Genomic DNA, 72,089 nt, shown 5'->3' on the forward strand with positions numbered 1-72,089 from the left:
ACCAGGCTGTGTCCCAGCCAAGCAGTTTGCAGTTAGCCCAAGCCCCTTACCAGTCTGTGTCCCAGCTCAGTGCCCTGCAGTCAGCACAAGCCCGTTACCAGTCTGTGTCCCGGCCGAGCAGTCTACAGTCAGCACAAGCCCGCTACCAGTCTGTGTCCTGGCCAAGCGGTCTGCAATCAGCACAAGCCCATTACCATGCTGTGTCCCAGCCAAGCAGTTTGCAGTTAGCCCAAGCCCCTTACCAGTCTGTGTCCCGGCCGAGCAGTCTGCAGTCAGCACAAGCCCGTTACCAGTCTGTGTCCCGGCCGAGCAGTCTGCAGTCAGCACAAGCCCGTTACCAGTCTGTGTCCCGGCCGAGCAGTCTGCAGTCAGCACAAGCCAGTTACCAGTCTGGCATCCAACAACCCGCCCAAGCCAGCTCACTATCTGTGGCCCAGTCTGGCATCCAACAACCTGCCCAAGCCAGCTCACAGTCGGTGGACCAGCCCAGTGGCCTGCAGTCAGCACAAACCAGCTCTCAGTCTGTGGACCAGCTCAGTGGCCTGCAATCAGCACAAGCCCGTTACCAGTCTGTATCCCGGCCGAGCAGTCTGCAGTCAGCACAAGCCAGCTCCCAGTCTGTGGACCAGTCTGGCATCCAACAACCATCCCAAGCCAGCTCACAATCTGTTGAACTGTCAGGTAGCCTGCTGTCAGCCCAAGCCAGCTCACAGTCTGTGGACCAGTCTGGCATCCAACAACCCACCCAAGCCAGCTCACTATCTGTGGACCAGTCTGGCATCCAACAACCCGCCCAAGCCAGCTCACAGTCTGTGGACCAGTCTGGCATCCAACAACCCGCCCAAGCCAGCTCACAGTCTGTGGACCAGTCAGGCATCCAACAACCCGCCCAAGCCAGCTCACAGTCTGTGGACCAGTCTGGCAACCAACAACCCGCCCAAGCCAGCTCACAGTCTGTGGACCAGTCTGGCATCCAACAACCCGCCCAAGCCAGCTCACAGTCTGTGGACCAGTCTGGCATCCAACAACCCGCCCAAGCCAGCTCACTATCTGTGGACCAGTCTGGCATCCAACAACCCGCCCAAGCCAGCTCACTATCTGTGGACCAGTCTGGCATCCAACAACCCGCCCAAGCCAGCCCACAGTCTGTGGACCAGTCTGGCATCCAACAACCAGCCCAAACCAGCTCACAGTCTGTGGACCCGTCTGGCATCCAACAACCCGCCCAAGCCAGCTCACAGTCTGTGGACCAGTCCGGCATCCAACAACCCGCCCAAGCCAGCTCACAGTCTGTGGACCAGTCTGGCAACCAACAACCAGCCCAAGCCAGCTCACAGTCTGTGGACCAGTCTGGCAACCAACAACCAGCCCAAGCCAGCTCACAGTCTGTGTCCTGGCCAAGCAGTCTGCAGTCAGCACAAGCCCATTACCAGTCTGTGGACCAGCCCACTGGCCTGCATTTAGCGCAAACTAGCTCTCAGTCTGTGTCCCAGATCAGCGGCCTGCAGTCAGCACAATCCCGTTACCAGTCTGTGTCCCGACCCAGCAGTCTGCAGTCAGAACAATCCCGTTACCAGTCTGTGGACCAGCCCACTGGCCTGCAGTCAGCACAATCCCGTTACCAGTCTGTGTCCCAGCCCAGTAGTCTGCAGTCAGCACAAGCCCGTTACCAGTCTGTGGACCAGCCCAGTGGCCTGCAGTCAGCACAAGCCCGCTACCAGTCTGTGTCCCGACCCAGCAGTCTGCAGTCAGAACAATCCCGTTACCAGTCTGTGGACCAGCCCACTGGCCTGCAGTCAGCACAAGCCCGCTACCAGTCTGTGTTCCGGCCCACTGGCCTGCAGTCAGCGCAAACCAGCTCTCAGTCTGTGTCCCAGCTCAGTGGCCTGCAGTCAGCACAAGCCCGTTACCAGTCTGTGTCCCGGCCCAGCAGTCTGCAGTCAGCACAATCCCGTTACCAGTCTGTGGGCCAGCTGAGTGGCCTGCTGTCAGCCCAAGCCAACTCACAGTATGTGGACCAGTCTGGCATCCAACCACCTGCCCAAGCCAGCTCACAGTCTGTGTCCCAGCCCAGCGCTCTGCAATCAGCACAAGCCCGCTACCAGTCTGTGTCCCAGCTCAGTGGCCTGCAGTCAGCACAATCCTGTTACCAGTCTGTGTCCCGGCCGAGCAGTCTGCAGTCAGCACAAGCCAGTTACCAGTCTGTGGACCAGTCTGGCATCCAACAACCCGCCCAAGCCAGCTCACTATCTGTGGACCAGTCTGGCATCCAACAACCCGCCCAAGCCAGCTCACAGTCTGTGGACCAGCTCAGTGGCCTGCAGTCAGCACAAGCCCGTTACCAGTCTGTGGACCAGTCTGGCATCCAACAACCATCCCAAGCCAGCTCACAATCTGTTGAACTGTCAGGCAGCCTGCTGTCAGCCCAAGCCAGCTCGCAGTCTGGCATCCAGAAACCTTCACAATCTGGCTCCCAATCAGTGAACTGGCCCAGTGGCCTGCAGTTAGCACAAGCTAGATACCAGTCTGTGGTCTGGCATAGTGGCCTGCCGTCAGCACAAACCAGCTTTCAGTCTGTGTCCCAGCCCAGTGGCCTGCAGTCAGCACAATCCCGTTACCAGTCTGTGGACCAGCTCAGCGGCCTGCAGTCAGCACAATCCCGTTACCAGTCTGTGGACCAGCTCAGCGGCCTGCAGTCAGCACAATCCCGTTACCAGTCTGTGCCCCAGCCCAGCAGTCTGCAGTCAGCACAATCCCGTTACCAGTCTGTCTCCCAGCCCAGCGGTCTGCAGTCAGCACAAGCCCGTTACCAGTCTGTAGACCAGTCTGGCATCCAACAACCTGCCCAAGCCAGCTCCCAGTCTGTGGATCAGTCTGGCATCCAACATCCGACCCAAGCCAGCTCACAGTCTGGCCTGCCGTCAGCACAAGCCAGCTACCAGTTTGTGCCCCAGCTTGGTTTCCAAAAACCTTTACAATCTGGCTCCCAATCAGTGAACTGGCCCAGTGGCCTGCAGTCAGCACAATCCCGTTACCAGTCTGTCTCCCAGCTCAGCGGTCTGCAGTCAGCACAAGCCCGTTACCAGTATGTGTCCCAGCCCACTGGCCTGCAGTCAGTGCAAACCAGCTCTCAGTCTGTGTCCCAGATCATTGGCCTGCAGTCAGCACAAGCCCGTTTCCAGTCTGTGTCCCAGCCCAGCAGTCTGCAGTCAGCACAAGCCCGTTTCCAGTCTGTGTCCCAGCCCAGCAGTCTGCAGTCCGCACAAGCCCGTTACCAGTCTGTGTCCCAGCCCACTGGCCTGCAGTCAGTGCAAACCAGCTCTCAGTCTGTGTCCCAGCCCAGCAGTCTGCAGTCAGCACAAGCCCGCTACCAGTCTGTGTCCCAGCCCAGCAGTCTGCAGTCAGCACAAGCCCGTTACCAGTCTGTGTCCCGGCAGTCTAGATTCCAGGTCTTTCCTAAGCCAGAGCAGTCAAGTTACAGGTCTCTTTCCAGTCTTGGTTCCGAACCTTTGGAGCAACCCACTAAAATACCACTTCAAGCTATGAGTCTGTTGCAGTCTGTCCAGCCTGGCTTTCAAGATCCAGCACCTCTGCACTCTCAGACTACTCAAAATAAGCATTTATCTCCAGGCATATTGAGGTTGTTGCATCAAGTGAAGTCATAACTGCATACTTTGCCTTGTTTTCTTCATTTAGTGTTTGCTTTTGTTTTTGAAAAAATAAACAAACCTGTAATCTCAAGTGACTGGGAGTCTTAGTATTGTTTGTACTGAATTAGCATGACCTCATCTTTGTTTAACATAATCTGCTTTGTTCTCTCCTACACTTACACCTGGAGATGAGTTTTGGTTGATCAGATCAAGTGTTTGCTAAAAATGGGTGTAAAGGTGTCTAAAATGTTTTGAGCTTATCCACTTTCTACAACTTCTAGAGGTAGTCGAATGCATTTGACTAGATTGCTTTCATAGTGTAAACACTCATATGGTCAACTGTTCAAATGGCCATGAATGACCAACTGACACAATGCATTAACATTATGGGATGCATGCCACCCTTATGACAGTTTAAGTGTGCATTAGTATACTTTTTAAACAAAGTGTTTGTGTATATATAATGTACTTATAAATGTACTTCGATAAATACTTAAAATTGCACTTGTATTCTTGACATGCTGACAGAAAAGTCTGAGTGTATTTGATTTGTACTAAATTTTTGATCGAGATGTACTGAAAAGTATTCTTGGCTGCTTGTTCACTTTCATAAACTCAGATTGTTTGATTTTTAGGGAAAATGTATTCCTAATTCTGAGTATCTGAAGTGTCAGCGATGTCACAGAATGGGTGCTATAACACATCTTGGAAAGAGTACAGAATCTCCTGATGAAAACAGGAGTGAAGAAGCCACAGTAAGAAGTGATAGATTGTTTGGGCAAATGTAAAATAATGTGATCATCTAACAGCATACGTATGTTCAAAACTGCCTAAAGTTACAGAATGAAATGTCGGCCCAGGAAGGGTTAATGACTCTGAAGTTTTGGGGGTGTTGATGTACTCGATCTACTCCATCTGTTTTGATCATTCTCAATCCGATCCGGATGTAGTTTTTGACAAAAATATCATTTTCTCAGCTTTTTGTTTAAAAATGTTGCTTTTTTAAATGAAACTTACCCACAGTTTTATTAAATATATATTTTATATAAAATAATCTTCATACATAATTTTCATAATCTTAAACTGTTGATCCATCAAGACAATAGTTGACTTGAAAAAGAAAACTGAAAGATAATTTCATGCTAATGAAGGCTATAGTATCCTCTGCTCTAATGCAAAGAATGCAATGCATATTTGTGTTATGCTATGAATTGCATTCGGGAACATTTTAGAAATTACACATTAAGTGTGTAAAAACAAAAAAACGCAATGTCCAGAGACTAGGTCTAAGGGTTTTTTAAGTCAAATTTATTTTAACTTAATGAATATAATTAATTTGGATAATAAAATGTCCTCAGAACTGTTTGCTTATTGGCAGGTTATGGAGTCAGTCACGCACAGTATCTTTCGGCTGTGAGTGAAACGCAGGTTCCACCAACTGCGGAACGGCTGCGGGGCGGCTCCGTAACGGCGGCGGAGTAAATAGGTTTCCATTAAAGTCAATGTGTGTATTTTCACTAACTGAACGGCTGCGTTCCGACTCCGGCGATCCGCAGCCCTCCGGAGCAGATACGCAGAGCTTCTATTTTTGCCGGATGCCGGAGAGCTCCGCAGCAATTCAGCACTTATATCGCACGATCATACGGGAATTTGCGAGATCTTGTGGGTCCTTGTGACTTCAGCTGTCAGTCATGGTCGCAGCCGTTCCGCAACAACTCCGGACCTGGTGGGTATTGAAGGACAGCGGAGCACGGAGCCGACAGGCAGTGGAGCCGATCCGCAGCCGTTCCGCAGTTGGTGGAAATCCGGGGTGAAGTTCAAAGTTCACCCACAGAGCGCGAGTCCGTCTCCGGCACGAGAACCAGCGTTGATCCGGTGGAAATTGGATAACTGACTGGTTGATTACACTTGAATTAGGCTACCTGAATGTTTAAATGTTTCATTTGTACTTATAAAATGTTTGCTAAATGAGTTTAAATGTAGGCAATATTGTATACATGTTAAAACAGTGTAAAATATGCTGTATTGCTGTACTCATCGACAATAAAGGCCAATGTCATGTGTAACCGAATGAATGAGATGAGTGGCGGTGATTGACATTTGTGAGCACCTATCAGCGAGGAGTTCCTCCTATTTAAGAGCTGGTTGGCTATAGAGCTGGTAAGTCCCGCCCATCCGTAAAACCACAAGTGGACCTCTAGGTTGAAAAATCGTCAATGCAAGTGAATGGGAGAAAATAATTATTTTCTGGTCCCGTTTGAATTGTGCCATGAATGTGAACATATGTTGTCTGTGAATTTTTAATATAATTTTTCATGTTACAAGTTTGACATTATATTGTATGATTCTTCGGCTAGCAGTTGTGGAAAAGATATAACGAGAAAGACTACATTAGATATAACGAGATTGACTTACCCGTGGTTTTTGCCAACCTCAACGATTTTGTCCTCTCCCTGAAAGAAGGCGGTGAAGTGCACCAAAGACACAGCCATGTTTAGCGGGATCAGTGTGCTAGTGTCCGTGTGCGAGTGGTGGTGACGTTTCAAACGCGTCGAAAGCAGCAAAAAGTTGTAGTCCACAATGTGCTCTCACACAAAGTCTAACCGTATCAAACTTCTACCCGCTAAATTGTAGCATTCTTTACACAAAAAATTATATTAAAAATTCACAGACAACATATGTTCACATTCATGGCACAATTCAAACGGGACCAGAAAATAATTATTTTCTCCCATTCACTTGCATTGACGATTTTTCAACCTAGAGGTCCAGTGGGGTTAGAGGAAGGGGCGGGACTTACCAGCTCTATAGACCCTTTTACAGTTGGTAAACATGGTGACGTATTTGTGTGGGCGGGGCTTAGCTGGAGGCAGAAAGATCCCTCTGGCCGCTTCACTAACGCTAGTTTGCAAGTTTTGTTAGCTTGTTTTTTTAACAATCACTGGAGAAAATCCAATTTTATCTTAATGTGCAAGGTCACTCACTGTCCAGGACCACGATTGTTATTTGCAAAAGTTCATTTTAACGGACGGAACCAGATGACCGTACACGCTCAGTCAATTGATGATCTGACAGGATTAACATTAACCTCCGGTTGAGTGGCCTGACTTCTACACCTACCCGATAGAGAAACCGAGGGTAAAGAGAAACTGAGGGCATTTATATTTAGATGCCTATAACTATGTGCTGAATGGTCATGTAAAGACTTGTGTGGTACGATCCGCAGTTCTGCCTAGCCAGCGCCAAGAAGACGACAATGTAAAGAGTGACACTACGGTGCAATTTTAATGATATGAATATTTTCTAGGAATAAAATTTCCAGATACAGCATACTCATTTTTCATCGATTCTTGCACCCAACAACACAACAAGATGACATTTAATAATAAAAATAATAATTTAAGCTCCTTATTATGTATCCGAATCTGTGCTGGTTTGTATTGGCCGCCTCCAGTTTTCCGTTTGTTTTGCCTCCAGCTAGCGCTGTGACGTAACTGTGATGTCGGCGCAAAAGGGGTCTATAGCCTGTGATGCGTCCGGATCATAGACTGTAAAAAATATGGACAAAGCGTCTGTGACGTCACCCATAGACTTTCTGAAGAACGGTTTTGAAGCCGTTTATGGGGGGTATGGGCGGCGCCATCTTGGAAAATCTTGGGAAATCCTAACCCCGCCCACCTTCAGGCCAATCCATATATGGGTAAAGGACGCGAGTCCGGTTATTCTGCAAATGGAACAGCGTGCGTCACTCAGCTCGCTCTGCTACTCTGGTTATCTATGTATATTTTAGGCAACAATAAAACGAAATAAGTTATAAAACACCACACTGCCTCTTTTCGTTTTCATTTAAAGAAATCTTAAACATTATAGCCACACAAATGTGGTTCAGGCAACGCGTATTGATTATATTCACAGCATATAACGTTAGCCTATTTATAACAAAACAAAATATAAAACTAACCCTGCCTCTTTTCGTTTAAATATAATATAAAAATATTAAACATTTTAATATGGTCCAGGCAATATGTGCATTTGTACTAAACAACAGATGTTGCAATAAACAACATTACAGATCATCTTCGTTGTATTAAATTTAAAAATGACAAAACTCAACCCAGTCTCTTTTTGTTAAATTTCAGTTTTATCAATATTAGCCATTATAAAAGTATAAGTAAAAGGTACAAGAAGCTATACAAATAAAGCAAACAATTCAGTCAAATATACAAAGCCAGCGCTCTAGTCTAACCATACAACGGTAAAGTTAAATAGCTTATAAAGTTATGAAATTTCACTTAACTTAGCCCTCAGCCAAAACGACTGGCCAGGGAACAAATTATAGATTCACGAGACCAAAAATCGGCCATTAGATATACACAAGACGAATTATATCTCATGTTTAACCACTACAGAGACGCCAGAGTCAGCGGCAAACGTCAGAACGACTAGCCGAGGAAAGCCCGGTGATCGCCTGCATCTCACAACCTGGATAAAATTTTCATAAATCTTTATAAATAAACCACAGATTTGAGCTTTAAACAACTACATTCTCGCCTGAAAAACTCTTAAAACTACATTTCATAATACAAAAACAGTAGTATTATATTTCAACTGTATATTAAAAAATGGCGCTTCTTATGTTGTCATTCTCCTTGGCGCAGCCTATGCTCATTATCAGCTGTCAATCAAGCTGTCAATCAAAGTTAACCACGCCCTTATTTGGCATTCATTTTATATCTAAATACTATCTAAAAAAATTCACCCCCCTCACAGTTGTCAGGCACTCGGAACCTATCGAAAAATACAATAAAAGTCCATGGGACCAACCTGTAAAAACATGAATTTATGCTGTGAAAACGGACATTTTAACATGGGGTCTATGGACATTTGCTCCCTTTTGGGACCTTCCCCTAGCGGATTTTCGATGTATTGCAGTTTTTCACACTTCCGGGTAGGCCTCATTTTTCAGATTAGATTGTTGCCCCTTGGTCCGGATCCTCCCCTTTCTTTTGTTGACACTAGCTGCAGGTATGTGCCGTGAACACGCAGCGCCGGATGAAACTCTATGAAACCTCTGTGTGGGTAAATAGAGGTTATAGTTGTGTCAATGGTCCATTTCCTAGATAGGTGGCGGTAATGCACATATCTGTCTGCGATCCGCCGTAAAAAAGCAAGAAGAAGAAGAAGAAGAAGGTATGTGCCGTTAGCATGTAGCAGTTTTGCTTCTAGTTGCTGTGCGTGTGGCATTAATAATTCATTGTTGCGTTCTAGCTTGTCTTTTCCCCTCCTTGGTTCCTTCGGCTTGTTTCATTAAGTGGATTCTAAGACTGCTCACCTCTCAGGTATGTGCGAACTGTTCTGTGGAAAGCAGATTGTTTAGCTTTGCTCGGGGCCTAGGGATTGGCTGATGTTTTGAGTTATGTGCAGTATCCCTGTATCCCAGCTAAACGGCGGGAATGCTGTGTACCCGTGCCTGTGAAAGGATAATAGAGCACATTGTCCTTTTCCGGTAAGCGTCGTCGTGCATGTAACGTAGACTAACCATGTTCCGTACACTTTTCACCTTTCACCGCACGTCAACGGCCACTCCTCTGTTGCTGAGAGACATACAAGCTTGTGTGAGTGCTCATTCTCTGGGGAAATTCCTATTGGAGGATATATTCTTTGATTGATGTCTTTTGGACCAATAGTATTTGAGAAAAGTGGGGTAAAGTCCCTCCTCCGCCTAGGTTCGGATGCTCACAGACGTTAACGGTGTTCCGTACAGGCTGCCAACGGTGTTCCGTACAGAGCGCATACCTTGATTTTAACTGCAAAATTGACTTTAAAATCATAATTTGTGAGCTGTTTATTTATTTTAATTGTCTATTAAAGAATTACTATTTTTAAATGTTAAGATATTATGAATATAATCATCACTGCACGCAGTCTGTGTTGACTGTGTTGACAGACCTGTCTCAGTGCGAGAGTGGTGCCAAGCGGCCATTGTCCGGAATTTACGTTTAAAAATTCCCATTTCAAAGCAGTTATTCAACAAAAGGTAATATATTTAATGATTTGTGATAACATAATAATCATTTCATGAAGACTATAGCACTGTGAGAAGCATTAATCCAATTGAAATGTACATTATCACCGCTGTAATTGTCTCCCCACCTAAAGCTAATATCTGGGCTGCAGCTTGCCTACCCTCCATTAGTAGGCGCAGTGGGCGCACCTAGCAAACTTACTGAAATCTCTCTGGAACAAACGGCGGGGGATTCTCTTTCTTGGTCAGGGATAAAAGAGGGATAAATTATGATAACACACATATATAGTTTATGTATAACCTATACGTATTTATTCAGCGATCGGCGGTTAAAGGTCATCTGTACGGAACATCGTTGTGTACGGAACATGGTTAGTCTACGTTAGTTATGAGCTGAGAATTTTAGCAGTTGATTCATAAAATCTTAGTTATTGTTTTGTTTTTCTTTGTTTGTATTTGGGTCAGGATTCTCCCTCTCGTTCGTGCAGATCGTTTTCTCTGCTGTCGCTATAGTACAGCCCATGACAATACTGTGATACTGTCAAACTGTGGTTTATTGTAATTGTTTTGAAGTTTATTTATTTTTGGTTTCCTTTCAGGTGCTGGGGTCCCTCGGGTGAAGGATCTCTTGTGGTGGTGGTGCTTCTCCAACGTTTGCCGTGTGACACTTTTTAAGTGTTTTGGTTGTGTGATCTGAGTGCACGGTGTGTGTGTGTGAAAGTGTGCTTTTGGCTAACTAGCTTGGTGATCACTCCTCCTGCGGTGAACCTCAGCCCTATAAGTTTTTGTAGTTTTGTGAGTTGTGCAAATATTAGTTATGTAAAGTGTTGTGTATGTGTCTTTTGTTATTTTTGTTTATTTGAAACTGATGTCAGCCATGCACCTCTAACAAGCCGTCAGACGCTGCCTTGTACAACGGATGCTATTTTAATGTGATTTTTCTTTCTTTAAATTTAACTTTGTATTAATAAAATTTTGTACTTTTTATGATACCCACATTTCTGCCTACCTTATTAAGAGAGTCAAACCTGTGTGACCTAATGACAATCTTTTAGGGGTCATTAATATTTCCCTGGGTGAAATTCCCAAGGCTGGTGTAGTCGAAATTCCTTGTGTCTGAAACCTGTACCACTCCGTCACACATACTGGTGGTTGTATGGAATACTATTTTACAAAGATTTAGAGGAAATAAATTTAGTATTACTCATAAAAAGTTAAAATTACTCATAAAAATTGTTTTTTAAATGTTAAATTATTTCTACTCAATTTTATTTGTTAATGTACCAGATGCAGTTACTCAGATTTACTTAATTTTTTTTACTTGCATTTACTCAATGCATACAGTATATTTAATTGATTTCACAGCTTTAAAATTTACTAAATTTTGAGTGTAAAAATGTTTCACCAAAAAAATTAAGTAATAGTTAAACTTTTTAGAGCAGACTACTAGGCTCAGCAGGATTGGACACATCTACACTCTAAAAAGTTAACCACCTGTATACATGACATTTGCCTTTATTGTCGATGAGTAGAGCAATACAGCATATTTTACACTGTTTTAACACGTATACAATATTGCCTACATTTAAACTCATTTAACAAACATTTTATAAGTAAAAATGAAACATTTAAACATTCAGGTAGCCTAATTCAAGTGTAATCATTATTAACCAGTCTGTTATCCACCAGATCAGCGCTGGTTCTCGTGCCAGAGATGGACTCGCGCTCTGCTGGTGAACTTCGAACTTCATATATCGCCGTCCTGCGTTTCACTCACAGCCGAAAGATACTGCGACCGACTGACTCCATAACCTGCCAATAAGAAAACAGTGCACAGTTCTGAGGACATTTTATCATCCAAATTAATTATATTCATTATTTAGGAATAAAGTTGTGTGTTTTATTCAAGGCGTTTCAATCACGCGAAAAGACAGTCGCGACTCTCGTTTGAAGGCCTGTTCACACCGGCCACACCGTTCAAACAGGCCTGTTTAACGCCTCGTGACTAAACAAAGGGAGCCAATGTGAGTGTGCACACCGACGCGAAAAACGCCACGTGTAAAAGTGTCATTTTTTAAAAAAAAACGCCTCGGGTTCGTTTTTTTGGTTTGACGCGCAGCGTCAAAAACTAAACGACCAATGAGATTGGCGCTTTTGCTCACGTGTCTGAAGCTTCTGAAGTTACAGTAAAACACAACTGGGGGGCGCTCAAACACAAAACGGTCTTGCCGAGCACACATACGTAACGGCGAAGAAGATATACGCCAAGTAGCGTCTACACTGCCGGGAAGAAATAAGACGAGGAAGATGCAAGGCAAGATGATTGTAGAGCTGCTGGTCTCGTTGGTGTCGGAACATAAAGAACTATATGACTACAAAAATCTTGATAAAAGAGAACTGTTATGGAGTGGTATTAAGCACCATCTAATATCAGGGAATGAATTTGCATGTTCACTCGGCTCATCGGCAGCGAAAATCAATTGGGTGTGAACACAAAAAACGCGATGAAAAACGCTGGCGAATAACGCGCGCCGATATTCGTCCCGGTGTGTACGGCCCTTAAGTGTCACATTACGCCTCTGTACAGGGGCGTCGGACTGGGGGTAAAACCAGTACTGATTACCAGGGCCCCAAGGGGAGAGAGGGCCCTTGAAATATGGAATATATTTTATTTTACCTTGATGTTTTCATTTCCTAATTAAATTTCACAATGAATGTCTAATGAAATGTAAAGTTGGTGTATTCGCTGAATAACTTGGTTGATTGACTGACTGGTCCCACCCCTTGATAATGCGCCAAATGGTTTAGTCCATCTGCACGCATTTTGTTTATGTTAGTTGAGCATCTAGTGGAGCGCAAACTTATGCTGTAGAAATGTCTTTCTCAGAGAAAGCCAAATCAGACCACCACAAAAGAAAGGAAAGAAAACAAAATGAGGGGAAACAATTGGTAACTGACTTCTTTTTAAAGAAAGGTGAGCACAAACTAGAACACGAAATCTATAGTGCTAAACTGCTTGAATATCTCCGCGATCGTTAGTGCTAAAAATGAACTGAGACAACCCATTGAAAGAGCAGAACATACACTTCCAGGTGATAATTTGGTTATACATGTAATCTGAGGTAAAGGCTAAATAAATAAACTGTACACTAACAATGTTGTTTGCATACAACACACCATTATAATCAGTGCTTTAAGTGGCTCAAAAGAGGTGCCGGTACTCTTTTTTTTTTTTTTTTTTTTTTTTTTTTTGCTGACTCCCCTTCTCCCCTGAGGTAACTATGGAAGCTTGTTTCCGCCACTGAATAATAAATAAATAATAATAATTGCGACTTGTTATCTCACAATTCTGACTTTTTTTCTCACAATTGCGATATATCAAGTCAGAATTGTGACTTTTTTTCTCATAATTGCGAGATAAGAAGTCAGAATTGTGAGAAATAAAGTCGCAATTCTGAGATATAAAGTCGCAATTGCGAGATATAAAGTCGCAATTCTGAGAAATAAAGGCGCAATTGGGATATATAAAGTCAGAATTGCATGATATAAAGTCGCAAAATGCGTGTTATAAAGTCAGAATTGTGAGATATAAACTATTCTGAGAAAGAAAAAAAAGTCAGTCTTTTTTTCCCTTAGAATTTGACTAGCTTTATAGATAGTTTATATCTCACATTTCTGAGAAAAGATGTCAGAATTCTGACTTTATAAGACGCAGTGTTGTATAAAATGTAAAAAATAATCTTTTTCTTAATCTAATTTGGATAAATATTAGGTACACAAGATAGGCATTCATTTTTCTCAAGAAAAAAAATCTCACCTAATGATGTAAACATACAGAGAGCCCTATCAGCTGGTAGAATTATTTAAGGTTAAAAATAATTCAAATTAAATATAATGCATTTTTTTTATCCTAATAACAACTTTATTTAATGATATAAGTAAAAAAATATAATAAATATGTAATATAGTACACATATTTAGCAAAAATACTCTCTATAGCTGTTTTTTTTTTCTAGCCAACTCACGTGCTATAGCCTATGGTCATCAAATGGCTTTCCTGAGGTAAATATTATGTGACAATTGTTCTCCAGCTGTTTTACTGACCCTTTCCGCGGTTGAAAAACACTGATTGATCGATATTATGTAGGCTGAATATACATTTCGGTAAGTTGTACTGTTTCTTTTAACATTGTGTTCATTCGTGTTAATAGAGATGATCGGTTCACGTGCGCTAGGGATCTGTCATGTCACATTTACAAGCGCCAAAACGGTATTTATTGTTTGAATTTCGTTATAAAAATGACAGAATCTGAGAGCTGGGATTTTGTTTTATATCATAACTAACCTGCTCTGTCTCCGTGTCCTCTTTGCTTCGCGATTTTTCTGTGCGTGAGAAAATGGATGTGTTGTGAGAGCGTGTGAAAAGTGTCAATTGCGTGCATGTGTCTCACGGACGGTGAATGCGTGAGAGTTGGCGGGTGGTCGTTTACGATAACGGGAGGTCCTCTCGTGCTTCCATGGCGGTTTCAGTTGTGCTTCCTCCTCCTTCGTCATGGCAACAAACAACCATTATGCTGAAATAGAGCGCGCGCCGTGCATTGTGAAGGGCGCTCTGAAAAGCGGCAGCGCAGCCAGAGGATTAAAACAGATGTGCAAATGAGCGTACCGGTACGCAAAAAGCACGTTCTGGGCGCACGGAGAGGTGGCGGTACGCTCAAGAGCTATATTTGGAAGTGGCGGTACTGAGTACCGGCGCGTACCGGCCCACTTAAAGCACTGATTATAATAGCCTAAATTGAAACCTGTTTAATTTTAAATGAATAGGCTATAATATCTAAAATTAGCAATTTTATAGCCTACATTGGGAGTTATACAAATTGAGGAACATGGGGGCCCATCAGGACTGCCTATGCATAGGGCCCGGGCTCTTGTGCTACGCCCCTGCCTCTGTATGTTGTTTTTCATTAAATAAAATGATTTAAAGCACAGTAATGATTTTATAGATAAAATAAAACATTCACAAACCTGAATTTCACAGAGGAAATGCACCAATTCTGCGATGCTGAGAAGAGAAGAACTGTTCTGGACTGGAGAGAATTCAAACAGCCCGCGCTCACTCAACCGTTGAGTTGTCATCATGTCAGAGGGTGGGGGAGGGGTGCATTGTTTTAATTGAGTAAACTTACTCAATTTCTTAAGAGTGTTAAATATATTAATAATATTGATTTGGATTAAGTAATATTTTTGTTTCTTGAGTTGAAACAGATCTGTTTAATTCTCCATTCTCAAATAATTTGATAGAAATTTCATAAATATATTGTGTATTATAAAGAAATAATTGGTTAGTCAAATACTAAATTCTTTTAGTGAAAAAAACTTAACTAATTTTTGTTGGATTTTTAGTCAATTATTTTGGTATGTTTAACTCAAACAATCAAGTAAACGATATTCAGAGATTTTATTAAGTTAATAAAGTTAAATATTACTGTAATATTTACTAAGCCGCAAAATTATTTTTTAGAGTGTAGTCAGTGTTCTGATACTTCTGTTGTGGATGATAATGAGCCAGAGGGGCAATTTGCTGTAGATGAAACTCTCTATTTGCAAAACCTTGCCCTTCTGTACACTGTAAACCCCAATGTTGTCATTAATAAAGAAATCAAGTTATCATAACTTAACATTACTTATAATAGCAAGTTTTTGCATCAAAAATTAAACAGTTGAGTTTAATGTACTCATTTGGCAGCAAAAATCTTTCGGGTTAAGATTTTAAGTGTTATGAACTCAAAATTTCAAGTTATTTTAATTCGCTATGTCTCTGTTTAATATGTTTGGTCGTACCTGACATTCTGCCTTGACAACACGCTGATTGGTCGATACACAAGGCAGTATTTTTTGTTGTTGTTGTTGTTGTTGTTGTTGTTGTTCATCTTGAATTTGCTGATGCAGGCAGCAGCAGAGGTACACTGCATAAAATCAGTAATTTCGGGGTTAAATCGGAGCCGGCCCGTCCGGCCATTTCAGGCCTCGCATTTGGAGCTGAATCACACGACACTTTCAATTCCTTCTCCCCCCTCCCCCGCTGACTCACTGCAGTTCTTGCGCGCGCAGAGGGCGTCCGGTATTTTCTGAGGCTGATAAAACGTATATGGTAAGTCATAAAACTATTTTAAATAACATGTTTTCCAGAACATAACATAAACATAAACATTTGTTCAATGTTGTGACAGTTTTTTTAAACTGTATTTTCTAGCCCGACGTTGTTTTCGAGCCGTTAATTGGGTATATGTCGAACGTCGCATTACGAAACCGGAAAACAGAACGCATCGCTTCCGTTTCAGGTCTTTTGTATGTGCTTCTTGCATTTTTTTACTGTTTTACTCAAGATAACTTAAAAGGAGCGAGCAAAGATGATCATAACCAATGTCCCTCGCATGTGAAGATCGATATTTAGAAGTAAAAAAAAAAAAAAATCTTCACACTAACGTTTAGATATTTAAATAGAATAAAACGCCAATAACAAAGTGAGATAGGTAGGTTAGCTGATTACCTTAAAATTCCATAGATATCGGCGTCAGTTCATACGGCTGTTAACACTTTCTATGACAAGCGGATGCGATGAGACCAGGTTTCCGGTTTCGTCATGCGACGTTCGACATATACCCTATTCCCTCTGCTCCATTCAAATCTTGCGCGCTGACAACGTCCGGTATTTTCTGTGTGATTTACATCAGACGAAGGTAAGTGTGAATTCATAAAATCTTTGTAAATAACATGTTTACCATAAAACAATGGCAACGTTTTTCAATGCCATATTTTATCTGAACTGTATTTTCTAGCCCACTGCCTTCAGTTACTGAGTGCGCTGACATCATCCTGATCCTGTGTTTTCATACATTTATATCAGACGAAGGTAAATTCATAAAACCTTTTTAAATAGAATATTTACCAAAACATAAGATTAAGTGTTGTTGATTTAAATTGAGTGCGTTTATGTTGTAAAATTAGTCTAGCTATCTTAGCTAGTTTGGTAACTGCTAACTGGTATATTACTTAGCAACTGCTAACTACATACATTTCTAAGAAGTTAGTCATTAGTTAAATATTCATGTTTATTAATTAATGTTAACCTAACTAGTGTGCTTGAGTTGTTAACGTATTCTCCTTTGACAAATTAGCAGACACTTTATTCTCAACTGTCCCCAGAGGCTTCAAAAACAGCACTGAAGGAAAAACTGCAGCTGACGTTTGATTAATGTGAGGTAGACAAGGCAGAAAAGGTGTGTTTTAGCAACGTACTTAAAAATATATCATATTTGTTAAAGTGCAGTGTAAATTTCACTCCTTTTGTTTGTTTCAATGTTCTAGTAAGTGTAGAAATCTACCATGTGACGTTACTTAGTTTTATTATTATATAATTTACTGTGTGTGTGTATATATATATATATATATATATATATATATATATATGATTGTTTTTTAGGCCACGTGGTAAATGCTGCCATTCTTCTCGATTAGTGCTGCTCTTCAAAGAACAGAGTCATCAATCAGGTAACGCACACAGAAAGAGTTTTTTGTTTGAATACCATTCAGTTTCTCAAGTTATCTTGTATTTTATTTAGTTACTGAAATGGCAAGAAAGCACTTTGACTTGCTTTGATTATTTCCATTCTTGTTGCTGTCCAACTAACAAAATTGCTTTGTATTGTTACATTTTTATTATTATATCACTCTAACCTGTGCTTAAACAATAAGAACTGTACAATCTATTAAGAGAAAATGTGTCTTAATTTTTTTATTTTTTTTCACAGGATCCTCCGTTCCCGGCCTCAACCATTCATCTGTAGGACTTCGGCAATGAAAACCATTTGAACCAACAGTGGCAGTTTCCACAGGATGAGATCTCACTGATGTTAACCTGCAGTACTGACTCTATCACACACACACAGTTGTGGTCAAAAGATTACATCACATTACAGAATTAAAAAAAATAAATAATAGTAACTGCCATGATGAAACTATTTCACTTAACATATGTTTACATTTAGTCCAAATTATAGCTGAATTTTAAAAAATAGTGAAAGTGACCCTGTTAATTTTTTTAAATGATTTAAAAGTGACCCTGTTAATTTTTTTTAATAATAATTTTCATTCTTAATTCTATGTCATTACCTGGATGATTGATGACTGTTTTTTGTTTGTTTGTTTTGTGATGAATGTTCATGTGTCATTTGTTTGTCCTGAGCAGTTAAAGTGCCGATTGTTCTTAAGAAAAATCCAGGTCCTGTACATGTTTTGGTTTTCCAGCATATTTTGAATATTTGAGGACAACTGAGGGACTCGCACAACTATTACAAAGGGTGAAAGATAAGTTAAAGATGATAAAAATGTCTGTTGTTGTTCATTACAGTGTGCTTTTAATTGTTCTGATCAATTGTTCTGATCTGGTCAATTTCTAAATTTCTAAATGGATTTAATTTACTGCAAGTATTGTAATTGTATTTTTTACTGATTAAATGTTAATATATGCTGTTCAGTCAGTATGCATTATAGAAGTTAAGATATCTAATGTAACCCTAATAAAGCTGTTGATGTGAAAAACAAAACTTGGTTTAATGATTTATAATTTATTTAAAATTTATTTATTTAATAATAAGTAAACAAAATATAAACTGGCAAGTTTGAGGTAAGTCTATTTGCCTTTTAAGTTATCTTAAACATTTAAGTTAATTCAATGAGAAGACCACATTAGGTCAACTCAATTAATTGAGTTTGCATTTTCCCATTACTCAAAAAAAACTTACGCAACCACTTTCCTTAATCATTTGAGTAGTCTCAACTTATTAGGGTTTACAGTGTATCTTAAATTACAAGGAAAGTTATTGCTACCAGCCAGTACCATACAGACAATCATTGAGGACTTTCAAAATGCCCATGAAATTGGCCTATCACATTCTCTTATGATCTTACGTAAGAAACTGAAAGAAATTGGAATCCAAGAGGCCATTGTAAGCAATATCATTGATGAAATCAACAGGGAAGATCCTCTTAAGATGTGTAACAGGGACATTTTGAGTACAGACCAAAAAAGGAAGAGTTTTTTTAAAACCAGTTTCAACTATGTAGAGCCTGTGCCTTTTCTTTTGGGCAGTGATGAAAATGGTAAGGAGTGCTTTGCCTAGTATATTCCTATCCATGAGACATTAGCTACACTGTTCAAAAGTGAGTCTGTAAGAGAACAATATGTCGCCACACATTTGCAACCAGCTACTGAAAATATAATTCAGGATGTGAGAGATGGAGCGGCGCGGGGGGGACACATTGTTTTAGCTGTTTACATGACCCTGACTGACATTTTGCCTCACTATAGATCCACAATAGATCACATGCAACTTGTCCTCCTATGTAGAGAGAAAGATTTTAAATACTTTGGCATGAACAATGTTTTTGAACCATTGATCAGTGACCTCAAACTTCTAGAGGAAGGAGGTATTTTGACAAATGATGGCAGAGTTGTAAAAGGAGCTTTAGTTGCCATTTCAGGAGACAGCCTGGGATCACATTGCATTGGGGGCAAGCCATTTCTGCCGCTACTGTGAGATCGACAGAAATGCATTTATGACTGAACCATACACATGTGGGACTCAAGAACTGCACAATCCTATCAAAGTCATTTGCAAGGTTTAGACAACAGTGCTACTGCCACAGTATGCGGCATCAAGATGGACTTTCCTTTTAACCAGCTTAATTATTTTCATGTTTGCTAGCCAGGGCTCCCGCCATGTCTGGAGCATGACTTGGGTAGTGTATCTTATGACCTTGCCTTGTTTGTTGGTCACTTGGTTCAGGAGAAGCACTTTACCTACTTACAATTAAACAGATGTAAAAATCAATCCAAATATCAAGGAAATGATGCCAGCAGCAAACCAGCAGACATGTCTCCTGGTAGTGAACGATTAAGTGGACATGCAGTTCAAAATTGGTGCTTTCTGAGGTTGCTACCTCTTTTTGTGGGTGACAGAATTAAAGATCCTTCTGAAAATGAAGTATGGCAACTCATTCTGCAGCTGAGATAGATTGTGGAGCTTGTTTGTGCACCAGCCATTACAGCAGGCCAAGTGGCATATCTTAAAGTCCTTATTGAAGAATATGTCTTCAGTTGTCAAAGGTGTTTCCCTGCCAGTCTGTTAAAACCCAAGCATCACTATTTGTGCCATTACCTAGAGCTGATTCTTCACTTTGGCCCACTTATACGCCTGTGGACGTTACGGTTCGAGAGCAAACATACCTTCTTCAAGCAGTGTGCTAGGACATTGCACAACTTTAATAATCTTTGCAAAACTCTTGCAGAAAGACACCAACTATTGCAAGCCTACCTGAGTGCAGGCAGTCTCTTTCCTTCAGATGTGCATGTTGATGAGGGTACAGAGTTTTATGTGAGTGATTACAACGACAGGATCAGGGCATCAGTAGCTGGTCGAAATTTTGAGTCACAGTGTGCAGTAGCTTGCAATGAAATCACAGTGAAAGGCACAGTATACCGAAAGGGGATGTGTGTTTTGCTTGAGAGTACTGATGGAGAACTCTCTGTTGGAAAGATTAATCTTATCATTACTCTTAATGATAAGATTCTGTGCAGTTTGTGACTCAGAAACATACTTTTGTGAAGCTGAGTGACATGGGTGTCTATTGTGAATTAGGAGAAGCCCAAGAGGATTGTGTTTGCATCGAGCAAAATAATTTGCTTGACTATTATCCTCCTCCATCATACAAAGTGTATGATATATCACTAAATGCTATCCACCATTGTTTTCCATAGGCAGTTTGAACTGGCACGTGACAGAGGTAGCCAGAATTGATGTGACGAGTGGAGCAAGCTAGTTAGGTAAAAATGCACACACAAGATGTAAACTTATTGGGTGTTCCTTTTAATAACATGTTTTTAAGCTATGGCACAGGTTCTGCTTTACTACCAAATGTTCTGTAGTACATGTTCTCATCACAGTGATGAAAATAAAAAAAAAGATTGTAAAACTGTGCATATTTTAAGCTTGTTTAAGCTTAAAGTCATTATTGTACACTGTAAAAAAATTCTAACCCTCCCAAATCAAAAATTTCAAGTGACCGATAACATCTAAATTTTTCAATTGGCCCAAGTGAAATTCTGTAAATTTAAATTGGCCCAAGTGAAAATCTGTGAATTTAATTTTATAATTTACAGAATTTCACTTGGGCCAAGTGAAAAATTTAGATGTTATCGGTCACTTGAAATTTTTGATTTGGGAGGGTTAGAAATTTTTTACAGTGTATCACTCATCACACAGTCAAAGTTTAGGTGCCCAGAGCTGGCGGTTTTTAGGTGTGGTAAAAAAACAAATGCTATAGAAAAAAAAGAAACGGATACCATCCCTGTCTGTATTAAATCCAACTATTTCAATATATTTTGTCTAAACTGTTATTTGTTTCTTAAATATCCTAGTTCATTACATCCAGATTCAATTCATACCTTCCTTTTGTCAATTACTTGAGACATTTTTTTGCTTACTAAATGTGTTTTTCTATATAGTTGTAATGTAAATAGTTTAATTGTGTTCCCCCCAGTTCATATATAGTGCAAAGGGATAGTGTACTTTGATATCTGTTGTGGAAATGTTGGACAACTTGTACGTATAACAGTAAAGTGTGAGTAAACATAATTTGTTTGTAATCAACATGGAAAATGGACAGTGTGACTGAAAAGTGCAGTAAACTTGGAAACTTTTGGTTTGGTCAGGAATGATGAGTTATATAAAGTTCCACTCTTTTAGGTACAGTCTGTTGCAGTAATAAAGCTCAAACATTGTGTTTATAACTATAGTAATTTGACAAATGGAATTGTTTGTGTGTCTGCTCAAACTCTCTTTTCAGAAAATGGATGAAGTAATGATGAAAGAAGTGGTGCTGTCATTCATACCTGGTCTCTCTGAAGAAACTCTGGCTTCACTGCTTTATGGGTTGCAAGAGCTTGGTGTGGAAAACAAGGAAGACCTTGCTTTGGTTCAAGAAAAAGATATAGAGAAATGCCTTCAACCTATTCAGTGTCGAAAGTTACTGAATGGCTTTTAAGGTAACTATATTTTTTATACTGTCCCATTGAAAAGTTGAATAAACTAAAGTTGAATAAAGTTGAATAGAATAAAAATAAAGTAGAAGCATAGACTGCATAAAATTAAGTAAAAAACATTTTTTTGGGGAAAAAGGCAGCATTACATAAGTGTAAATATAGCATAGCATCTACTCGGTCGGTCAAGTGGGTTAGAAATCTACTTGCCCAAAGTAATTTTTTTCTTGCCCAAAGTAATTGTTTTATTTTTTATTAGCGATTATACAACACATAACAATAAATACTAAAGTTAATTGTCATATTTAATCTTTATGAATAATAAAGTAAATGAATCAAAATAAAGACCCTGTGTGTCAAAAATTATTAGTGGACAAAGGAAATATTAGTGGAGTTTTAAGGGAATTGAGGATTTCCCCGCTAAGTTTCATACAAATAAAAATAAAAACATGAGCAAAAATCTGAGAAAATTAAATTTTTGTCAAAGACTACATCCAGATCGGATTCAGAGCGATGATCAAACACAGATGGAGTACTTTCTCTCTCCCTTCATGTAATAATCTGTTCTCTTATTTGTAGGACTCGCAACAGTTCAACTGGAACTTGTTCCTGTCACTCCAACCTTTGTCCCCAGCTCCTTAAATACACCTTCCAACTCCCCATGCCCTCAAGACACCATTTCGTCTCCATCCTTGCCGCTTGGCAGACCATGGCATGTAGCCTTTGAGGTCAACTGGGATAGGATGCCAGTAGCTATTCGAAAGGCACTAACAAATAAAACAAGACCATCACCAAGCGATAGAAAAGATATGGTTAGGGCAGTGGTTGATCAGATGTTGGATCATGACCCTAACCCAAACAGAGCAATGTGTCACAACATTGTTCGAAGCATTGTAAGGAGCCATCCGAAATGCTTTGCTGACGTTGCAAAAAATGGAGACATCCTTGGAGATGGTTGTCATTCTCTTCTGCAGCAAATAAAAACTAGGGTGGAATATAAAACCAGGAACAATACTCTAGCGAGACGACGCAGAGAGAGAAGGACGCAGAGAGAGAAGGATGCACAGTCAGGTACCAGATGAAGGTAGAGGCATGACAAGAGCCCCTGTAGATCAGTACGGCTGTGTAAGGTGGTGTCCTGTAGAAGTTCCATTTGGCAAAACTGAGGCATCATTAGATGGCATCAAAAGTCATCTCCTTAACATCTACTCAGAGGAAGGCATGAGTGGTGCTGAGATAGCTGAACCTCTGATGGAGAAGACCTATGTCATCCAGTAGGGTTGGGTATCGTTTTTTTTTTTTTTTTTTTTCGATACTGGTGACAAATCGATACTTTTAAAACGGTACCGGTGCCTAAACGGTGCTTGAATCGATACTTAAAAAAAAATTTAAAAATAAAATTAAAAGCCTCAAAACGATGGTGAATGACATTAAAGAATGGCTTTTTTTATTGAAAAATAATAAAATAGAAAATTCTTAAAATCGAACAATATTTTCAAAGTTAAGTATACTTAAATATATTTAAATAAGTAGCCTAAATAGAAAACCCAACAAATTCACAAAACCTAAGACACCTAACACAACTACAATAATTTAACACTAAATAACACTAAAAACAGTTGCAGTACTAATAGCCGCTAAGTAGTCTGTATTCTTGGTTTGCTAAAAAACAGCTTTACATTTCAGCATTTTTTTTTTTTTTTTTTGCAAAAATATGACCACATTTTTTAGCCTGGCAAGCTAGACCTACATCAAGATGTTAGGTCTGGCAACTCACCATAGACACGGCTCAATCCGAGGGGCGGGATAAACGGCTGTCTTTCAAATTCACTCTGCACGCAATAGGACAGCGCTTCAACCAACCAGAGCGTTTTCCCAACAGCGGAGCTAACGTTAGTTGATAGATTCAACTTTTGAATCTGGCCGGCAAAACTACGAACATATTATCTTCCTTTTTTTAAGAATGACTTAAGTGTCGTTCTTTGCTCTTTTCTCAAAGAAAAACTTAACTCCAAGTCCTCCAGAGTCGCGGCCAAAGCCGATTCAACAGACTGTTCTCCAGCAGCAGCAGCCATTCTTTGTTTTCAAGTAGCAGGGAACCGTCGCAACTCTGTCATCATTATGTTAAGCCCGCCCCGCCTACTCTATACAGATGTGATTGGCCTGACCCAATTTAGGTTTTTACAGCTCCGAAAGTCAATGGAGAGTTGCTAGACTACCCTGGCTGCAAAATAATTTTTGCTGCCGCTAGGGTGCGTCTAGATTCCTAGGCTACACATTTTTGCCTTCTCTGGGCAAACACCTCTCCTGACTTATGGCATGTCCTGCACAAGGTGAGTGTTATTTTAGAACGCATCACTTTAAATGCCGTGACGCGAAACCGCTCCCGGAAGAAGAACGCCGTCATGTTTAGCTACAACTGTGACAAGGAGCGCTCATCGGGATTAGATGTATGCCGGTTTGTTGTAGGGACATCGACTTTTCACACTAAACATGACGCGGAACAAAACGAACTTTGATTTCCTGCTTGTGTATCTATTTTACAAACTATAAATGTATTGTTTTGTTAGTAGGCCTACTTATGTGTATTTAAATGTCTGAAACCTAAAATAAACGTTATGTGTTTGAAAACACTGAATAGTTGTTATATATGACAGCGCTGAGCGCGTCTGTCTCTGGCTCAGCGCCAGCCAACGCGCGAACGCAGATTTGAATTTAGAGGTTGATGATCACGCGATCTGAACGTTTTAATCACAGCGGTGTGAACGGTCGTACGCATCGAATGGTTAACTAGCGATTACATACTGATTATGCTTCTAACGTCCGTTTCGGAGAACCAGATGGCAAATATTTCAACCGACAGCTGACGAGCTGAGGCAAGTGGCACCGAAATCTGCGTTTTGATTCGGTCCGGTTACATAGGCTACCGTTACCTGGGTACCGGTTCCATATAAGTAGGCTACCGGGTCCGGGTTTCAGTACCCAATCTTATCATCCAGCGATGCTATCTTAATAGTGGACCTGCACCAGCCATTGCAGTTGTTAAGGAGGAATGGCCTTTTCTCTTTTCACCAACAGGTAGCCTATTTTTTCCCTATTCCATCTTGTGAAGCACATGGCTCATTGCACGGGTGGAGTATAGTCTCAATCATCAAAAATGTAAAATGCACATCTCTTTCAAAAACAATACAAATCTATAAAAATGCCCTTATTTTACATGGCAGTATGTATTTTTTAAAACAGACTAACATGTTGCGAAAAACACGGGTCTTTCTTCAGGGTCATTGTCCACAATATATTTATTTTTTGTTACAATAATGAGTTAGATTTAACTTGAGTGCCTTTTTTTTTTTTTAGAACGCTGTGTCATTCATGTTACTGTGCAAGATGCAAGGCAATAAGTGCAATGTTTAAGCGTGTCCATGTGGCGAATGTTTACCTAGAAAAACAATGAAAAAGCACAGTGGAATGCAAAAAAAAAAAGCATTCCGGGTTGTTCATACAGAAAGCGTTTTTGTATTTAAAAATGTGAGACAAGGCATTGGAAAGAAAAATGTTCTATAGATGTCTTTTTGTATTTAAATAAATACTAACTTGTATTTTTAGAATGCTGTGCTATGACCCAGATGCTCCAAAAGTCACGAGAAGAGAGCACAAGGGTCAAGCACATCCATTTAAATGGCAGAAAAAGAAAAAGTTCCTCTTTCTAAGAACAGTGTACAAATATAGCAGAGCTATATAAAGTGTTCCCCAGAATCAGGCATGATAAATTGTTGAATAGAGGAAGAAAAACATATTTTTCTCCATATCAAAATAGAAGTGAAATTGGCCTGCTGGTGTTTCAGAAGATCACTGCAGTCTTTAGACAAACAGTTTATTTGTTGATTTGCTCACATAGCTTTTCCATGCACAAATTGCACTAAATCTCACAGACAGATTAAGTTTAAAGACTTTATTAAGTTGTCAAGCAAAAACATTTTCCCTTGACCATTGCGTCTCACCTTAAGCAGCATCCAGGAGAAGCATGTGAAGGGTGAAGCAGGGTTAGCATAGGCAAGAAATGACCCAGCCAGTCCCACACAACCACCCCAGCAAACCCTGCCAGGGCAAAGAAGTGGTGCACAGCTAACAGCAGATCGAAGGACTGGAACACCACTTTGTGCAACCCGATCTCACGGCAATTCATACTAATTTTGTGAGGCGGCTAATTCATACGAATTCAGACGACCTCACTTGTACGAATTTGTAAAATTTTTGCTAAATCGTACATATTTTACGAGTTGCTCAATTCGAATGAATTCGTACGAATGACCTACCCCTAACCCCGCCCCTAAACCTAACCGTCACAGGGGTTTAGACAAATCGTAGGAATTCATACGAATCAGTCACATTTTACTCACTCGTACGAATTTGTACGAATTGGTCGTGAGATAGCGCTGCTTTGTACGCATAAATGGCCACATTTTCCAACAAGAAAAAGCCCGTAGCGGACGGCACGTTGAACCACGACTGTGGTTAATACTGTGAAGCTGCTTTGATACAATCTGTATTGTGAAAGCGCTATATAAATAAACTTGACTTGACTTGACGACCAGTCCTCCTGCCCGAGAATCTTATCAGAGCAGACAGCAGAGTCCTCCATGAGCGCTCGAAACCCTGCCACCATGCTTTGGATGCCAAACACAGCCCATGTCACAACTACATCCCACAAGACCTTGAAGCAAAGATAAAGATCGTAATGTTAGGAAAATTATCTAAATGGCAGAATATCATATCAACATAATGGTTGCTTTTTTAAAAATTCAGGTTTATGTTAACATAAGAGGCATAGTTCAACCAAAAATTTAAATTCTGTCATCATTTACTCACCCTTAACCTGTATGAGTTTATTTCTTCTCTTCAACACAAAAGAAGATATTTTGAAGAATGTTGGTAATCAGACAGTTAACTTTAGTCATTGACTTTCATAGTATTGTTTTCTCCTAGTATCAAAGTCAATGGCTACCGAATAGCAGAATAAAGAAACTCATACAGGTTTGGAACAACTTTAGGGTGAGTAAATGATGACAGAATTTTCAATTTTGTTTGAACTATCCCTTTAATGGGCATCTTTTCTTTGGCTGACAATGAGCGGTAGGTGCAAAACAGCAGGTTAGACAAGGGTGTGAGAGAGGAGGAAGATGAAGGTGTAAAGATGAAATGATTTTCAGTTGAATGTCGTGGGAGTAGTCGTCCATGCTGAAGTTGTGTGACCCAAGGACAGTATTAAGTTATCCCAGGAAACCAATTACCAGTCTAGAATGAGAAAGACAATCATATTATACAGACACACCCTCTGTCCCATTTATGTATTACTCACTGAGAGAAAATGCTTTACCCTTACTCAGTGTGAAAACAAATTTTTACCCTAAACCATGTGAAGAAGGAGTAAAAAGTAGTCTAAATATCATTCACATGTTCAGTAAGCTCTCAGCTGTTTTACAGCTCATTTACTAATTAAACTTATTTTCTATGTTGCAAGTCTCAGCTTAGTTTGTTGTTTTTTAAAGTGTGTTGTCTTTGTTCTTACCTCTTGTAGACAAAATAATGTCCACGGAACTCTGTCTCTCTGCTTCACCCTCAAAGCACCAGAGACCGACAGACATCATGTGACCCAAAGCTCATTTATAAACGCTGCTCTGTTTCCATCTGCTGCCAGGAAAAAGCAGAAATAGCAGTAAGTGCAATTTTTATCTATCTATCTATCTATCTATCTATATATATATATATATATATATATATATATAGTATTTACCTGTATGAATTAGGCTACCCATAAACATTCAACGTTTGTTTTTAATTAATAGTTATTGATAACTATATTATTCATTTTGATTGAATTATATTGAATATAAATATAAATTAAATTTAAATTATATATTGCATAGCTAATACATTAAAATTAAGATTTAAATATTTATTTTTATTAAGTTATCTGAAAAAAAAATATTATGGTGGAAATTTTATAGTGCTGTATTGCAAAATGAAAATCTTTTTTTTTTTTGATGGATGTTTTGCTTTTGATTAGTTAAAGTTCCTATGAAAGCAAATTTGAAGTTTGTGGCTTTTAGCATGACAATGTTAACCTTACTGTTATCTATAAGCTAGTGTGCTCAAAACAATGACAACATTCGCATTGAGAAGATATAATCTTCTAGTCTAAGTCTCTCACTTCCGCCAATATGGATCAATGATTTTGATGACATCACTCTGCACTTCTCATCAGATTTTCTGTTTAATGAAATGCTCTATAGAATCTAAAGCGTCCCGCCCCCTATATTTATAAATAGACACTGAAGCTGTGGCTGAAATCGGTCACTTGTTCTCATATTTACTATTTTCTACATGGTGAATGGCATATGTGCACTATAGTATATAGGGTATAGGGAACAATTCAGACAGTGTAAATATGCTTTCCATTGGGGCGAATGAAGTCTGTTAACCACGTTAGTGTCACGCAAACAGCGAACACACAGTGTGCTCCGGTCCAGAGACACGGTAGCAGGCACGTGCACACATAGACATCAAAAGGGGCTTGAGCACCTGCCCTTTTTATTCCTGGAGAGAAAGTGCCCTTTTTTCTGGGGTGCTTTTTTTCTATTTTTGAAAAATAATATATATTCCTGTTTGCGCACAGCTTCCCTGTCAAACAAATATATTTATTGAATTAATTAATAATAATTTAGCCGTAAATAAAATGACCCACATGATGACCTTTCACCTCATTCCTCACGCTGCACGCACATTTTTTTTTTATTTCGCGCGGCTATGCGCACTACCAGAGGATGTCTTCAAATCTGCGGTTGCTGGTAAGTGGCGTTTCATTCTCAGCGAAGTGATTTTGATGTTCGTTTACTTATTATTATTTTACAAGGACGACGTGAAGAGAGCATGCAGATATGTTGTTTATATTGCTGTGTGTAACGTTAGGCTATAGAAGTAACTGTTTTCCTGAATGCCATCAAGATTGAAACCGAGACTGATTTCATAGCAGGTCAATAAACAAATAGTTAAAATTAAGTCACTTACATTTTAGACGCAATGACTGTTTTTGTTCTGTTTCAGCAGCGAAAATAGTTCCAAACAAAGATCACTGCAGAACCATCGCGCATCTCACAGCAACACTTGTTGCATTACTGAATGATTCAGCATTTTGAACGAATCGGTTGAGTCAAAGATTCAATTACCCATTCATAAATTGCCTCATTCGGAATAAATCAGCCGTTTGAATGAATCGTTTGAATGAATGACTCAATGACTCGCTCATTAAGACGGTCGCCTGCCGCCTCCTACTGGCGGTTTAGTTTTATAAAGTAACATTCTTTTCAACATTCCTTATTTGTATATTCAAAAATATTTAAAATAATCCAAATTAATACAGTTATAATTTTTCAATGTTAATTATTTAATTTGATTGGTAACAGCCTAGTGTCTTATTATTTTAATTGAATATATTGATCAAATTTGAGAATTTGAAATGAAAGATGGAGCATACATTTAATAAAATTAGTGGAAAAATGCCCTTTTTAAAAGGTACAAAAATATTGTGTTTTCAAACAGTGATGTAATGAAACATTGACAATTTAAGTTTGAAGGGAGAAAAGCCTCTGTTTAGGCTATTAAGGAAATGTAGTTTTGCCAAAAGAAGAACTTTTATTTTAAATAAATGCTAATTTTAAATCAGCCTACTTCAGTGTGATATGTTACCATATTATCATGCTTAACACTGAGAATTTGAATAATTGTAATGTGATGATCAGATGCAGATATTTAAATCAAAGAATATGGGCGGTTTGCGGGTGGATTATTTATTTTTAACAGTGGATTCGGGTGACTCAAAGTGCACCAAATTAATGAATTTATCTTTAAAATGTACAAAATTTTCTTCCGGGGGGGCATGCCCCCGGACCCCCCTACAGATACCAAGCTCCACCAACAAAAATAATGTGGGAAACACATTAGGCTATATGATGATCTACAAAAAAATACTAATTTAATTATCTTATTATTAAAATACATTATTAGGATTTTTACCACCTCCGCCTCATTCTGAGGCTGTAAAAACCCTGTTACTGTATTTTGATCACAGCCCTATTTAAAGCCTTGTTCCATGTGCCCCCTTTTATACTTTGAGCACCTGCCCCTCCAGAGGTCTCTGCACGGCCCTGCACGGTAGCACAGAGCGGATCATGTGCGTGAGTTGGCGCATACCAGAAAATATACCGGACCCATTTAAATTCTGCACATAATGCTATATTTTAAAGCGAAATTGAGGAGATTAGGAGGATAAATAGTTAAAGATTAGGAGGAAACTGCGTCTTTACTGAGATCAACGGATCTGGGTGACCTGTAATATAAATGAAATGCTGTTCGATATGTCCCGCCCTGTCTTCCTGTTTCAGTGGAAATTACATCAACACATTGAATAATGCTGTGCGTTTCAAGTCGCTTCAGTGGGCCTTTAACAAATCAGTTTTGTTTAACGCTGTTGTTCTGCCTTCACTGACAGGGGGTGCTATTGAGTCAAGTCAAGTCAACTTTATTTATATAGCGCTTTTCACAATACAGATTGTATCAAAGCAGCTTCACAGTATTAAATAAGATAGTACATTAGTGTTTGTTTCTAGTGTAAAACGTCCACGTTTGGTAATGCTCATCAATAGTATTGTTGATTGATTAATTAAATTAAGTATCCCCAACTGAGCAAGCCAAAGGCAACAGTGGCAAGGAACCGAAAAACTCCATCAGGTGACCTAATGGAGAAAAAAAAAAACCTTGGGAGAACCCAGGCTCAGTCGGGGGCCAGTTCTCCTCTGGCGTTTATGAACTAGAGGTCGGATTTAACTGTAAGATTAAAAATATTATATGAATGCCTGGCTGAAGAGATGCGTCTTTAATCTAGTTTTAAACTGGGAGAGCGAGTCTGAGCAACGAACAGTATCAGGAAGACTATTCCAGAGTTTTGGAGCTAAATGTGAAAATGATCTCCCTCCTTTGGTGGATCTGGATATCCTAGGTATGACCAAAAGCCTCGAATTTAGTGATCTTAAAGAGCGCGATGGATTATAGGGCGATAGAAGATCCGTTAAATAAACTGGAGCTAAGCCGTTTAGGGCTTTATAAGTCAGTAGCAATACCTTGTAATTAATACAGAACTTTATAGGTAACCAATGCAGTGATGATAAAATTGATGTTATATGATCAAATTTTCTTGATCTAGTAAGAACTCTAGCGGCGGCATTTTGGACTAACTGTATCTTGTTTATTGAGGTTGCAGGACAACCAGCTAATAAAGCATTACAGTAATCTAGTCTCGAGGTCATGAACGCATGAACTAACTTTTCTGCATCAGAAACAGATAGCATATTACGTAGCTTAGCAATGTTTCTAAGGTGGAAAAAGGCTGTTTTTGTAACATATGAAATATGATTTTCAAAAGACAGGTTGCAGTCTAGTATAACACCCAGGTCTTTTACTGTAGAGGATAAAGTAACAGGACATCCTACTATGTTAAAGTTGTATTGTGAGAGGTTTTGTGGGTGTTTTTTTGAACCGATGATTAGTACCTATGTCTTGTCTGGATTTAATAAAAGAAAATTGCGCGTCATCCAATCTTTTATATCTTTAACACACAATTTTGATAATTTAGCGTTTTCATCCGGCCGTGATGAAATATATATTTGAGTGTCATCAGCATAACAATGGAAACTAATTCCATGTTTCCTTATAATATTTCCAAGTGGCAGCATATATATTGAGAATAATAAAGGGCCTAACACAGATCCCTGCGGCACTCCATAGTTTACTGGAGTTATGATCGATTTTTCTCCATTTAAATAGACAAAATGGTAGCGGTCTGATAAGTATGATCTGAACCAGCTTAATGCTTGTCCTTGAACACCAGTATAATTTTGTAGTCGATCTAAGAGTATTGTATGATCTATAGTATCGAACGCAGCACTAAGATCAAGTAAAACTAGTATTGAGATACAGCCTTGGTCAGAAGCTAAAAGTAAATCATTTGTGATTTTAACGAGCGCAGTTTCAGTGCTATGGTGCGGCCTGAATCCAGACTGAAACTTTTCATAGATGTCATTTTCTTGTAAGAAAGAGCCTAGTTGGGCGGACACAACTTTTTCTAGTATTTTAGACATAAAAGGAAGATTTGAAATGGGTCTATAATTTGCTAGGTTATTTGGGTCTAATTGTGGTTTCTTAATGAGTGGTTTTATAACTGCCAGTTTAAATGTTCTTGGAACATAACCTAAAGATAAAGATGAGTTAATAATATAGAGGAGAGGCTCTTCCACTACAGGTAACACTTCTTTCAGTAGTTTAGTTGGTATAGGATCTAATAAACATGTTGTTGTTTTAGAGGAAGTGATAAGTTTATTTAACTCTATTTGTTCTATAGTTGTTGTTACGGACTGCTCGGAGACACGAAGGTAGAGATCCAAATGCAGCTTTAATGAAGGGGCAATCCAGACACGTAATCCAATAAACAGGCAAAAGGTCAAAACACAGGTAGGCCGTCCAAACAAACAAAACAAACAAACAAACAAACAAAACAGGCAGGGGTCAGAGGCAAAAGAGTAATCCACGGAACAGGCAAGAAATCCAAAAACCAAGAGACAAGAAACCAGGGAAAACGCTCAGGAATGCAGTGCAACAACATACAAAACTTCGCAGTGAGTGATGGGGTGAACCAGGCTTATATGGGGTGAACTAAACAAGAAGATGAGATACAGGTGAATGTGATAATGAGTGCTGATGAGTCCAGGCAGAGAATGATGGGAGATGTAGTCTGTGAGTGAACATGAGAGTCAGGTGTGGAGTGCCCTCTGGTGGCTCTCAAGGGCACTCCAGCTGGTTATCGTTACAGTTGTAAAGCACTGTAATTGTTCTTGCGGGGTGATAATCGAGGCTGAGTTATAAGGCGCGATTGAGGATTGAACATTTACAATTGTGGTTCTGATGTTTTCTATTTTCTCAGTGAAGAAGTTCATGAAATCATTACTACTAAACTGTAACGGAATATTTTGTTCAGGTGACGCTTGTTTATTTGTTAGTCTAGCCACGGTGTTAAATAAAAACCTAGGATTGTTTTGGTTATTTTCTATTAGTTTGCGGAGGTGCTCAGCCCTGAGCAGTCAGACCTCTGAGTGTTTTCAGTAAAATAAGAAACTATATCATATTACCACGCCAAATAAAATGGCTTAGTTAATAAAAAAAAATAAAAAAAATCAAATTAAATTAGGTTAATGACATTAGTAATAACATAATAATAATAATAATAATAATAATAATAATAATAATATAATAAAAAATAAGCCATATACTTCATTCATTGCATGCTGCTTCCACCTGGTGGATATATGTGTTTTTAAAGCAAAACGTATACACCAGATGAATGAATGTTGAACTCATTAATGAATCCATATAGAACAGAAATGGTTATTTAAATATTTTAATGAATCATCAGCCGTGTGTTCCATAAAGAAAGAGTCCACAGTATATATATATAACTGACTAATACAGCCTTGGTGAGCAGAAGAGACTTCTCAAAAACATTAAAGCATCTTAATTATTATTTACAGACTTTTGACTGGTTATGTATGGTTATATATATTCCTGTTATATAACCAGTCAAAAATCCTGTTTGAGAAGTCTTTTCTGCTCACCAAGGCTGCATTAGTTTGGTCAAAATATAGTAAAATCAGTAATATTGCGCAATATTATTACTTTATTATTTAAAATAACTATTTTCTATTTTTAATGTATTTTACAATGTAATTTATTCCTGTGATCAAAGCTGAATTTTCAGCATCATTACTCCAGTCTTCAGTGTCACATGATCCTTCAGAAATTATTTTATTGTATTGTTTTGTATTGTATTGTATTTTTATTTTTTAATGTCTAACCATGATATAATTTTTTTGTAAGGATACTTTTTTTTTTTTTTTGTGCATACAAATGGGAAACAGAAAGAGATAGATGGATGCTTAAAATGAACGTAGTCAACCTCATATGTAAATGATAATAAATGATTAATGTTTTCGGACTGAAATAATGTCCCTCTCACAGTCCAAGAGCTTTTTAACAGTCCAGTCATGTTGGCTTGTGCTCATGGCTATGGACCAAGTCATTTAAAATGAACCTTTAATTAGAGCGGATTAATATCAGATAACGCTTCCCTTTCATTAGCAGTAAAGCGGTCATTATGATGTTTTGACAGACAAAACCCTTCCTTAATAATCATGATATCATGTGAAGACAATGCATTTGTCTTCGAAAGGCTGATAATTTACTCATTTTGATTCCTGTTTTATTACATAATTTATTTTCTCTAGCAGTAGTATATCTCCACTTATACTTTTCCACACATTTAATATCTTTACAAGATAAATGATATGATTATTCGATTGCTTTATATGATGAACAGATTGAATTTAGTCTTCTATTTACATTAACATTCACTCAAGCATGTTCGCTTGACATGCAAGAACCAATGAGGTTCATTCTCATGTTACGCATCACGTTTGAGTTTCAGCAAGAGTTTTGTTCTTGTGTGTCAAGCAGGTTCGGTTGAGCTTCTTTTTATGTTTGCTGATCAATGTTTATATGTGAATAAAAGCCTAAAAGCCTAAATTCAATCTGTTCATTATATAAAACGTTTGAGTTTAATCCGAAAATCTGGACTAAACTGCACAATTCATATGACTTTATTTGTGTTCCGGAGATGAACGAAAGTCTTACATGTTTGGATCGACATGAGGGTGAGTAATTAATGACAGAATTTGCATTCTTTAATTTCAATTTATAAATGTGAGGAGCATGCTCTTCATGTATATTATACTGTTAACAGCACTGCGTAAAAAAAAAAAAATCAATAAAATACTAAACAATAGTTAAAATACTATGGTCAAATGCAGGTGAAATCACACAACTCTACTCCGCACTGCTCACATGATCTGGTCTGGAAAGCAGACAATTTGAGTGACAAAAATATCCTAATGCTCTTACTGCTGTCATTTTTTTATTTTATTATTTGTTTATTGGTACTTTTAAAGATTAACTTTAAATGAAATGGAAGTTGCGATTTTCTTTTCTTCCCTTTTGTGACATATATCCGAGTGAATGGGCTTCTCAAACAAGAAGAAATGTAGGGTGAGACTTGATTTTGTCCGTGGGGAATTGATTGGATGGTCGTGGTTTGCTATTGGTGGATCTCGTGTGAGTGACATCCGAAAAGAGAAGAGATGTCGCTGCAGGAGGAAGGGGAAGTTGTTTCGATAAGGGGCACACAAATTAAAACAACTGCTATATAATAAATCCTGCAATATTCCATAATAAGAATGATCAATTTCGATTTCATAGTGACTTTAATTAGCATTAAATGACAGCAAAGGTAATCTGAATGTAAAAATCGAGGAAATAAGCTCATGCAGTTCAATATCAGTATGTCATTGTGATTTGTGGGCCTTTGCCATCATCCATGCGATCCGTCTCTCTTTTTCCTCTGCTCAGATTCCTCCTTGAGTTCCCGTGGAAAGGACATAAGGCGCCTTTTCTTTTTCCATTTAAATCTTGAATGACATTTATTGAAATCAGATTAGCAGGCTTGCATTTCCATATCTAAGTGAATTGCACTGAATAGCATGAAAATGTCATGAGGAGTTACACGTTGCGATAGGTCGTGGCTACTGTTGCATTGGCATTTGAAACGGCGAGTCTGATTGGGTTCACTGGCTGTTCTGTCTTGTTTGCTTGTCCTAATGCTTCATTGTTCACTGCTTTTGCTTGATATTTCACTTCTTTGTTCTTCATATTGTGTTTTAGGACAGAGGTCATGCACCCTTCAGCTTAATAAAATGATTGCTTTCTGCTTTTGTTCCAGTCTGTCACTGATGATGTGCACCTCAAAAGCCTCTTGTTGTGTACTTTGAGAGGTCTGGAAGTGTTCAGATGTAGTAGTTGTCCTCAGCCACAGTGGGGCAGTATGGGGTTGCGACTCAATCGATCAAACCAGCATGCAGCTTCTGTGGAATTCTGCTATTATGTTGTCAGATGAATGTTGCCAAGAATCTGTTCACTGTATTTCATTTTGAATTTGTCCATACACACAAGAATATTCAATGATGTGTATGATTTTTAATTGTCATTGCCTCAAATGTAGCAGATATAAGAAAAGAGACGGTTTATTTAATTTATTTATTGGTCTCTGCAAAGAAATTTGCCTTGGGCAACAAAGTCACTGTTACTTACAGTATACACACTTTTATATATATATATATATATATATATATATATATATATATATATATATATATATATATATATATATGAAGAGTTCAGATGCAAAAGCCTCTAAGTGCCATCTGAAATTATCTTCTAGAATGATCTTTTTTTTATCAAGCTTGTATATTTAAATTCAGTAATTTCACTTAAATGACAATGAATAGGTCATTTGCATTGCCATTTAAGTGAAATTACTGAATTTAAATACAAGCTTGATAAAAATGATCATTCTATAAGAAGATTTCAGATGGCACTTCTTCATATATATACACCATTAGATTCATGTCCTCATAAACCTACAATACAAATAGCTTGCTTCTACCACCGAATTCTATCACAATTCAAATTTGTTTTCTCAGAATTGACCTTATAACTTTATATAACCTCATATCTCACAATTATGAGGGAAAAAAAAGCCAAGATAAAATAGAATTGCGAGATCTAAACTCACAATTCTGACTTTAATTCTTGCTATTCAGAGTTAATAACTCGCAATTCTGACTCTTTTTCTCAGAATTGTGAGAATAAACTGGCAATTACCTTTTCTTATTCTGTGGCAGAAACAAGCTTCCAAATCAATCACTTGACCGCTCTTTATTCAGTATAACTTTGTTAAAGAATGACACCATAGAAAGTTTTCTTATTCTTACCGGTGGCATGAAACCATGGTCTGTATGTTAGACGTGATTAGATGTGGTACAATTTTCCTAGCCTGCTAAACCACCTCTTCCTCAAATATATCTTCCAAAGAGGAAGGGGGCAAAATGACTTTCACTACTGTTTTATTCAGTCTTGGGCTCTGGGACTTTTAGGAGTAAAGTACCATACCATGTTGAAATCCCATTTTGACAACATTTGTTCTGTAAAATAATATCTGTTTTTCTAGTATTTAATCCAAAAAGTTTCAATCGAAACATAAATGAGAAGCATTGATTTACCTGTTTTCAAAAAAGTCTTCTTCTGATCACCTCTCCATTTGTTTGATCAAAAAATACAGTAAAATCGGTAATATTGTGAAATATTATTACGATATAAAATAACTGTTTTGTATTTTAATATATTTTAAAATTGTATTTATTCCTGTGATCAAAGCTGAATTTTCAGCATCATTACTCCAGTCTTCAGTGTCACATGATCCTTCAGAAATCATTCTAATATGATGATTTGCTGCTCAAGACATATTTCTTATTATATCAATGTTAAAAACTGTGATAAATTGTTTTTTTCAGATTCTTTGATGAATAGAATGTTCAAAAGAACAGCATTTATTTAGAATAGAAATCTTTTGTAACATTATAAATGTCTCTAACACTTTTGGTCGGTTAAATGAATCCTTGCTGAATTACAGTTCATTTTCATCTTAAAGTGAGAAGGTAGTGTATAAAATGAATGTGGACCCTAATAGCTCAGAACATTTGTTTTTGAAAGGATCATACGAATCTCGGGACATGGGATCTTGGCAAATATGAGTGCAGTTTGAGATTTTGTTGAAACTCTAGAGGAAACACATGTGAGATTACTGGGGTTTTCTTCTTAGAAGAAAGTTCAGATCTCCATCTGCTCTTTCTTTGCTCTGATTGCTGTCTAGGAGAAACAATTGAGTTCAAATTTAGATTTGTCTTTCCTGTGGGTTCCCATGACTGAATGGATTAGTTGCACTTTTAAAGTAAAATACTTTTGAAATCACCTTTAAGTCTCTCTGCAGTGATGTGTAAAAATATGCTTATATATTGTTGTCGCTGTCAGGTGTAAACCTTGTATCTCTAAAAACGCTACTTTTCAGGAAATGGAAAAACACTTTCCCCCAGTTTCACAGACTGAAATGCATGTTTGAGCTGTATTAACTAAAAGCAACTTGTACTGACATATCTTAAAATATGTCACTGCCATTGTTTTGTCGTAAGATGCACACCAGTAATGTTTTTATGTGTTGGTTTACTTAAATGCCCTAATTAAACTAAGGCCTAACTATCAGACACTTTAATGTGCTCTTATACTATAAACATATTACCAAAATCAAGCTCAAATGGAGTTACAAGGTTGTTGACCAGCAAATTTCAGAGAATGTCGGACATATGTGTTTTGTCCATCATTAGAACGGTCACATCTGAGGCAATAAGTGCATCATATTACCTTTTCATCAACTTACTGGTCATAAAGTTTATTGTAGCTATGTGAGCGCTCAGTTTTTCTGTCAGAATATCATTTTATTAAAGACTGTTACATGTCAGTTTGTGTTTGGACTTTCTGTTTGCATTTGTTCAGTTTGCATTTGAATGGTTTTGATAGTGCAAATGGTTGAAGAGTTACGGTAAAATGAATACATCTTGCTGGTTTGTGTCGGCGACGACACAGCCGGCTTAAAAGGGTTAAGTTCCTTTGTTTGTCTCGTGTATATATTTCCTGTGTTCTCCCTCAGTCTCTGTCGGTTCTCGATAATGTTTGGTTGTGATTTTCTCCTGAGTTTTTCCTGGTTCCTAAGTGTTGATCATTAAAGTCTTACTTCTAAAGTTATTGCTCGTTTTGAGCATTTCTAAGCGTCACGTAATAGAAGAACTGACCCAAGACAGACCGCAAGATGGGCATTTTCCTCACCCCAGTAGACCCAGCCGATCTGCTTCTCACCATCTCACAAGACCACCGCCTGATCGAAGATTATGTTGAGGAGTTCCTTGACCTTGCCCATCTGGTGCCCTGGAACGAGGGGATCCTAAAAACCGTCTTCTGGACTGGTTTGGATGGGCACCTATTTCACCAGTTACCTGCAGCGGCTACCACAGGTTCCCTAGCCAGATACATTGATTTTGTGCTGTGGCTGAGTTCCGTCATGGCCGCCATTCCAGAGTTACGTCTAGTCATGGCCGCCGCCACGCGTGAGCCCTCTGCCAAGATGGCCGCCGCCACGCGTGAGCCCTCTGCCAAGATGGCCGCCGCCACGCGTGAGCCCTCTGCCAAGATGGCCGCCGCCACGCGTGAGCCCTCTGCCAAGATGGCCACCGCCACGCATGAGCCCTCTGCCTAGATGGCCCGCCGCCACGCGTGAGCCCTCTGCCAAGATGGCCGCCGCCACGCATGAGCCCTCTGCCTAGATGGCCCGCCGCCACGCCTGAGTCTCCAGCCCCGTCCTCATCCAGAGTCCAGAGAGGACTCCATCTCCCGTCTAGAGTCCCGAGAAGTCTCTTGCCCCCGACCAGCGTCCAGTGATGGCTCCTGACCCCGATTTACCGGCACCGCCCCTGGTCTCCTGAGTTACCGGCACCGATATGGTCTCCCGAGTTACTGGTACAGCCATGGTCTCCTGGGTTACCCGTACTGCCCGCCCATTTCCACCATGGTCACCTGCATGCTCGGCACCACCCTGGAAGCTTCCTATTCTGCTTGCACCGCCCTGCTTACCTACCCATGACCTCCAAAACTCCAGGGTGCCAGGAGGAGTAATATTACATGTCAGTTTGTTTTTGGACTTTGGGCTTATATTCCCTGTGTTCTTATGTTTAGGGTTTGGTTTAGTTTTAGTTACTTAATCATATTGCATGGATTCAAACAAATGCAGGGCTTCAACATGACATTTACCTGCATTAAAAGAGGAACTGGATATTATTCAGCTGATTGTAATCTGAATCGTTTGTTGTTCTAGTGATGCTTTTCTTTCCTAACAAGATTAGACATTTCCTGTTTTACACTATAATTTTTTTTTAAACGTGATGAGTTCTGTAAGTAAACGTCCTCAACGAATGTCTCATCATTATTCTCGCATTTATTAAATTAGGATGATTGATGGCCAGTCTGGCTTGCTGCAGTATATTACGTAAATTGCTTCTGAACTGAACTGGCTGTTTCATTAACTTTTGACCTCCAGAGCACAGATTATATAGTCTTCTCTGAACTTGGAGGTTCAATTTATTCCAAACTGTACACAAGTTATTCTTTTTTTCTTTCCTGAAAAGTCTGAGATCTGCAGTTTTTAAGATGCAATTTTGTGCTGAAATCACTTTGCTCATTTTCCCACAAAATATGTCAACATTTTATTCTTGTCACTATGTAAGAGTGATTTTATGCTAACAAGACAGCTTAGAAAATGTCTAACAACATTAAAATGACTGGTACTACAATTGGGGTGAAACAAATTCTTCCTTGAGATTTATGATAATACTGTATATTATTAATTATATATAATCAATATAATGAGTAAACCATACTCTACGTATTTTTCTGAGCAAAGCAAAAATCATCTTTTGAGTGGTTAAATTGTCAAACAATTGTGTGTGTGTGTGTGTATACATTTCTATACTTGTAAATAATAGCCTATTTTATAGAAACACATTTTGCTGAGATAGGAGAAAGCATTTCTCAAATCATCATCACAAACATTTCCATCATAGTTTGTATCGTTTTAAATTGTATTTTGTATTTTTACTTATGAAATCTGGAATTTCTCAGACATAATTGCACCGCTTACAATAGAACGACCCGTTAACAGTGCTGGATTTTCTCCTAATAGTTAGAGATTATAAATCATTTATGGACATCGATTCGTTGTTCCAGAGTTTGAGATGTGAGATTTCCAGCACCGCTACCTCGTCTCTCTGAAGGAGAGCTGCTGGGAAGAGAACTAAGGAGCTGCGGCCCGCATACATGAATATGAATGCTCCTCACCTCTATATAATCAGCCAGCAAGAGGCACTGATTGTCCTCCTCCAAGCACCCGGGTGAATTTTAAACAGCAGTTTTAAGCTGGGTAATTCACCTGGGAGAGAAAATCTCAACACATCACCTGGAAAAAGCCATCATGCTATCACTCAAGTCTTACTGCTGGGAGATCCGGCTAAGCCCTCTTTCTGTACCCCACTCCCAAGAGCTTATGAGCCAATCAGATGGACAGATGTGGATGTAAAACTAGCCCCTGTTTAACCCTCTCTGGGGTCAAACTAGAGCAGTCAAGCCTTTGCTCCTTCCTGTAGGTCACAGCCCAGTCAATAAAATGACATTATCTTCAGGACAGACATTGTCTACATGTTTATTGCATGTCACCCGTGAATGTGCCAGACGGCGAGCTCATGAATATCATAGAGTGTCTGTACGTATCAGCAGCTTTATGATTGTGAGCGCTATCATTCTCCCTCCTGTGCGAGTTTTCCTGTCTGGCCTTGAGGAGTTCACCCCACCGGGAAATCTGACAGAGCTGTATATTCCCATTTCAGAGATGATGGTAACATTGCTCATTGTATTGGCAGCTGTCAATGTCAATATGCAGCAATAGTCCGAGCCAGTGTTTTCACACAGTATTCTAATCTAATTATGATGCTTTGCTTTCTGCGTGTATCTTGTCACAAAGCAGAGCAGAGGACAATGTGGAAAAATGCCCTTTTACGTTATCGGAAACCGTTTGTTTGCTGCTGAAATGGTTTGTAGACAAAATGAGGGAGATTTTTAAAGGGATAGTTCTCCCAAAAAATGAAAATTCTGTCATTTACTCATCTTTGTGTCACTTTTTGTATTTACACAATAAAAAAATTAAAAAAAATCATAAAATCCATCTTACAATACACAGGCTCTGTAAATTCAGAATTAAAAGAGTTTGAGTTAATGTTAAACAGATGGTTTTGGCTCTAAAATCTGATAAGATGAGCTTCGTCAGAGCTGCTGTAAAATGCAGATATACACACACAGCATACACGTTAAATTAATTATATGATTAAATGGCCCAAAGTTGCAACCTAAAGACTAATGAACTATATTAATTGGTTGAAGAATTGTTCATTGTGATGATTATTATAAATGTTATCATCTCTGGAACATTTCTTGTATATTATCTGATTGCCTTTCTCGCCATTTTCTACAAGTGCTTAAAATAGCAATTTTTTATAGATAGCATTAAATACACACAATTCAAATCTTATATGGCAAAATGAAATATTAAATCAAATCATTGGTCATTTTTTATTCATTTTTATTTTGTTTTTAGGTTTAATTATAGTTCTTCCAACAATAGTGCCAGTAAAGGGGAAAAAATGAAGGTAATTTTTTATTGTGCATGTTTTTGTCACATAAACTCTGATTTAGTAGACTGGGTAAACCCAGCCCGATGTGCCGGCGATTTGATTTCGCCCTGCAGCTCAGGCTGGAAACCTGTACATTCTTCTATCCTGCTTCCGTTACAAATCTGCGGGGACCAATCACAAACTGGCTTATCCACCTGGCGCGCTATTGGCGGGTTTAACACGATGACGATAGAGAAGCACGGCCGTCAATCCAATTCCTTTTAACCTCTCGACGATGCTCAATGGCTTCTTTGGTTTAGCAAACAAATCACTTGAGTGTTTCTTTTGCACAACCGCTGATCAATGCTACAAACCAACACGTTTGTTGACATGTTTCCTGCCTGGAGTTTTCGCTGCAAAGTACGTCACCCGGATCGTTGGTCTGATTGGTTGAAGGACTATCCAATTGCGTACAGAGTAATTTGAACTATGCCCGTTGATCACGCCTCTTGTGCAGTAGAACATACAGAGCAATCTTAAAAGATTGACTTGGTCTGGTGATAGCCAGACTACTGATTTAGTTGAATAAGATGGAAAAAATAATGTAACTACATTTAATTAAGATACATAATGTGTAATGTAATATTTAAAATTAGCTTTAGCAGGACAGACATCTTCCATTTTGTTGCAAAAATATATATAAAATGTTACTTCCATCACGTACTGTAATTCAATAATTTGAGATGTGGTGGAAATGATATTCAGCAAATGAAAATCCCATAATTCTCCATGTATGTCCGCTGTAACAAAGAAAAATGAAATAAACTAGTGAGAGTTTTTTAAGTGAGTTTATTTTCTAAAAGCCCACAAGTGCCCGTAAGAGCCGCCCATGTCCAGTATAGTAATGTCTTGGCTTGCACTTATGTTGTCTATTATCTCAGTTTCCACAGAAACATGACACATAGCCATACAATCTGAGCCTGAAATTACACTTATTTGCTGATCCCAGAACTGAATTACCCAGCACTGGAACACCCAGCTCCTTTCAGTGCATTTCCACTTGTAGAGCCAATACAGAGGCATTACAGATATGCGTTTAGATGTGGTCTCGAATTACTTTGTCGCACGGGGCAGCACATCTGTCCCATGCAAATTGCCCAATGTCTTCACAATCCGCAAACGTTATATCATTGGCCATAGGCAATGAGCTGACAATCCACAGGCAGCGAGCCAAGTTCCTCTATCATGGCATAAATCTCAAACACACATATGCTGCTGTCTACCAGGCATTGTTCTCATAGCCCGTCTTCGCCTGCTGCGTGACTGCTGTCTATTTAAGGAATCGTTTATACAGCTGTATTTAGAGCCACCTTCTGTTTAAAGGATATCTATGAGATTTTAATTTGGCCTCGGCTGGGAATTTTAAACCAGGATTAATCTGTATGGTTTGACAGGCATGCAAGGTTGATTATTTACACTTGATTAAGAAGGTTTAGTATTCATGGGTTGCTCACGGTGGTTCAGGAGTATCACTGACTGACTGTGGCGTCATCATATTAGCCACTCGTATGCATGGGGGAATTCCACTTACTGTACTCGGAACTGTCTCCTTCAGGAAGATATCCTGAGCTTTAATACTTTGAGAACAAACTTTCAGAGCTTGATACTTGTTGTTTCCCCAATAGCAATGCCATTCACTCATCCACATAAAAAAAGAGAAAAAGCCATTGACATTTAACTTAATTTGAGGCAAACTTAACTTAAACCTAAAATGTATACATGACCCGTTGTTCTGGAGTTGAAGGGATAGTTCACCCTAAAATTAAAATTCTGTCATCATTTACTCACCCTCAAGTTGTTTCAAACCTGTATGAGTTTCTTTGCTCTGTTGAACACAAAATAAATACTATGGAAGTCAATAGCTACCATCAACTGTCTGGTTACCAACATTCTTCAAAATATTTATATTTCAACAGAAGAAAGAAACTCATACAGATTTGGAACAACATGAGGGCGAGTAAATGATGACAGAATTTTCATTCTGCCAGAAAGACTCAGGAAGCAAAATACCGTAACAATTATACATTTATTAACAGCCCAGCAAGCAAATATTATGATATAAAGTTCTTTGGCGTAGGCCCCGTCCGTAGCTCGTAATCTGAGGGTATAGAATCTGCATCTGCAAGGTATGGGAAGGGACCATCCTGGTGGTGGTGGGGAGGATGGAGGTGAATGAAAGCATCAGCATCTGCGAACTCAGAGGTGTAAGTACCGATCTTTTATACTACAAGTATTCGAACACTATTGGATAGATGAGAAGGTAATAAGTGACGTAACAATTGAGTCTTCCCGGCAGACCTTATGCTGAAGCTTTCTTTTTTGGGGTGAACTAAATATTTATATTGACACCTTTGAAAGTGTTAAATATGTACATTATTCACAGAATACATTTTTAACACTTAACATAAACCTTTAAAGTGTTTCCGGTAACACTTTTACAGTGTCCTTGTTACATATAGTACACGTACTTAACATTACATGCAACAGACCATAAACCAAACCCTACTCCTACCCTAACCCTATAGTAAGTACATGTAGTTAATTAATATTACCCAGTACTTAAATATATAATTACACTGTAACAATGACTTCTTAAAATAAAGTGTAACTGTTATTTCTTACCCTACTAATGACAATGCAGATCCTTGTAATGTTAAATGCACACATCTACTATAGTTAAAACTATTCTTCAATAAAGTTCAAGGCTCAGAGAAGTATGAGGCGGGGACTGGCAAATGATAAACGTAGAACAAAACACTAAACTTGGTTAAAATACTTATCTGACAAAATTATTTGGCAAAAAGCAAACTACAGCTACAGATTTTATTTTACTATGCAAAAAAAAAAAAAAAAAAAAAAAAATATATATATATATATATATATATATATATATATATATATATATATATATATATATATATATATAAGCAAAAAGCTTACAGTAAAAAGCATACTTAGACTAAAACAATGAACACTCTTGGTTTAGCATGTGTCTGGCATGTTTCATTATTTTATCACAGATAAAACAATTGACTCCAAGCACAACTATCCTTACAAAATCTTTAACACATTTTTAATAATATTTTAATAAAGGGTGAAGATGTCAATTTTTCTAGGCCGGATATTTGGCCACCACTTGCACACCGTAAATTTAACACCGGTAAATTTGCTGTGTGGCATTTGAAGTAGAATTCGTTAGTGGAGAAGATCCTAGAGGTTTGCTGTCTACCTCAATCTGAACTTTATCATTTGGTATTTCTTGTGAAATCTATTCGCCAACATCCGTCAGTAGACCACAAACCCAGTTTGGCCTTTCATGCATGTCATACTACTGACATATCCAATCATACAAGACAAATTTCAGAGAAGAAAAAGAAAATGCCAGGTCAATATTTTATTTAAAAATATATATATTTATAAAAAATACCTTTATGTTTATTAAACAAGATACATTCATTTCAGAAGCATTAAAAACACACAAAACAACTCAAAATGAACATCAACTAATTGGTGGTTTGCTACAAACACAAACCCACTAAACATACATTTTTAAGTAAAATTGTATTTAATTGTGACTGATTTGCCTTAAATCATGCAGCCTTTTGAGCAGAGATTTGTTGCTTCTTTTTCCTCTGGCAGATTTTTTTCAGTTGTTTCAATTATAAACTTCACTTTAATTTATCATTTTATTTCTCATTTTGAAGTGTATGCTGTTTCTTGTGCATACAACCTTTGCATATTTCAAAAGGGGGCATTAAGACTGGAAGTTAGACTTACATTTTTTTAAATAAGCTTGCAGAAAGCCTTTTTTTGCATGACCTTTGATATAGATTTAAAAGTGACACACAAGCTTTCTGTAACTCACTCCTGGGCTATTTCTGCCACATTCCTGAGTCTATGAGGAGTATACAGACTATCAGCCAAACTTTATATAGGTGAGAATTGAATCCCTGCTATCATCTGATATACAGTATACTGTGTGGCTCACCATCACCATGTCATTTAAAGCAGTGTCTCTGTTAAAAAATGATGAGAGAATGGTGAGAGAACATTGTGCATGGTATGTTTTTTGTCTTCAAACCAAACTTGGGTCTTCAGCTGACAGTTTAAATCCCATCTGGCTTGCTCACTTCCCATAATCGTTTCGCATTAGGTCAGTAGGCGGAGAGTTGACGGTCTTTTGTAGCTATTTGAACACATTCGACCACATGAACATCTACACTACGAAAGCACTCCGGTTGAATGCGTTTGGACAAGCTCAAAATGTTTCAGACCCCGTTTACACCTTAGCGTTGTCCACTTCCGATCCGATCAACCAAAATGCATCTTGATACCAGCAGTAAACAGGGCCTTAAATGAATCACCACCTTGTAAAATAGTTACATTTTCTCATGAGATTGGGTTGAATTACTCTAGCCTTATAAGATACCATCGTTTGGTCAAATTCTAAGGCATAATCACTTGTATCCTTTAAGGAAGCAATCTTTTAAATCCATTGCAAATTCAGCCAAATGGAGGAGGATGAAGTGGAAACAAAAATGTCAATGACAAATGTATTTAAGTTTTAATAAAACTATATCTAATAAAAAAATGACCTACATGACCAATCATGCTTATTGGAATAGTGCATGAGTCATGTGAGTTCCAGTGTACTTCACTGGAAAAGCACTATTTCTATGAAGTCTGCTGCCTACATGTATGCAGAGTATGCCAAATCAGTCTCTTAAGAGGTTCTTTTTTAATAAGATGCTGCTTTAGTTGAAATAGCAAAAGTAGCAATGGTTTTCAAACAGAGCCATTGTGTTTGGTACCAGAGGGTAAAACCCAGGAATGTGCTTATTCATGCAGCCTATTTATTGATTATGTAAATGCAGTACTCTTTGTCCTCCTTAGTTTTTAGAATTCTAAATGTGTCCGTTCATGCTACTGAACTGGAAATTTCTACCTCAAATTATCTAGATAAATCATCGTTTTCTGCTGCCACTGGTCTAATATAGACTAGACAAATATGAATATAGACAAACAACAATAATTCAGAAGCAATCTGCACAGTACACACGCCTACCAGATATGAAAATCTCATAAGCAGTCAGAGCATGTTTGTCCCCTCTTTCGTATTCCAAATTAGGTGAGTTCTTGCACCTCTAATTGAAAATGAAAATTAATCAGATGGAAATATGAAAATGAAATGAAACTAAGGAACGCTGCCCCAGAGGAAACCTCTAAAGGAGTTACTGAGTATAGTTACATAACCTTTCCAGCCAGAGCCCAAATGGAACAAACACAAATTACTGAGGGTAGCCACTTTCTACTTGAGATTTCCACCAAGGCAAGCTTTTTCCAAGTATCTTGACATGAGTCATATTGTGCTTCATGCGAGTGCTTCTCTCTCTTTCTGTCTTTGAAAGTGGTTTGGCTGAGAGCACAAAGGTTATTTACAGTGCTGGGATGGTCAGTTTATCTCCACAGGGTGTGACCAGCAAAAGAGAAGGAAGGGTGTGGACCTGGCTCTGTTACACCATCACTTTTAGCCCATCGGGACACTCCTAATGAGTCACCAACCTAACACCAATCATACATCTCTAACGTGGATGGATCCTCCACCGTACGCCCAGCCATTTCTGCCTCATCCTGCCCATCATCTACAGCAGGGGTGTCCAATCCTGTTCCTCGAGGTCTACCTTCCGTCAAAGCTCAGCTCCAACCCTGATCATCATTGTATGGAAAAGAGAAGCTTGGACATTTTGTCAGATAACTCATATTGTTTTCCTCAAAAACTTAGATTTGGAATGACATGATTAAGTAAATGATGACAATTTTTGGACGAACATTTCCTTTAATTTCCCACTTGGTCTTGCTACAATGTAAAAAAAACAAACAAAAAAAAAAAAAAACCCGTACAGCATAATCTTTCTTTAAATTGTCTTTTTCATTGGGCAGGACCCATTCAGCCCTCTCTGACCCAACTCTCAATGGGATAAATTCCCAGCAGCCAAGGTTGGCATACTATTCCCCTGAGTAACACCACTCCCCAAATCTCTTATTTTATCTTGCTCGCTCTGGTGAGTCACTCTCTGCATATCTGGTGACACTGCCAGGATCAGACACTGCTGCCAGCTCTTTCTGATTCAGCTTATGGTTATACGGGCACGCTTGCTCACACACATGCTTTCCTTCTCATCACCTGACTACCAGGAAGAGTACAGCAGCCTGACTGAATGGAAATTATGTCATTAACCCTTGGCCCAACGGGGACAGCAAGAAAGAGCGAGTCAGTGGGTGGCTCAGCAATTCCTGCTGGTCATTATCTCCAGCATATGCATGGGATTTAGCAGGAGATGGGATAAATTTAACCACATACCATTAATAATGCAGCACCCACCGGAAGCCATTAGAGTCTGCAGTTTGTGGATGCAATAAGGAAGTTTATTTAAAACCGCAAATTTTAATCCATGCACAAGAAGTGGGGGACAGTTCATATTGTAAACTGAATTTAGATGTAACACCTTTTGCAGTAAACAGTGCACCAGAGGCCATGAGGATGCATGGTTTTATCTTGTTTTTCCAGATGGTTCCTCGCAGTATGTTTCGGGTCATAGGGGAAGCGTGACTCATATCTATGTGTGCATTTCCTGTGCGACACGTGAGTGACATTCAGGAGGATGTGATTGCACACAGTGATTTAGCACAGATTACAGATTTAGCACCACTGATTTGCCTTGAGGTCAAGCTGTAAGGATCTTACAGTTTAATAAATGTCCACATATCAACCATTACTGTATACTATGAAGTGTGTGATATCCATCATTGACCACCTGTCTGAAGTATATCCAATATCCACAATGCTGATCCACGTCTGTCTGGATAAAGGCTGGATATGTAAACACAGATGCTGAATATAGAGTTTGACATTCATCAGAACAACATGACTCAACTCTCTACATCCCCTGACCAGCCAGCTGTCCCAATGTGGGTCACCCTCTTCATCTTTTCGTCTCCAAAAACAGCTGTTGATTCTCAACCAGGATGTAAAGGGGAATCTCCCTTCATGGTCTAATCGTCATGAAGTGTTGCTTCTAGACTTCCCCTGTAAGCTAAGCTCTCCATGCAGTGAAATCAGTCAAATCCCTCAGTGCTGTCTAATGGACTTCAAATGCACCTAGAGAAATATAGGTGTGGGGAATGTTTGGTTTTCACGATTTCACCACATTGGATCACAAGTCTTAGCTTACATAATGATTACAGACCCTTGTCAATCAGGTACACATCTTTTGGATTTGAGTAATGTTCTTGTGTGTTGGATCTATCCCAGCTGGTCTTAGGTAGTTTAAGCTGGTTTAGTTGGTCTCCCAACCTGGTCAAGTTGGTGTTTACAAAATATAAGCATAGACTACAGTTAAATAAGATTAATATGCTCACATGTATACAACGTGAAATGCATTACTTGACTACCCTACATGACAGGACATTAATATATTTTGTAAGAACTTGGCTTGTTTTAAACTAGTTTTTCAAGGATGTTTTCTTTATCATGGACACTTCTTTATAATATTGTCATCCGTTTTTGCATATGCATAAATCAGGCACTAAAATAAAGAAGGCAGCGCATTCAAATAAACAAAACTGTCAGTGTGAACAATTAGTTTTTAGTAAATTACCCCCTGAGATTGAGTGGGTTATTTTACCCAACCTTTTCTTCTTCCTCCTCTTCTTGTTATCCTGTAATTCTTTTTTTACGTGACTGCTCCTTTTGGACCTAGAATTGAACATCACTTGAAGACACCCAATTATGCTTGTTAATATGAACAAAGATAAGCAAAGTTAGCCAAAATGAATAGAAACCACTGAAATGTTCATTATAAAAGGTGTTCCAGTCTTCTATGCCTTCTATTACCTTACTGTATGCAAAATCATTAAAATATGCAAGGGGCAAGCACTATTTTTAAGACATCCTTATCACAAAAGGATGCAATATTTTCTATAACTTGACCTTGTAGTTGAATTCAACTTTTTATTTGAAAGACTTTGGATTATAAATGTGCTTAGACATGGCCGCCATTTGAAGGTGACATGATAAGGTTGGGCTTTCATATAACACTTTAGCACTTTAACAAAATTGGCTTTTCTCCAGAGCTTGACTCTACATTTCGATCACTTCCCCACATGACTCACTAAATTTGTTCTCAATAAGATCCAATAATGTACAATATCCCACAGGAAAACATTTGTAGCAAGTCTACAATGATTTAAATGTCATACTCGGGCTTTATCTTCCATTGTAAAGGTGTTGTTGTAGAGAATTCAAAGCTAAAGAACAAACCACCACACTGACAATTGTCTGATAAAATACCAGTTTCTTGAAAACACTTTGAACATTTCTTATAACCACCTAGCTATCTACCAGGCTTAAAGTGCTGTATTATATTTCAAACAGACCATTTCTCACTGTCAGTAATGCACATCAAATCCTACTAGCAGAGGTTTATAAGATTTGATCAGCTTTAATGCCTTTAGCCACAACCAGCGCTTTGCTACAGGAAATCTCATTTAACGTTGCCCCTCATGTCTTGGACTTGGCTTTCAGAGGCTCAGAAAGCTTGCGGTTTGCAGCGCTGCAAACAGAAAGCAGATATCAAAATACATCTTGATCTCATTTACACTCCGGTGGCAAGTTCAGCTAATGTTTTCCTTGTCCGTATAAAGAAAAAGCAAAGAAAATAGCGGCCCTTCAGTTGGAGATTATAACTGTGTGTAAACCCGGATTGCACAGGAGCCTGGAACATTCTATGTCTTGATTATACGAATAAGTGGTTCGTACAGTCTTTTCCATCTTGGAACAAAGCCGCGGTGGTAACGAGAGGGAAAAGTTTCCAGTTCTGTCTCGCATCACCGTATCCTCAAGTGACCTCTTGCTTTTACAGACAGAACTAAACGTATAGTAAACCTCCATTTCCAAATTAAAATCAATCAGCTGAAGAAAACAAATGAAGCAAAAAGCCAAGTGGATCAGACACACATATTTACCATGTTAGCAGTGACCTTCAGAGAAACATCAACATTATAGTTTTTCCCTTTTCATCAGAATGGAGAATAGAAAATCACAGACGTATGCATAACTCAAACCTCTAATAAGGGTCTTTTTCAACATGTCAGAGGGAATGATTTATGTTAAAACTAACAAGCTGTTTTGGAAACTTTTTAACATGCCTTCGTTATTTTTATTATTACTTTTACTGTGCTACTGAAATGTATAGGTTTTATAGAATTTGTATTTTTTTTTTAAGTGTCCTCGACCCAGATTTTCAGTGTTAATTGTTTAAACTAATAAATCATTTTAAATAAAAAATAAAGTAAAACAAATCATTTGAAACGTTTTATTCAAATGTTTTTGTGCATAATTTTCAATCGGTCTGTGCATGTACACCATTGGACATTGTTAGTTGATACATCAAACAAATGAGTGAGTGTGAAATGTTTTAAGAGTTCATCCACACCCATACATAACAAGCTCTGTTATACAACATGTACATGTTAATGAGAAGCAAACATAGGTGTGAAAATTGGTGAGGATGCAGAGTGGTGTTCGAGCTGTTCAGTTTGAAGCAACGACGAGGAAAAGAAAGTCAGAGGACGTCTGCCACATTTTAACCCAAGTGAATGAAGGAAAATGTTGAAATCTGCAAAAAGAGAGAGTTTTGCAAAGTTATGCAATCAAAGCTTAGCTTCCCTAAAGTTTGGTTTCATTTGTCTTTGAAATGGTAACATAGTTACATAAAATGTAACTTCTTGCCAACTAAAAAAAAGACAGAAAGTGTTTTGGTGTTTTGAATTCTGTGTGGTGATTGTTGTTTGGAAAAGTCGTTGAGTAAACAATGACATATTAGTGGTGAAGTTTGAATTCTTCTCGCTGAGTGAAAGAACACACTCACAGCCACTGAGGAAAGAGAGGCTCGCCTTGACGTCGACAGGGTTTCAGGTTTCCTGATTCACCGTGTCCTCAGATGACCTTTTGTTGTATGTTTCGAAAAATGAAAATACATGTCTCTAAAGTTTCATTAATAGCCACGTTCTATTTTTCACTTATTTCCTGCCCTTTTAGTGTCCCATTACATAATGTAAAAATAACATCAGCTATTTTTTTTTTCCCTAAGAAAATTGTAATGGATTTATCGGGTGTAATTAGTTGATCATACAGCATACAGATGATTTATTACCACTACTGCAAGAACATCTGGATATGATTTAATAAATTGTTACACTTTCATAATCACATTGCTTGCTAATTACACTTTCATAAGCTTACTTTTTTTTTTTCATTATTATGATCATGTTGCCAGGCAAATCAGACAAATGTAAAAACATCTACATTATGCATTTCATATGTAGATGGATGGATGGATGGATGGATGGATGGATGGATGGACGGAGGGATGGACAGACAGACAGGAGATAGATAGATAGATAGATAGATAGATAGATAGATAGATAGATAGATAGATAGATAGATAGATAGATAGATAGATAGATAGATAGATAGACAAATGGTTAGACAAACTGATGGATGGATGGATGGACAGACAGATATATGGATAGATAGATAGATAGATAGATAGATAGATAGATAGATAGATAGATAGATAGATAGATGGATAGACAAATGGATAGACAGACTGATGAATGGATGGATGGATGGACGGACGGACGGACGGATAGATAGATAGATAGATAGATAGATAGATAGATAGATAGATAGATAGATAGATAGATAGATAGAGAGACAAATGGATAGACAGACTGATGGTTGGATGGATGGACGGACAGCTATATGGATAGACAGATAGATAGATAGATAGATAGATAGATAGATAGATAGATAGATAGATAGATAGATAGATAGATAGACAGACAGACAGACAGACAAACAGACAGACAGACAAACATATAGATAGATAGCTAGATAGACAGACAGACAGACAGATAGATAGATAGATAGATAGATAGATAGATAGATAGATAGATAGATAGATAGATAGATAGATAGATAGATAGATAGATAGATAGATAGATAACATTGGAAATAGCTTTTTAAAAGCACTTTTAATTGTATTAATTAATTCTAAAATTTAAATGCTATGAAGCTACCTACCATAGCCTTTCCCCAGAAAACATCGCTTTTAAAATATCTTGAGATAATGTTTACAGCGTCTTGACTTCTATATTGATCAGACCTCTGTTGTCTTAAAAGGGTCACAGGGCACTGCCAAATAATTGTGGTGTCAACATGCTTCTTAAGAGCAGCGTGGCCTTGTTTGCGGTTCTCCCACGTCGTGCTTGAGTGGCACGTACAAAACGGCTTTGGCTGTCAAATCCTCAAGAGTTGCAGGAAACGCATTGCCATTCACTCCGACAAGCCTAAACCAACACCAGCTGCAGCGTCAGACACACTAGAGGGCAGTGTGTATGCAACATGGAGACGTAGAAAATGAAGACACTACCTCCAGAGCACATCTGTGAATTTACAACATGATCAAATTTATTATAAATTGCATTAGCCTTTAAATGACATTACATAACCACAAAAAAATTATTATCTGTTTGTCTCCGCTTTGATTTCCTCTCAACTGCCTCATAATGGAGGGCAATGAGTGCAGATAGGATTGCAGGTAAAACAATCAACATGTAATGAGGTGATATTATCATACAAGACCGTGATACCTCCATTTCAGGGTTTTATTTCATTACATTACGTTGCGTGTTTTCATTCGATTCAAGCAGTCTTCAAGGGCCCGCTAATTAAAACGAAGGCCAATTAATCAAACAGAGGCAACCTACAGGTCAACGCCTGGGATTATATTTAATACAGCCGACAGTGTGTCTGTCTGCCTGTCTTTGCTGTGTTTTTTTTTTTTTTTTTTTTTTTCTCTCCCAATCATCCGTTTAGACTGGGATTGTCTGGCTCTCTTGGCACTAGGCTGACGAGTCGGCATCAAAGAGACATTGCCTCCGTCACATTATGCAGCTCTTCCTTGACCAGGTTTTGATTGAGCGTAGTGATCCAAGACTGATGCCTCCCGGATACTGACTGACTCCAGAGGGAGGGAAAGGCAGGAAGACAGGAAGATCTTGTCATCCCGAGATGCACATCAGCGCACATGAGGATAGGTTGGGAGAGATGACAATGTTGGCCACGCTCGGAGGAGTCTGACAGTAGCTCATCTCATTCTATCTCCCTTTAAATGATGTCTCTCTCTCTCTCTCTCTCTCAGACCTCTCTGCGACTAGAGCCACTCAATTACTGCACTGCCTACTTTCTAAAATCTGATTGGATTAGCCACACGAAAAGCTGTTGTAAAATCGCCAAAATACGGACACCTTCATTTTTCTGCACGGCACCAGACTAAAAAAACTTCTAAACTGAAACATTAAGAAGCCAAATAATTTTTAGTTGCCAAATTACACACTTGTTTGATAAAGGTGGTTCAGAAGCACTTGAGTTCATTGAGTTCATTGCTTCTCACTGTGTGCTGATAAAGGGATTTTTAGTATTATTATTAATAGTATAATCATAGACTATGATTATTTGAGTTGTATAAACAAATGTGTTTCTAGTTGCATTTAAAATAATTTAATTCAAGTTTTATACTGTGTACATACATATATATATATATATATATATATATATATATATAATTCAAAAGTTTGGGTTCAGTAAGTCTCTTATGCTCATCAATCTGCATTTATTTTATGAAGAATGCAGTAGAAAAAATATGTTAAAAGTTTATATGTGAATATATTTTAAAAATGTAATTTTTTTCCTGTGATCAAGGCTACGTTTTCTGCATTATTACTCATTGTCACATGATCATTCCGAAATCATTGAAATGAATAAAAAGTTCAAAAGAACAGCATTTATTTGAATTTTTTTAACATGCATGTCTTTAATGACATTTTTTGATTAATTCAGTATGTCCTCTTTCAAAAATCCCTGAATCTGTAAAAAAAATCTTTCTGTATCAAACAGGCCTAAGAACTTCTCTAAATAATCATTTAAATTAGGTCTATTCCTCACACAAAGACTCAGAACCTTGGAAAATAGCACATAAATGCCTGAAATAATAACAGAATTTATTTTCAAACTTCTATAAATAACATCAATCAAACAAAATGGCAGTAAATACTCGTCTAGAATGTCACCCGGCCCTGACCTTCCTCAGTTACATCAGTGAATACTTAAATCTGTAGATAGTTTTGTGGAATTTCATCCTCATAATTCTTTCATTTAGCAAGCTGCTCGTGAGAGTCCCGTACGGCGCTTCCACCTCGCGTCGTACATCAGGCCTGCAGCGGGGTTTAAATGGCCGCCCGCACACATGCTGCGCTCGTGCACTTTGAACTGAGGTTCTTGTCCTCATGCATTTTACATTTACATGAAATATGCATCTTTAAGAAACCCCTTGAATGCCAGGATGCAAGCGCATGTCATTTCCAGGTGTCAAGAGTGCACGCTTCCCTGCTTCCTTCCTGATTCTAATGTGCACATTAATTTGAGGGATATTGGAGGAAACGGTGTGAGTGACTGATTGCTGATGCTATTTCAGATGATTTCTCTAAATGTAGCACTGCCTTTTGTCTAGAAAATTAAAAAGATCATCTTAAATATCAATCCCAGATGACTCTGAGACATTAAATCTGGCATTTAATTTAAAATGAAGGTGTTCTTTCTGGGGGTCTGCGTTTAACGTTTGAGACAGATGCCGGTTTGCAGTCCTGTGTGTGCTGAGATCATTACTGTTCAAGCCAAAACCGCTTCCCACACATGCATGCCATTCCTCGCACTTATGTTTGCGGGTTTTTTTTTTTTTTTTTTTTCATCTCTTGTGTCTCAGTCTTGCTTATTAACTATCTCTTAACCCTGTCTTTGACCTGTACTTGTTATATATGGATGTTTCTTCAGCTATGGGCACTTTTGACCCTGTGGACATTTATAAACTCCCTTAAAGGTGAAGTATCTAAGATTTTTTATGTTAAAATATATTTATTTTTTTTATTCCAGTTGTATTGTACATTGACTACCATTTGTATGCCATTCCAACGCTATCTCACGACCAATTCGTACGAGTGATTGTGAGGTGGCTAATTCGTACAAATTCATACAACCTCACTAGTACGAATTTGTATGATTTGTCTAAACCACAGTGATAGGTAGGTTTAGGGGCGGGGTCAGGGGTAGGTCATTCGTACGAATTCGTATGATTTTTGCTAAATCGTACATATTTTATGAGGTGCCCAACTGAGGTCATATGAATTCGTACGAATTAGCCACCGAGATCGGGTTGGCCATTCATTGTTACATCTCCAGCAAAAGTGTGAACATTGAGCCTCCCAGGCACCATCAAGTCAATGAGAGTGGTCCGCTCAAATCTGTCAATCTCTTTCCAGCTCAACCTATAGCGAGAATTTGGGGTGTGGCTTCTGTAACAGGCGTAGCCAGAGGGTGTTTAGCCACTGTGGGACCATGACTGAAACCTTAAGGCTCTGATATACTGTGCATCAAGCTAAATCAAAGAATGAACTTGTTTGATGTCATTTCGAACACAATCAGGCCAAAACTAAGTCATTTCAGGAGTTCGAAACAGCAAGCCTAAGCGAACTTCACGGAAACGTTTGCTCTGGCTGGTAAACACCTCCAAACTACCATTGGTCCGTAATAGGTGACTTTGACATGGAAATCTCTGGTTCATTTCTTCTGATCAGTCCTTTGAGGCCGGACGTCCCAGAGTAAAAACATGAACACACTGGAGAGCCGCTTTATAGTAGACAATTAAGTTTTAATTCTAATTGAAAGAGATACTGAGAGCATTTTCCTGTTTAATACTGTAAAGCTGCTTGCTTTTAAACAATCTATTGTAAAAAGTGGTGTATAAATAAACTTGATTTGACTTTACTTGAGTGCCGAATTGCAGAGCTCGTGCAAACATCCACTTCATTATAATCAGATGCTTTCTTAAAGTCCCCCTGTAGTCAATTTTATCCCTTAAAGTTAATTTAAAGTTTTTCCTTGAAAAAAAATATTCATGCCTTAAAATAGCTTGAATGTAACTTTACACCCTTGCCTCATTTAGTATACGCGGTTCTACTACCCCAAATCAGAAAAAGTTGGGACACTGTACAAATTGTGATTAAAAACAGAATGCAATGATGTGGAAGTTTCAAATTTCAATATTTTATTCAGAATACAACATAGATGACATATCAAATGCTTAAACTGAGAAAATGTATCATTTTAAGGGAACAATAAAAAAAAGTTAAAAATAAGTTGATTTTAATTCATGGCATCTACACATCTCAAAAAAGTTGGGACCAGGCCATGTTTACCACTGTGTGGCATCCCCTCTTCTTTTTATAACAGTCTGCAAACGTCTGGGGACTGAGGAGACAAGTTGCTCAAGTTTAGGAATAGGAATGTTGTCCCATTCTTGTCTAATACAGGCTTCTAGTTGCTCAACTATGATGCAAATCATTACTCTTTATGATGCACCAAATGTTTTCTATGGGTGAAAGATCTGGACTGCAGGCTGGCCATTTCAGTACCCGGATCCTTCTTCTACGCAGCCATGATATTGTAATTGATGCAGTATATGGTCTGGCATTGTCATGTTGGAAAATGCAAGGTCTTCCCTGAAAGAGACGAAGTCTGGATGGGAGCATATGTTGTTCTAGAACTTGGATATACCTTTCAGCATTGATGGTGCCTTTCCAGATGTGTAAGCTGCCCATGCCACACGCACTCATGCAACCCCATACCATCAGAGATACAGGCTTCTGAACTGAGCCCTGATAACAACTTGGGTTGTCCTTGTCCTCTTTAGTCTGGATGACATGGCGTCCCAGTTTTCCAAAAAGAACTTCAAAATTTGATTTGTCTGACCACAGAACAGTTTTCCACTTTGCCACAGTCCATTTTAAATGAGCCTTGGCCCAGAGAAAACGTCTGTGCTTCTAGATCCTGTTTAGATATGGCTTCTTTTTTGACCTATAGAGTTTTAGCTGGCAACTGCGAATGGCACGGTGGATTGTGTTCACCGACAATGTTTTCTGGAAGTATTCCTGAGCCCATGTTGTGATTTCCATTACAGTAGCATTCCTGTATGTGATGCAGTGCCGTCTAAGGGCCCGAAGATCACGGGCATCCAGTATGGTTTTCCGGCCTTGACCCTTACGCACAGAGATTGTTCCAGATTCTCTGAATCTTTGGATGATATAATGCACTGTAGATGATGATAACTTCAAACTCTTTGCAATTTTTCTCTGAGAAACTCCTTTCTGATATTGCTCCACTATTTTTCGCCGCAGCATTGGGGGAATTGGTGATCCTCTGCGCATCTTGACTTCTGAGAGACACTGCCACTCTGAGAGGCTCTTTTTTATACCCAATCATGTTGCCAATTGACCTAATAAGTTGCAAATTTGTCCTCCAGCTGTTCCTTATATGTACATTTAACTTTTCCGGCCTCTTATTGCTACCTGTCCCAACTTTTTTTTGAATGTGTAGCTCTCATGAAATCCAAAATGAGCCAATATTTGGCATGACATTTCAAATTGTCTCACTTTCAACATTTGATATGTTATCTATATTCTATTGTGAATAAAATATAAGTTTATGAGATTTGTAAATTATTCCATTCCTTTTTTACTCACAATTTGTACAGTGTCCCAACTGATTTGGGGTTGTATGAATATGCAAATGAGCCCCGCCTCCACTCACTCACTCAACTCAGAGATCCACTCGTTGACGATCACACATTGATCTGATTGGTTACAAGGTAGTTTGTGACATCAGAAACACCAGCGATTTCAAACCATGTTTTTGAGACTGTCTTTGGTTCACTGCAGTTTTAAGGAGAAAATACTCAGCAATGGTGTCGACTTGTGAATTTGTACATAGTTTGTCTTAAAGCATATTAAAAACACCACATAGACATAAACAACATTAAAAGCTGGATTTTCACCACAGGGGGACTTTAACTAATGTTTGGGTTAATAGGTTTAAAGGTACAATATGTAAGATTTTTGTGATAAAATATTCAAAAACCACTTTCACAGTGTGATATATTTCATGCAGTTGTATACTTACATTATCCCAAAAGTTCCCAAGGATTTGTAAATCCAGAGAAATTCTAGTTTTTAATAATGGCTCATCTCTGGTCATTGTCACTTATTAATGATGTAATATCCGCGCTATCCTCGGTTTCAGCTTGCAGAAACCATACAATACATAGATTCCTCATTAGCGGCCGTTTCAATGAGCCGCTAATACCTGCCAGGTATCTATAGATTAGATTAGGCTACTTTCAATTAAAGGTTCAACATAGTAGGAATACTTTTAGCTGTGTTGCATCTCTCTGATAATTAACCCATTAGTTAAAGCTACAATATATAATGTTTTCGCCGCCAGAGGTCGCATTTTCAAAACAATAACAAAGATGAAGCTTGATGACGCTATGAAGGAGAGTGGAACGATGCCAGATGTCGTTTTCACCATCCAGAGACGTATAGAATTAGAAGAGACAGCTGTAATTTTTTTTTTTTTTTTTTTCACAGAGTAAATATTGAAATGTTTTTTTTTATTTCACTCTTTTTAGATTATCTTAACACTCAAATATAATATTTCACATTTTAAGATTGAAGGTTCTAAATGGGCATCTGGTTCATGAAAAACCTTTAACATCCAAGAAACTTTTCCATCACACAAAAGGTTCTGTATAATGGAAAAAGTTTCTTTAGATTATTAAATGATTTTTCATACTAAGAAAAAAAAAAAAGAAAAAAAAAAGAACAGTTAACTTAAAGTTGCTTTGGGGAAATTATATACATAAGCATTAATACTGTAGTCAATTATAGCTAAAATAAATTATGAACACTCATAGAAGAAAAAGGTTCTGTTAGGCACTTCATATTAAGTTCCCATCATGGGATCATTTTATAGATTTAGATTTAATTCATTAATTAACGTTATCACTAGAAAAAAAAAAAACTGTTAAACTTGAAAGTATTATACAATCATTTGACATTTCTCCTATATAGAACCTTTTGCACATAAATGGTTCTTTAATATTGAGTCTGGGTTCTATACCTTTTTCTAAGAGTAAAAACTGTTTTTATGCAACATATTATTTATTACAATAATAAAAAAGCTTGCTTAAATCTGTTAATAAAAAATCAACCCCTGGGACTAAAAGTGGTCGTTATTGAAGAAACCCTTATACACTCAGTCTGTTTCATATGTTTATGTATTTATTCAGACAGGCAGCAAAAATCAGATTTTATTTTTTGTTTTTTTTTGCATATCCAAATCAAATCACAAAATAAAACTGCATGAAATTTGAATAAAATTTCCAGTTTTTGAATGTGACGGTAGCCTAGCTGTGTCTGAATTCACTTATTAACAGCTCTCATGAACTGAGTAAGGGAATGGGTGAGCGCTTTCAGACACATGACACATGAATGTACAGGGCAACTCCACCTTACAGGTTTAACACCACAGAAAGATGTCAAGATTGACATGAGCATTTCGTGCTTTTAGCTGTTGAATGAGAAAGTCTCTTGGAGTCACACATCATTATTATAGCAACCAATAGATTCGTTGTATATTGATCATGCTGTCAGAACAAACAAATCAGATTTCATTACTTAAAGATCTAGTATTTTTGTGCATTATGAACTAAATGATATTCTTAAGTCTGTAGAAGTCTGTTCGCATTAAAGAGACAAAAGTGGGCATATCGGCTGCACTCACGAGCACCCTTCTGAAACCTAAAATGACAAATGGGACATACAGTCTTGTGGACTTAACAGACACGTGCATGCGGTGGCCATTGTGAGTCCACAAGACCGTAAGTGCACATGAAGTGTGTCATCAGGGCCTTATTCCCGATTGTGAAAGCATTGTAAAAAGCATGTTTGTGTGCAGGATGCACTACATGCAAAATCACATACAAAATAAGACTGTTCAGCTTCAGATATTCACAGGTGTCAGTCTAATAACTAATCCATTACACTCAGAGTAAAATGCATAATGGAAAAAGAAGCACTTAAAAGAATTCACTCGAGACCAGAACCGACCTCTTCCGCCAAACCACCTATAAACATGCAGTCGGTCTATGCAAGAGCTAAACTCAGCAAGCAACATGTCTCTCTCTTCCGTACGTTGACCTGCTCTATTATATCCAGATGCATGGGTTTAGATTTAAATCTTGGCTTTGGAAGACTTTGACTAATAAATTGTAAAATCACAACATTTCCTGTACTCTGCACCTTGTACTGTCAGGTGCAAGTGGCATAGCTCTTTTATAAAATTCAGAATGAATCTGAGAAAGAAGCAAGCCAGTATTTTGCAGCAAAGCTTTTGAGACATCATCGTTCCAGTGCCTGTCGTATTATATAATCCATCCACAGACTGCAGTTCACACATGCACACAAATGAAAAGAGCGTTTGGCACATGCCGCCAGCAGCTCTATTCCTGATGACTAACTCCACTGGTATGTTATTGATGAACTCACATTATTTACTTACTGTAACTGGGCCCTTGGAGAAATACCGTCTTCTGTCACGGTGAATTAACTTCATATTATATCTGATACACAATCTTATAGTGACACGAATGAAATTAGAGAAATTATAAAAACAAACACGAAGCCTGAACCATGATTGTTCCCTTTCTGATTAGAAACAGACTTTTACAACAAAAAACAAAAGTAAAAGGTACCGTTAAAGTGTTTGTGTGCATGTGGCTCATTAGTTAGATCATTTAATTCTCCTTATTTTTAACACAAGTGCCATTTATAACTTTATAATGTGCAAGGCTTCCAATTATTTTAGCTGAACAAAAACATTTTGTAATGCTGCTTGTTATTGCAAACTATTTGGTGTATTATTTTACTTTATTTATTCATAATTATAAACAACTGGTTTCTACAGGACTGGTTAGTGCACTTTTTCCATTCATTTACCCATAGTGGCTAATGAATCAGAAGTCTCACACATTTACAGGAAATATCTACCCTGGTAAATATGCCCCTCGATCTGAGCTGCACCAATCACATCCGGTTATCTGATATAGGCGGGCCAGAGGCGAGCTAAACAGAAGACGACAGCGCTGTGACGTCGAAGTCATTAGTAAACATTGCAAGATGGCTATGGATGAACACCAGTTGTTTGAAACGGCTTTGGCCGCTACAATGAATGAGTTAGACTTGGCTTTTTATCTAAAACAGGAACAGAAGACGGCGCTCGAATCGTTCCTTTGCAAGAAGTGCGTTTTTGCCGACCGGATACGGCAAGAGTCTAATCTACCAGTGAACTCCGCTGATAGCTAAGCGTATGGGGCTTGTTGTGATTGGTCCAACGCTATCTCACGACCAATTCGTACGAATTCGTACGACCTCACTCGTACGAATTTGTACGATTTGTCTAAACCCACGTGATGGGTAGGTTTAGGGGCGGGGTCAGGGGTAGGTCATTCGTATGAATTCATACGAATTGGGCAATTCGTAAAATATGTACGCTTTAGCAAAAATCGTACGAATTCGTACGAGTGAGGTCATATGAATTCGTACGAATTTGCCACCTCGTAGAATTCGTACGACTTGCCGTGAGATCAGGCTGGATTGGTCGTAGTGTTATCCAATTGCGTGCAGTGAAATTTTCAAATGCATGCTTGGTGCCGCCCCTCGAGCTGGCCGATTTTCATTAGTCGACGCCAGACCATTAATCTTTTAGATTTAGGTCTGGATTTCCAGGCTAGGAAATAGGGAAAATAAATTAAAAACGTTAAATTAGAAAAAAAAATTAAGGTTTTACAGAAAAAAAAAAAACGTACATTTAAAGATTTCCGGTTACATCACCAATGGATGAGTTCTAAATTGTGGGTTAATTATTTATTTACATTTATGCATTTGGAAATTTTAACCAAAGCAACTTTATATTGCATTCAAGGTATACATACATTTGATCAGTACAAGCATTCTTTGGGAATCAAACTCGTGACCTTGGTGTTACAAGCACATTCTCCCCTTTTTGAGTTGCAGAATCTTTGAGCAGCAGAAACTCTCAAATCTAAAATTGCTCTTTTTCTTCACATTTATATTTATTATGTTGGCTTCATTATGTTGGCTATAAAACATTAGCAAGATGTTAGAACAATAGTGACTCTTACCATGGTAGCAATTTGTTATATTATTCTAGACATGTGCTCAAAAATGCTAGCAACATGTAAAAATCAATGTGCTAAAACATGTTAAAAACAATATTAAATGCTAAAACATGCTAAAACATGCCATAAACATGATAAAACTAAAACTGTTCTAACATATCATATACACATGCTAGCTGTGTGTTAACATGCTAAACCAGCAGCATGTTAGGAACATGTTAATAAAATGCAAGCACTGCTTAGCAACATGTTAGCAATGTCTAGCAAAACATGATAAAACATGCTAGCATTACTTAGCAGCAACAACATTTATGTACATGTTTGTACTTAACTGTTGGATGTGGTTTATTGGAGGGGTCTACCTTTAAGCCTTTAAAACGTATTTATACCTTTAGGCCAGATGTATTTTTAATTATTTTACTGTTTTATTTTTTATTATCATACAGTTTTTAACCATTTTCTTTTTTTTTTTCAAAATGCAGACAATAATGATACACCAACTCTCAACATGTCTACTGCATCTTCTGAAGCAGCGTCAGAAACGTAGGAGGCTGGTATGAGCGGCTTTATTCCGTGCCGTCGTCTCCGCCTGTCTCAAAACACGTCTCCATGACCGATTTCAAATCACGTACTTCCAGGCAACAGCCACTGAGATGAATGAGAATGTTAACGAATAGTTTTCCCCAGGTATTATAGACATCCTTGACCCTGGCCATGTAAAAATATTCACATGAATTCAATACAGCCTCCACTTTCATTTATAGTTGACAGGTGTGAAATACATCAACTCTTTTTAGACTCTTCAAACTCAAATCTAAATGGCGGTCACAAATGCGACTGGTGAGATTAAACGGGTTAACTACGGGCGAATTTCAAAGGCATAGCACACATAAAAAATTGAACATGCATATCATTATCATTGCACTGCTGGAAGTCAGTAGCGCTTGTTCTATGATAGTGAAGCAGAAAGGATAAAGGATAGGCCTGACTCAGCATGACATGTGCCTCCGGAATGCGAGAACCCCCTTTTAACAATCATTCCGAGGTCTCCGTGCTGCGCACAGACTCTTTAAGGGGAAAAAGAGAGCGGCAGAAGGTGGACAAGATACTTCAGACACTTCTGTGAAAGCACAAGACAGCAGGTTGGCATACAGACTGGCATAGCGAGCACATGGGAGAGCACTCAAAGGCTGCACCTTCAGAGAGAGTTGGCACACAGCCGTATTTAGCACACAAAAGGCTAGATCAAAGTCCTCCACAGCACCCCTACCCCACTTTCATCTGCTTTCCCACACCTGACATCAGGCAACCGCAGGGGGCGATTCTTGCTCAGAGGTGCCCTCTCCGTTTCTTCTTCTGTTCTTCATCATTTCACTCCTTTTCCTCATTCTCTGTGACTCAAGCATGGCCATACCTTTGCTAATCACAGATTAACCTCTGTTGGATATTTCTCAAGGCTTTCTTGCAAATAAACACCAGGGACTTACACATTAAGATGGGTATCTGGAGCAGAAGATGTACCTCAGAGTTTCTAGTCATATTTAAACTCTTCAACTCTTAAATCCTTGAAATCTCTTTTCTCGGAAATCAATTCATCAACATTTTTGGTGGGATTGTGGTCCCTCCTATTATTGTACTGGAATATACTCACGTACATCACACACAGTCATGCTCAAGCTGATTTGTATGCTTTATTTGAGAAAGGTTACTTTAGAATGTTTAAGAAATAGTTTCCCAGCTCAGGCCAAAGATAACAGGGCTGTAACATGCTCAACCCTGTTATATTTAAAATAGTGTAAGGTTGGATAAAGTGTGAAAATGTCTGCCGATATTAAAGCTGCAGTCCGTAGCTTTTTTGGGTTAAAAATGATCCAAAATACATTTTTGAGCAAGTACATAACCAGCCAGTGTTCAAAACTCTCTGCTTGCCTTAGCTCGATTCAAAATGCCAGTGGTACTGGTGGATTTCCGCGGGAAATTCGAGCATGTCTTTGCGTCATTACGTCACATCTGTACACATAAAGAAGAGTCTCGGCTAGTAGGCTATATTGCGAGTGAGGATGTTGGAGGTGGAGATGTATAGCCTATTCTCGCAGCACTTGATATAATTCAACTTATCAATTTGATGGTGGATCCAGAAAGGTTCAAACCAGTGACAACTAGAGATTCACCCGAACAAACGCGAAAGACTTCGGACTTCAGAGAAAAAAAGAGACTGCAACTGGCCCATGCGAAAACAAGGACAAATATCGGAAGGACATTAAATGTAGTCACACAATGCTGATGTTTGATGTCACGCACAGTTTGGCGTGATATGATAAGCAATCGTTAGATTTAATCGGCGCGATTCACTGCAACGCTTTTTTCCCTTAGTTGGTCAGAACAAAGGTGGATGTTACTTACTTGTTCAGACGACATTTCCCGGTGAAAATTCTTAGGTTGGTCATACTTCCAAAAAGTAGAATCTGTGATTGCGAATGACAGTATCCACACCGGCGCAGTGATTGACAGCCTCACATTCTCCTCAAAACATTGTATTCATCCGCGCTGTGCCTTGCCGAGGCACAACGCACATAAAGTTGATAATTCCGCAAATAACTGCAATTGCAGATTTCGAACAGAGATGGCGACAAAGAGGGAAAACTACGGACTGCAGCTTTAAGTTTTGTTTGCTCTTAGTTTCTGTTTTCATGGACTTCTGGCTTGTTATTTTCAATCACGTGTTTCTTTGTCTTAGTTTCACGCCAGTCATCGGTTGTCATGGACACTCATCCAATCATAACACCTGTTCGTTATCATCTCATTATCTATTTATGTATTGAAGTTGCTCTGTTTCACCCTTCGGTTGTTGTTCGTGTTTTTGGGTAGACATGCTATTACTTTGCATCTTCATAGATTACCTGAGTTTGTTGTCATTAAAAGACCCTTTGGTTTATTGAATCCGTTCTGAACTCTCCTTCATCTTCATCATTATAGTCTCTGTGTAAACAACAAAAAATGTGAATTTGTGAAAAAGGTGATGTCATGCACATGGATATTATGTGTTCGGTCTATAGGCTCGTAGTGTTTCTTCACAAAGTGACATCGCCAACTACTGGCCTGACATGAATAATACAGTGTTTTTTGTTGTTTTCGAGGATCCGTGTGAACGGGGATCATTTTGACAGCTGTGTCGTCTGTACGTGAAAAACACAAAGGAAGAACTTTTCTGTTTATAGTACATCATTGTTGTGTAAATGTACCCTTAAGTAGGACTTAGGAAACTCTCTTTAAGTACACTTAAGTGGCCTTTTATTTCATTAATATTAAATTATCCGCAAGTGCACTTTAAATAAAATTAAGCACAATTCTTTTTCACAAGGGTGTGTTTGAACTATGTGGTCAATTTTATGAAAGCAATATTTGACAGGAGAATTGTTAACAGGGTTGAGCAAAAGATTCATGGACAAATACAGATATTCAAAGGCGTACAGAAATAAAATTGCATGGAGAAAGAATGATATTTTGTTTTCAGTAAAAGCAATATAAAAAGAAATTAAAATGTAATAGTGATGAATGGATACAAGCAAACTGAAATAAATTCTTACAAACTATTATGTTTTGAAATATATTTTGCATTACTCTCTAAACAGTTAATTCTATTAAATAATGTGAATACATTGAGTATATTGTTATCAGTAGTTATTAGATCCTTTTCCATAAGAAGAAATCAGTAAGGATATTTATTACTCAATATTTCTGCTTCAACACAGAGCAGCCAGAATACAATTATCTAAGTATTCTTTATTGATCTTCAAAACATTATATGCAGAAAAACAACCGCCTGATTCTATATTAATAGCATAAAACTCTTTTTACACAGGATGGGAATGGATGTACAGCCTGGGTGCAAAGTATCTCAGCGGTCACCTTAAATTGCAAAAGTGCAGTGAAATGCATTTTGGGAAACGGTAACAAGCCCCCAGGGCTTGTCAAAAAATGAAAGCAGAAGACAGCAGAAGGAACAAATCTCTCTTTCTGCGGTTCAGTGTTGAATGTATGATTCGTATTGTTTCAATCAATCCCAATTTAATAGACAGCATCCCAGAGAGAACCTTTGGGGAGTCATGAAGGCTGACAGATGAAAACTTACTGCTATCATCAAAGACTGCGCCAGCACCCCGAGCTTTCATTCAGACGTGAGGGATCAATGCAAAAAATGTGGTGATACACATATTCGTACGGGCCACAGCATGGCAACCGAGCCGAAAATGGTGGCATGCACAGGTGACCTGTGGAAAACTGCCCTGAAATTACTCAAATCTGTGCTCACTCACCACAGTCAGATCCGACACAGTTTTGCCATTGTAAATATGTACGCTTGTAAAACCCAAGATGGATCTTCTATAAGGACTCATACATGGAGGCATGTTGGCGCAGGTTTAACAGCATTGTTTTCTATATTCTCTCTTAGGAAACTTGGGGAACAGCTGTTAGGGTGAATTAGGGTCTCAGGAACTTCTACTTTTCTTTTTGCTCAGATTATACATTATGAACGCAATGGTTGAGTGAACATATGGAGCAATAATTTGTGGTAGATATCACCATTTCTATTGCTCAGTTGCAAAGTTACTGCAAATTGCAAATCCCCTAACACAAAATAGTATTGTGTAATATATTTTAATGTTTCTTTAATCGATTCTAAGAGAACACCTTAATTAAGTATTTGATTGATTCTTCAATTAGGCTATTTTATGAAAATGAGACATCTAATTATTATGAATAATAATTAGAGAAACAATCATTGCCTTGATTAACCTGGATTTTTGTATTTGTAATGGGGCGACACCTAATAATAATATTAGTGCTGTCAAATCGATTAATCTCGATTAATCGCATCTGACATAAAAGTTTGTTTATATATGTGTGTGTGTGTTTGTTTGTTTATATACATACATAGATACACACACACACACACATATGTATGCAAATATATATATATATATATATATATATATATACAGTATATATATATATATATATATATATATATATATATATATACAAACTTTTATGTTAGATGCGATTAATCGCGATTAATCAATATGACAGCACCAAATTATATGTAAATTGGAGTTTCTTGTAAAAAATTTGGTGAGAAAAAAAACAACCATTCATAATACCTAATACATTAAAAATGAGAGATTTACGTTGCAAAGGAGAACACTTTTTTACATTACGAAAGAAAAAGACAAACATAATGAATGAAATTTAGGCAAATGTAATATTTCAACATGTTGAAATATTACATTTGCCTAAATTTCATTCATTATGTTTGTCTTTTTCTTCCATAATATAAAAAATAATTCACAAACAAATTACACATAGCAATTTAAAGGACACAATAAAGTGCAAAGATAGTATAATCTATCCTTTGAAACTAGAACCATTGTTATTATTTTTTTTCATCCTAGGGAGCTGAAAACTTCTGCTAATTGAAGAATCAGCCACATATATTTTCCTGGAATAGTGTATACACTGTCGTTGCTTGAATTCATTCTCATAAGCCCACAGATGAAATGATTTGTATCTTCTCAGTAGCGCAAAGCATAAATCAACATAAAGCGGCCGTGTGAAGAATTCAAAGAGGAATATGATAACCTACATCATTAAGCTCAAAGTTACACTTAGAGCTAGTACAAAACTTCCATGATAAAAGTGTCTCTGTTTTGTTGTTTTGGTGTTTTAAGTGCAAAGAAAGAGGCGAGAGACTTTTACGTGAGTCTAATTAGCTTCACTGCTTCCAAACACTGAACCCAGGCCAATAAATAAAGCCACATATCTTAAAAACAGGAAATGCATGTTGTGGTGGTAGAACCATTTAGATCTCTCTTGGATCAATATAGCTTTAAAAACAAATGGACAAGTCGGATGGCTCAAATGGCCTTTTTTCCAATTATACAGCCTGGGTGGATTTTTATCCTTCACTCACCTACCGTAACTTTTGAATAGTATATAAATAGTATATATAACAAAATGCTGAACCTCTTTGTCCATTGCACACAACAGCTTTCAGCTCAGTTAAAATTAATGAAACATTTGATACCAATTACAAATTCGCTCACATTTTACTATGGAAACATTGAAGGAGTTTGGATGGCGTAAAATGCAGAGTTTAGTCAAGCTTCAGCAAATGAATAGCGCTGGCCTCCATCGCTAGCAATCTTAGCTGATTATCATGCATGGTACGTGGCCAACCGCTGCAGGATTTTCAGCAATTTCACAATTTCAGCAAGATTTACAGGAATTGTGCGTTTCAGTGGAAATCCTGAGCTTAAAGTTTCGAGATATTGAAGATGCAGGCAGTTATTCCCGTATAGTAAAGAAATACAGTATGCCGTGAGTCTGTTCAATCACAGATAAGCCGCTGCATCCAAACAAGGTCTGATCCAGAGAGAGCGAGTAACTCTAAACATCTCTTATGCTGAACAGATGTGGGGTTCCTCCCCCTGTACTACACCGTAGCCTGCAGTCAAATGAGTGCACGCTCCACCAAAAGCAAAACAAACGTTTAGGTTGCATTTTTAGCATTGCTTGGATTTTTGCGGCTGACGTGACACGTTAAGGCCAACCAGAATGCGAAGTGAGGAGGGATCGTAGTAAACAAAACAAGTTAGAGGCCTCTGGTTTTACAAGAATGTGAAGTGCTGATAGTCGAGAACTCTGTGGATAAGAAAAAGTGCTGTTCTAGTTGATATATCTTCACGTTCTGGTCAGAGCGCCAACAGAAGACGCAGCTTGTGCGTGTCAGAGACGAGAAAGCGGATTTAAACGATCGTATCAGACCTCGATCCAACCTCTATCCTTGACTTGAACCAGCGCTTGTGGTTTTACGTAACATCTCAAAACTGGCTGAGGGCTTCTTGACAACCTCAAAACACAAACGCACAGCTCCCGTGGAGGGTTTGAAGTGCGGTATCAAGGTAAAACAAACAGTTGCGAGGGTCAGACGTATTTCACGTTTACCGTATCTGCGGTTCAAAAGTTTCTGCCTTCTTTGATAGAGAGCATGGCCCTGATTTGACCCTTTGACCTCGCTATCACAGCACCTCGTTTCAAATTAAAGTGCACCATGTGAGCTCTAACAGTTGTCAACACTTAACCCCTGACTACAAAGGTGAACGCTAAAAGCCCTGCTGCGTCCACCGACGTCACTTTCCGTAATAAAATGGCTCAAATGCTCTAAACCGCAGCTCAGTCCAGACACGCAGCCAAAGATGCAGCAAATGACACATCGACTGTCTGTGATATTGAACCAGCTAAATGAAAGATCTGTTTGTGTGAAAAGTAAATAATGAGCCTGAAAACCATCTCTCAATTGCGGCCTCATGCCACGGCTTGTTTTGAGTTTTCGCAATGAATGTCTGTCCATTAGCTAGCAAATGACACATATTGAGTAAATAGCTGTCTTACATAATGCCTGCAAACAGGGTATAGATAATGATCACAGGCTTAACTGATTTATTGGGCTGTCCGACACGTTGCCTGTTAAGATATTTACATAGTAAACAAATAAGCGATGGCACTTGAAAGCGCTCCTGGTTGTTGTGCCGCCTAGACAGCGGTTGGGACTGAAAATTGAGATCTTTGTCAATATGATTCGTTACCTTGGAGGTGTTTAACTTAACGGTTTCATGATTTTGTTTATTTTGCTGCTTTCTTTTCTTGTGCAATTATAAAATGCAGTACCCTTGGGATTGGATTGTGCACTCCATAATAAAGATTCTTTATTAGCATCTATAGTCCTCTTCAGACGGGACAAGTCTTCATGGAGGACCGTCACAGGCAAACTTTGTGATTTTAATCCTGTCTGTTTTTCTCACGCAACCTCAGTAAAAATTCCAGGGCAAATTATCTATTGGTTTTCGACTGGTTTTCACAAACTCAGCGGACCTCTAAGAAATCTAATCCCATCCAAATGCGAATTGCCTCATGTGTTTTTTTTTTACCTACCTGAGCTACCATTTGCACACCAATATTTTACATGCTTTAATTTCAGTATGGATGGTATCTAGGGATTCCAAATCGGCTCGATTCTGATTCTTATCGATTCCTAGTTTTGATTCCAGTAAGGTAAAAGCATTAGTCAAACCTTTACATTTCCAACATATCTATTCTGTCTCTTTTGGCAAAATGTTTAAAAAAAAAAAAATTCCCATTAACAAAAAATCAGTTGCCTACAAAAAAATCTGCAGCCTAAAGAACACTAACATTTTCCTATGGTTTTAACAAAAAATACCAAAAAAAAAACATTATTAAAGACAAGTAAACCGTAAAAAAGTAAGAACAAATTAGCAAAAGCACAAATAAATACAACTGAACAAGGTTTGAGTAAATAAATTGTAATCAAATATAAAATAATGCTTGGTTTCCTCTTTGTAAATAAAATATTTATTAATACTTATTAAAGTTACAAAAGTTATTCCGTCAAGATTTCCTTTTTCTTTTGTTTTTTGATTATCAGTAATGACAAAGAGCAGCAGAAATATTAGGCTGCTGTCACTTTAAGAACCCATGCAGAATCCTGTTACACATGCATTTTCTTTCCCAACTGTTTACGTTAAATTATAAACAAAACCGACTGTGCTTATGAGGATATTTTGACATAATTATGTGTGTATTTGTGCGTTCAAGTGCAAGAAGATGCGTACAATAACACAATTCTGCATTGTGCATTATATGAGA

At 38.4% G+C, this 72,089-nt stretch overlaps 1 protein-coding gene, 1 long non-coding RNA gene and 1 pseudogene across 3 annotated transcripts in view; all 3 read left to right on the forward strand.

Annotated features, from left to right (window-relative positions):
• The window catches only part of LOC307153869 (uncharacterized protein), a gene marked incomplete at its 3' end in the record, with an annotated part of 2,791 nt that extends 2,106 nt beyond the window's left edge, over positions 1-685 (forward strand). Inside the window, exons 3-5 of the mRNA XM_079863622.1 lie at positions 1-244; positions 362-499; positions 682-685. The exon at positions 1-244 is cut by the window's left edge and continues 1,845 nt beyond it. Of these exons, the coding sequence (XP_079719748.1) occupies positions 1-244; positions 362-499; positions 682-685 (386 nt within the window). The remainder of the gene's footprint in view (positions 245-361; positions 500-681) is intronic.
• Positions 686-16,301: 15,616 nt separating this feature from the next.
• LOC307153730 lies at positions 16,302-18,271 on the forward strand. Its single transcript, XR_013820192.1, has 5 exons — positions 16,302-16,415; positions 16,515-16,588; positions 16,854-16,955; positions 17,159-17,226; positions 17,487-18,271. It is a non-coding gene; the product is annotated as an uncharacterized lncRNA (long non-coding RNA).
• A 3,314-nt stretch (positions 18,272-21,585) lies between these two features.
• On the forward strand, positions 21,586-24,885 carry LOC307153870 (annotated as a pseudogene). Its single transcript has 3 exons — positions 21,586-21,781; positions 22,355-23,049; positions 24,775-24,885. The product of its transcript is annotated as an uncharacterized misc_RNA (transcript).
• Positions 24,886-72,089: the final 47,204 nt, after the last annotated feature.

Source organism: Squalius cephalus (genome assembly GCF_949319135.1).
Source record: "Squalius cephalus genome assembly, chromosome: 25".
In the NCBI taxonomy this organism is placed as follows: Eukaryota; Metazoa; Chordata; class Actinopteri; order Cypriniformes; family Leuciscidae; genus Squalius; species Squalius cephalus.